Raw genomic sequence first — 72,089 nt, forward strand, 5'->3', positions numbered from 1 at the left:
AAACCCAGTGGTGGGGCAAACCTCAGCAAGAACACTGAGTCCCAAAGGGGGTGAGTGTAAGGCTTTCCTTAGGAGAATCCCACAGCAAGAACGCTGAGTCCTAAAGGGGGGTGAGTGTAAGGCTTGCCTTAGGCGAATCCCACATTGGTTTAGGCAAATCCCACATTGGTTCAGGCAAATCCCACATCGGTTAATATCGTCCCGGATGCGGGATATATGTGGCTAAATGGATCGGAGTCGACGCCTCGGCAATATGATATGTTCTATTTTACATATATATGAAAAATAAATGTTTTCAAAGAAAGTAAAATATGATATGTATATATATGGATCGGGCTGCACGTTCCGCAGCACTAAGCATGCATGGTACCCGCCTAAAAGGCATTCAGATGTACAGGTTCCTCTTTTACCCCCATGATGTGCTCTATATCTCCATTATGTTGTTATTCATAATTACATCTCTTACTATGTTACTATTCATGCCTTACATACTCAGTATATTGCTCGTACTGACCCCCTTTCTTCGGGGGCTGCGTTTCATGCCGCGCAGGTACACCCAAATGAGTAGAAGCCATTTTAGAAGATGTTCCAGCGAAGTTGGCAAGCTCCATTTGCCCCTGGAGAGTTGTCGGGTCAGAGTATTATGCTATGATGTCTTGTTTGAAGTTAGAGACTTTGCAGACAGAGTCGTGGGTATAGAATGTCGGTATTGTAAGCGGCTCCACTAGCCAATGTGTTATTGTGTTTCATGTTACAAGTTTCATGTGACGATAGAATTTATTTGAATTGAGTACGATGAAAAGAAAGATTTTGAAAGCTTTACTATGTATTTCATTATATTTGATTTAAGAGTTCAAGGAGACTATGTGTGTAATAAGAGTCAGCGGGTTCGCTCGGCTCCGAGTATGGGGTCGGGTGCCCATCACACCCTAGTAAGATCGGAGTGTGACAAAGTGGTATCAGAGCAGGTTGTCCTAGGGGTTGTTTGCAAAGTCGTGTCCAGTAGAGTCCTGTTTATGGGTGTGAAGCCGACCACATTTATAAACAGGAAGTTGCAGGGCATCTAGGGATTGTTGACCTTCTTTCTGTCTTAGATCGTGCGATAGAGCCAAGTCATAGGAAATTAGATTCTTTATATAAGCCTTACATACGACGGAGAAGGTAAAAGATGATATGGAAAGTTATAGAAGTCTTGATAAATTTGTTCTGTCATCTGAAAACTGAAAGCACCGGATGGCTGGAATGTGTCATATAGCTGTATGTTCTGTGAGGTATTGTCGATATTTGCTACGTACAGATTTTGAATAGTAAGAATGGTGAAGGAGATTCTGCCAAAATTGTTGGGTATGCCTAACCGGAACAAGCGTGGGAAGGAAATATCGCAAACAGACGATAAGTGGGATGTGATGTTTTAGAGGAGCTACGGATTTGAGCATGACGTGAAAGATAATTGTGAGAAAGACGATCAGCAGTCCAGAGGATTAAAATGGATAATATTCGAGGTTTAGTAGGAGCAAGGTCTGTTGGAGGATTTAGAGAAAGTCGACAATCAGTTTTGCTATAGATTTTTATACAAGAATGGTGAGTGGGAATCCAAATAGACTGATACCCGAGTACTTACAAGTAACGGCGACGAAGGTATACTTGTTACCATCAGGAATCTGGGAATCTAGGACGAAAGGTAGTTATGCACATAAGTGAAAGGTGAATATTGAGGATCGAAAAGGGTAAAATAGTAATTGTAAAGGGAAAGACGTGTTACGAGAATGTCTCGGAATCTGTAAGACTTCGACATGCTCCAGATTATATGATGGAGGTCATATGAGGAAGTGGACCCGATTATATCAGCATTAAGGCACTGGATTTCATCGAAGTTTCGGGGTTAAGCGTGCTGGGGTGAGAGAAATTTTAGGATGGGTGACCCCCTGGGAAGTGAACTAAAAGTCCTATAGATTTAGACATAAGAGACAAGTGAGAAGCTAGAGTAGCCTAAGGGAAACTAGAGTATACAGAATGGTTGGAGACCATAAGAGGACGCGTAGGACGAGGCAGACTAGATTGGTGAAGAGAAAGAAAGTGCATCACAGCTCTGGAATTAGGATAGGCTTGAATAGCATTTGGAAGTATTTTGTGGGTGAGTAATAGTAACTATACATACATATGTACGAATGCGTAGGATATTCCACATATGATTGTATTGGTGGACATGTGTGTCCCAGCAACCGGCGCTACGGTAAGGAAGGCAGCAATAGAGTAAGGGTACCGAAGTTCAAGTGACAACAGAAATAAACGATACAAGTGTTACATGGTAAATTGATGTCATTTTAACTACAGGATAAGGTTGGAAAATTCTAATACAACAATATTTGGAAAATAAAGTGAGTGAGTAAATGGAAGGCAAGGAGATCAAAATGTCAGAAAAAGGGTAAAAGGTAAGGAACCTCGGTGAGTGGAGCCCTCAAGAGAAACTACCGGCAAAGCACGAGGCCACTTGGGTAAAAGATTCAAAGGTAGGCACGCGAAAAGGATAAAGTATGGTAATATAGAACAAAAGAGGAATGTGTGAGGCCCGAGAACCGATTTCAAAGTGGGGCTAAAGGAGTAGTGACTATGACAAGGAGTAGTGACTATGACAAGGGAGGTGAAGCAAGAAAAATAATGATTAAGCCTTGTGACGATGTTAGGAAATTTAGACCCCAGGAAGGTATATAAAGGAATAAAATATGCAGCTATATTAATGTGGTTGCCCCGGACATGGAAGAGCTTTCCTGAAAAGATGACTCAGAAATGAAACGGATTTGCACATTTAAAGTAATACTTCACGAACTTCGGAGCCAATGCCACGAATGGAAAAAGGAGAAGTGTTTGAGGAGAAAGGAACCTAAGGAAGGTTAAGGATGAAAGTAAGAAAAGTATACAAATGGATTAGTCGAAGGAAGAGGAGAACATTTGGGAGCAAAATAATTGGAAATCTTTAACTGTAGGAGTAAGGTATAAACTAAACGAAGACTTCACAAACGGACTGTTGGCGTATAAGGAGCCCCTTAAAAGGGGGGGGGGGGGAATATATCATATCAGACTTTAAAGGAATTGCAACACTTTCAGGCTCTAGAGGAGGAAAACTTATTAGCTCGGGGCTAGAGTTTGAAACATATTAGCATATCAGGAGGATACATGAAAGGAGTAGAAACGAGTTGACAATGAGTGTACTGTGAGGCCGACATGAACGGAAAGGATGATAAGATTCAAAGGATATTTCGGATAATAACGACTATTATAATAAGAGTACCAACGCTTAGTAGTTTGGAAATTTTTGAAGGAAAGAAAGAACGCTGTGTCTATAAGTGAAATAAAAGAGTTCATCGGATGCTAGAAAATGGTTCATGGACCATTAATTATACGGAGCATGAGAATATACGCTGTGAAATCATATGAGTCATCGACGTGAAGCAATTCCCAACCATATTCGTAAGGAATCCACACCAAAGAGCCAACAAGGAATAACGATGGACGAAATGAGCGCCGATACAAAGAAAGCAAAGACAAGTATACTTGTGTCAAGAAATGTGAGAGAACGGAACAGCCTGTGGCCATATTGGATCGTCAAGTGATGATTGCGTGCCAAAGACATGACTTCTATTAAGATATTGTGACGAAACAATAACAGAGAAGAGGTAACCTGGGAAAGACAAGGATAATGAGTTGGCGCAGTGGGTTAGAAAACCGATGACGTGGAATAAGGACTCGTGTAAAGACCCAGGAGTTCGATTATAAGAAGAATAGGGTAAAGGATAAGGAATGGGCATGAAGAAAAGAACAACTATAAAAGGGACCCTCCCGAAGTATTATGACACCCCGTGAGGTCAGTTGAACATTCGAGGACGAATATTCTAAAGGGGGGGAGGATGTTATAGCCCGTATTTTGTACATTCGGATAATTCAAGATAATTGCGAGAAGTTAAAGGTAAGACTATTTTCCAAATTATTTTAGTGAACAAGTTGTTTATTAGTATGGAAATATTGAGAAAGGCTAAGGGTAAAAAGGGAAATTCGCAAAGTGGTTTATGGTAATATTGTGGAAGGCTTGGGGCAAAACAGGAATTTCACAAAAAACGTTCAAGAAGGTTCATGAAAAGGGGCCCTTTGGCCGTGTGGTGGTGTGTGTGGGTCCCACCCTTTTATGAGCTATGTAATTATATATATATGGATCAAAGCTTACATAGCAAGACACAATTAATTCATCCTTGTTTTAAGAAATTTCAAGAAAAAGGGAGAAGGGCCATGTGTCCACTTGATATTGGAAGGAACTATATATATATATATGAACAAGGGAGAAAAATCTAGACTTTTTCATCTTTATTCATAACTTAGCAAAACTTGAAAAAAATAAAGAGAGGGGTGTTCGGCCATGGCTGGCCGAACTTGAAGCCATGGAAAAGTGATCCAAAAAAATATTTTCTCCTAGTATTCCAAGCAATTGGAAGCCCCTTATTAACATGAAGGAGTTGTTGGAGCCTTCAAGTTCGGCCATGGCTGGCCGAACTTGAAGCCATGGAAAAGGGATCCAAAAAAATATTTTCTCCTAGTATTCCAAGCAATTGGAAGCCCCTTATTAACATGAAAGAGTTGTTGGAGCAAGCAAAGTCTTTATTTGTGTAATTCATAAGCCCTAGCCGAGTGGAGAGATGTGTGGAAAAGGTATGTATTCAATCTTCTTTCACATGTGTTAGAGATGATTTGTGAATGTTGTAGTATGTGGAAATGGATGAAATTCATGAAATATGTAGGTATATGGTGTGGCCGAATGGAGGTGGTGATTGTGTAGAAATGATGAATTGATTTTATTTAGTATCTTGGTTATTGTGTTGTGGATTCTATGATGTTAAATGAAGATTTAATGGTTTGAAATGAAGTTGTAATCGTTTGTGGATTATGGAAGAAGTTAATGTTATATTAGTATGGTCCCTTATAATTATAAGAATAGAGTTGCTAATGTGTAGGTTGTAAATATAACTCATGAATTTGAAAGTGAGACATGTGTTTGGAAGATTATAAGTTGGGTTGTTGTAATTAAATTTGAAAGAAGGAAATGTGTATCATTGTTCTTGTTGAATTCGGAAGGCTTCGGGTGAAGTAACATGTCGATTGGGTTGTTTGGAATATTATGTGAATTGTTTGAAGTATTCTTGAATTTTGCTTGTAAGGTCTTGGGCAAGTACTTGAATGTGAGATCATTGGTATTGGCTTGATTTCATGTGATTGAATTGAGTATAAATGGAATGTCGTCGGATTGTGTAGAAAGAATTGTTAATGTTAGAATGTATTTTGAAATAATTGTTGAAGTTGGAGATATGATTGTTGGTATTGTTGTTGATAATTTGGCCGAGTTGAATTCTCGGATTATTGTTGATAAATTGGCCGAGTTAGATTCTCGGGGATGGTGTATTTACAGGGGAAATGCTACCGAAATTTCGGTAGAATGTAAATGAATTCATTTGAAAGACTAAGACAAGTATATGTCGATGAGTCTAATGATTATATCAATTCTCTTGAATGTAGACTAGCAAGTTTGGACAAATAAGCGTAGCTAATTGGACGTGGGACAGGTATGTAAGGCTTACCCTTTCTTTCTTTTGGCATGATCTTTGTGAAACCAACATGACAAAGTATATGTATGATTTCAAAGAAATTCCTATTCTTAGAGCCACTAGGATGGCTAATGTTCTTGATTTCCGAAGAACTATTTTGCTATGTCTTGATACAAGTGTGTGGTTCCAAAAGTTCTATGTTGATTTGATTCATAGCGATATTCGAAAGGTACTTGATATGATTATTGCTTTGATTTTCCAAAAATAGCTTCTGAAACGTTCATGGAAGGTTCTGTACTTCAAAACCTCATAATTTTCTTATACTAAATCGGATTGACCCGAAACTTGTTTCTGAGCCTTCAGGTGTCGGTAAGTATACTTGTCCATCGAGTCTTCCATAATATATTCGGAGGTTACCGACCTTACGTCCCTCCGATAGAGGCATAACATTCTTTGGGCTCTCCTGCATGCTGCTTACATGATATATGTATATGATATATGTATATGCTACATGAACATGATATATGTATATGTATATGGGGTAAGGGGAAAGGTGAGGCGCTATAGACGCATTGCCACCTGATCAATTGGTATCGGAGCCGGTGGTGGGGCAAACCCAGTGGTTGGGCAAACCCAATGGTGGGGCAAACCCAGTGGTGGGGCAAACCTCAGCAAGAACGCTGAGTCCCAAAGGGGGGTGAGTGTAAGGCTTGCCTTAGGCGAATCCCACATTGGTTTGTGAATCCCACATTGGTTTAGGCAAATCCCACATTGGTTCAGGCAAATCCCACATCGGTTAATATCGTCCCGGACGCGGGATATATGTGGCTAAATGGATCGGAGCCGACGCCTCGGCAATATGATATGTTCTATTTTACATATATATGAAAAAGAAATGTTTTCAAAGAAAGTAACATATGATATGTATATATATGGATCGGGCTGCACGTTCTGCAGTACTAAGCATGCATGGTACCCGCCTAAAAGGCATTCAGATGTACAGGTTACTCTTTTACCCCCATGATGTGCTCTATATCTCCATTCTGTTGTTATTCATAATTACATCTCTTACTATGTTACTATTCATGCCTTACATACTCAGTACATTGCTCGTACTGACCCCCTTTCTTCGAGGGCTGCGTTTCATGCCGCGCAGGTACACCCAGATGAGTAGAAGCCATTATAGAAGATGTTGCAGCGAAGTTGGCAAGCTCCATTTGCCCCTGGAGTCTTGTCGGGTCAGAGTATTATGCTATGATGTCTTGTTCGAAATTAGAGACTTTGCATACCGAGTCGTGGGTATAGAATGTCGGTATTGTAAGCGGCTCCACCAGCCGATGTGTTATTGTGTTTCATGTTACAAGTTTCATGTGACGATAGAATTTATTTGAATTGAGTACGATGAAAAGAAAGATTTTTAAAGCTTTACTATGTATTTCATTATATTTGATTTAACAGTTCAAGGAGACTATGTGTGTAATAAGAGTCAGCGGGTTCACTCGGCTCCGAGTATGGGGTCGGGTGCCCATCACACCCTAGTAAGATCGGGGTGTGACAGACAGGCTCGATCCATAGCGGTATTCTCAGAGACCACCTAGCAGAGCTCCATTTCATTCGGAGCCATAGCTTTTGGGTACTTATTCTTTTGTGTACATAATTATGGGCATAGCGGGGTCCTATCCCACTTATGTGATGTGTTATACTCTCCTTAGAGGCTCGTAGTCACGTATATATGGTTAGATATGTCTGGCCTTGTTGGCTTATATTTTGTATATTATTTTGATAGCCTTGACGACTCATGTACATTGACGTGGTATAGATGCCAACCACGATATGAAAGCATTGTCGTCCAATGGGACTAGCATGAATGGTGATTAGAAATGTATGTTTAATTATATGGCTCACCTAAATGTAAGCGAAGTGTAAGCCAAGGGGTGCCCTGGGTGGGCTAGCGTCGGGCGCTCGTCGCGGCCCTCTAGACGAGTCGTGACAACTGACTGCCATCACGGAGCTCCAAGAAAAGGTGGCTAGGAATGAGGCAGCCAATGTTGAAAAGGCACCCTAACTGGAGAAAGAAGGCCTCCTCCTCCCTTTCCTTCACTAAGCTCTCCAATGCCTGACCATTTCCCCATCTACCCACCAGGAACCATCCCACCTCCATTAAATCCAACTGACCCGAATCACATTGGTACTTCTTGCTGCACTCCACCACCAACAAAATACACCCAAATCCTAGGTACCACCCACTCGGTCCTTTCTTACCAGGTTCTCCAGCCGGTATTCATCAATCCGGTAAACCAAGTATGTGTTCCAGCCCCACCAATTAGGAAAACCACCACTTCCCCGCTCAACCCTTCCACTCACCAAGTATTCTTTTTCACTCCTAACACCCCGAATGAATCCTCCCCATGGCATAAAGAGCTAGACCATTATGAGGAAATGGAGAAGGCCTGGAGGCACAAACAAGATAAACGCGAGAGAGATATGGGAAAAAAGGGTGGAAGAGTTGCGGAAAAGATCCAACAGGTCCGCAAGAAAGGCTACGGGCCTAAGATACGATGACCTGTGCATGCACCCGGACTTGGACCTACCAGAAGGATTCAAAATCCCAAAATTAAAAAATGTTTAATGGGACAGGGAATCCCAAGGCGTACCTCCGCTCTTACTGTGACCAATTAGTTGGGGTTAAGAAAAACGAACCTCTGATTATGCAACTATTCAGTCGTAGTCTAACTGGCAAAGCCGCTGAGTGGTTTGCAACCCAAGACATGCGTGCCTATAACCCAGCACCTGTATATTATGCACAGCCAAGCTTTACCACCATTGTACCAAACACCACCACAACAAACATATCAACCACCACCTCAGAAAAATTACCGTCCACTACAAAACAACCCACCACAAGCTTATCCACCTCTGAACTACCAAAATCAACTACCGCCCCCAATATATAATGCTCCACGTCTTGCTTTTGAGAGAAAGCCAACCAGAGAGTTCACAACACTCCTCGATCCTAGAGCTCGACTCTTTGAAAGGCTATTAGCCGTAGGACTAATCCATAAGGTCCCTCCAAAACCAATGCAGCCCGATAATAGGTTCTACAAGGCCGATCAGACTTGTGCCCACCATTCAGGGGGGAATTGGCAGAGCACAGAAGATTGCCAAAATCTCAAACATAAAATGCAGGATCTGATCGACAAAACGAAAATCATCATGCAAACCACAACTCCCAATGTGAACACAAATCTGTTACCCAACCAAAGGAACAATAGGGTCCATATGATTAAAAGGGATTGGGATTAGTGTTACACCTCAAAAAAATCATTCGTTGATGCATAAAGAATAGACTAACAGAGGGCACGAAGTATACGATGTTTCGATAAGTAAGAAATATCATTTGATGATCCTAATTGAGATTTCAAAGACATTCGAGGTAAGAGAAGAAAGTTTGCCAAGAAAGGTAAGGTATACGTTATGTATCAAAAAAGATTTATGAGTAACAAGTTAATGATGACTTAATAATGTCTTGGAGAAGAGTTATAGCGTCCCTTAGATTATTAATGAGGTGTTAAACAAGTGTTAAGAAGGTTCCATAAGGATTGGAGATCAAACGAGTCGACGAGAACGAATTTCGGAAAGCTGGGCAATATACGGTCCAACATACGGACCGTATAAAACATACTGGCCATATTGTCACGACCCAACCCCATGGGCCATGACTAGTCATATTTTAGCATACGTTAATTCATATAGATACAGAGGAAAAACGTCGTCTTAAGCGGCCACGTATATCAAACATATCAAACACATCATATCAAAACCCGTAGGCAGGCGGAATGTACATCGCCTGAACATATAAACATATGCAAACATATAGGCCACTTAGGCCATCATAGCAAACGGGGCCGCTTAAGGCACATATTTCAGACCAAACCAAACAAACATGACCCATGACCCACAAGTATGTCTACAGGCCTCTAACAAACATAACAAAATCATATGACGGGACAGGGCCCCGCCGTACCCCTGAATAGATAAACATATGTACATGGTAGAATATGTACCCAAAATATGGCTCCGAACAAAGGAGCGCTTTAACTGCTGGAGAGATGTCCTACGCTGGCGGATCACCAAAACGATCGTCTGTACCTGCGGGCATGTAGCGCAGCCCCCGAAGAACAGGGGGTCAGTACCGAATATGTACTGAGTATGTAAAGCATATAATACTGTGAATAAAATCATAAACAGAAATGAAGTACAGAATACTGGTACAGAAAGTAAGCATGAAATGTAAAGTAACCAAACAACTTACTGGAACCATAGACCATGCATGCCAAGAACGGTATCCGGTCCTTTGCAGGACCCGGGGAAAACGTGGCGCCGCCCTGCCCTCGACGCCACACACAACTAACTCCAGAAATATTGCTCCGAAATCTCCAACACACAAATCATAATATCATATCATAATAACAGATCATATGTGGTTCAACGAACCAGAACACATCTAACTCCATAACACATCTAACTTCGGAATTCATATACGGTGCCCGACCCTCAAGTGAGGAGCTCGGGAACCGCGCGCACGATATAAACCGGCCCGGGACTCGGCGAAGGAAGTCATCGCATATGCACGAGCAGAGTAGTGAGAAACTAAATGCACATAAATCAAGACTCAATGAAATGATCGAACGCATTATCAGAATATTCGTAACGGATTTCTCACATAGCATACTTTTGTCAGAATAATTATATCGGAATACTTGTATCAGAATGCTTATGTCGGAACATTTACGTCAAACTGCTTATGTCAGACTACTCGTAGCGGAATACTTGTGTTAGAGAAGGCATGCGAATCATAACAAACTCGGAGTAGTTTAAACAACTATTTATTATTTATTTTTTGTGGTTGGAACGATAACCAAAAGTTTCCTTTACTTATCATACGGAAATGAGTCAAACCGAACAATAGGAGAGGAGTCGGGAATAGTGGGCCCACCTCGGGTCAACAGAGGTGGCGTACACAAATCACGTACATTAAACTTTATAGAGTCACTTATGATAGTTTTAGTGTAATTCGGTTCCATCTGGCAAGTCATAGATGCTTAGACACTTGTTTCAACAAGTTATGAAGAACTTAGTTCAATTCTATTGAATGGAAAAGGGACAAATTCAAACTCAGATTTCTAGGAATAGAATCATTCCCGAGGCTCGTATCCAAACCTATTAGGTCTAAGACATGCCAAAAGAAGGAAGGGTAAAGCTTTACATACCTTTTCCGCTTCTTACGCTATTCCAAATTCAAATCCCAAACTCTCCAAAATCTACAAATGGTCACATTTACCAAACACTAATTAAAGCCTTTAGAAGTTGAATCTTAAGGTAACACTTGACAATTTGTCTACAGAAATTTGGGCAGCATTTCCCTTGTAAATGCGCCATCCCCGAGAATTTAACTCGACTAGAAATACAACAACAATACCAACAGCAATACCAACAACCTTCACAATAACTACAAAACACATTCCAACATAAATAACCCTTCTTTACACATAATGCAACAACTTCTACTCCAACTTCACACTTTCAAACTAATATCAACGCTTTCATATTTATTCACTAATTCAAGACCATTCAAATATAATTCGAAAACATTTCACATTATTCTACAAAATATGCAAAAGTTCCACCAAACCATAATCCACCCAAAACCTCCAATTTTCAACATAAATATTCACAACACATTTTTATCTTCCAATTTCACTTACAACAATCACCATTTGCACCTTACAACTTCATTTTCTCAATTACATAATTTATAATAAAATCGCATACTTTCCGACAACAACTCAACAACGAATTTTTCATGCTAACTTAAGCCATTATTCTTCCATTTACTTCACAAAGCTAAAATCAACACAATTAACATACTAAATAATATTTGTTCTGTCACGACCCAACCCCGTGGGCCGCGACTGGTACCCTAACTGGGTACCCATACGTACCTACCCGACCGAATTTCGAATCATACGGATTTTTTTTTTTTTTTAAAACAGAAATTACAAAAGTAGGCCGATACAATTACGGCACGCGCGTAACTTACATATATATATACATATACCTGAACATACAGACATTTACAGACAAGCCGATAAGGCTAACATACAGACGAAACCCGTAACCCACATATCCATCTACAGGCCTCTACAGACATACAGAATCATATGACGGGACAGGGCCCCGCCGTACCCAGAATATACATACATACGGAGTACACAGAAGACAGAAAATATATACCAAAAGATATGCTCCGAGTCAAAGGAGCTCTTCGAATGGCAGAGTCAGAACCTACGCTGGCGGCGTGTCACCTGGCGCGTCTGTACCTGCGGGCATGTAGCGCAGCCCCCGAAGAACGGGGGTCAGTACGAAAAATGTACCGAGTATGTAAAGCAGAAACATAACAGATATAAACATAGTCCGAACCGGAGTCACAGAAATATAACGGACAGAACCATAAATCAGACTGACGGACAGAGTTATGATCCAGACAGACATACAGAATCGTGTTCCATACAAATAAACAGAATTATAGTTCGGACAGACAGACGGAATCATAATACGGACGGACGGGCAGAATCAGAACCCATACGGACATACAGAGTCAGAATCCATAAGGACATACAGAAATAGTCGAAGCACAGACGGACAGACAGTAGTATGTCGGACAGAATTATGCATGCAGAGTAGCACAGAGTCATACAAAATCATACAGAGGCGTGTGCTTTATAAGTACAGATAGCACACGTATATATTCATACAGATCCCGGCCCTGTCTGGGGGCGCGGTAACAGAACCCGGCCCTCGTAGTACGGGACGCGGTGGACAGACAGAATCAAATCAGATCATATGCCATCCTGGCCGCCATCCCCATACACAGATCATACAGACATACAGATCCCGGCCCGTACGCCGAGGGACGCGGTGAACAATGCAGAGAAATATGCACGATAACAGAACCTGGCCCGGGTCGCAGTGAAAGAATGCATTGAGACAGACACGAATCGATAAATGAGAAACCACCTACCTACAGACTCAACATACAGACTCGATCAAACTGAGGGGGTGCCAAACGGCGAGCCAAAATCAGAATATCCAGATAATATGCATAGTACGCGCCTATATCCTAGTTGGGAAGGCACGACAGATTATCATCAGAATGGGATTCTCGGATGTCCAGAAATCATATTGTATAAACTACACAAAAATAGCCATAATATACATAAAATAATAGTTCAGAAATTTTTGGAGAAAGTCGGACCAAAACAGATGTATTTTACAATCGTACCGGCAGTATCGGGCCTTGTGGGCCCACCTCGGACCAATCCGAGGCTACATGCGTAAATTATGGATAATTGACCTTATGAGGTCACCCATACTCATTCGGAAGTGTTCCGACTCCGTTTGGGGAAGTTTTGTACAAAATCTCACTTTAAGGGCAATTTGCAATAAAATAGTTTCAATTGAATTGAAGGAATTGGAGCGGTTTTCCGTCTCGAATTCCGGGGAACGGAGTCGGACCTAGGGCTCGCGGCCGAGCCTACCACATCCAGAACATGCCTAGGAGCGTATAGAAGTGCTTCACATACCTCGATGGCGCCTTAAGCTCGCTTGGCGTCACTCCAAATTTCGTCCAAAATCTGGAAATGGTCAAGTTTACCATTTGGTTAGTTTCATTCTTTCAATACTCTATCTTTACACATAATTGCCTACCGAAATTTCGGCAGCATTTCCTCTGTATATACGACATCCCCGAGACTTAGCTCGGCTCAATTTAGCAACACAACAACCCAGGGGAGACATCCAAACAACAACAACATCAATAAACACTAAATCATACACTATGGCATTATTAGCCACCTTTCGACACGACGAATCATCTTTCGTTTCAAACTTGCATTTCCAACCAAAACTTATTATTTTCATATCCATTACCTACCAAAATCATTACGACACTCATCGGAGGCATCCATACCATATTCACATAACATTCACAAGTTACTCAAACATTCAACTTTCTATCAAATCACTATCTTTCCAATCTTTCCTAACTTTCAACATACGAGTTCATAAACGCATTTTCATACTCCAAGTTCATTATCATCAATCAAAATTTTAAGACATTAGGCTAAAGCGACACACTTTCCGACAACGACTTAACAAACAATTCTTCGTTTTTGGCTTAACCATTATCCTTCAATCTACTTCACAAAGCCATACACAATTAACATACAACCAAAATCAAATTCACATCCCATATTACACATAGTACCATACGGCCAACATACTATATTTTCCAACTCTCACTAATTCATCCCACTTTCCTTTCTAATACAATTTCCACCATACTACAACTAACTTACACAAGAATTCAAACCATTACAATCATGCAATACATATATATGCATTCGGCCACCACCCAAAAATTCCAACACACCAAATTTCCATATTTTTCATTCATTCACACATACTACAACATACATACATCATTTTTTTTTAACACACAAAAGCATGAAATCCTTACCTTTCTTCAAGTTCTTCACTTGGGGTTGAAGTTGTTTTCTTGCCAAAATCTTTATATCAACTTGTAGATAATCTTGTGCTTAGCAATAATCTCTCAAGAGAGGAACTTTTTAAACCCAAGAATTAGCTCCAAAAATTTTTTTTCTTTCTTTTCCTTTTCTTTCTCCTCTCACCCGAACCCTCTCTTTTTTTTTTTTTTTCTTGTTTTGATCTTGTTTCTTGAATGATCTTGTGATAAGGATGCATATATTTATCACATGGTAATTATATAACAACCATGGGCTTGGGCTATGCCTTGTGGCCGGTTGGGCCATTCCCAATTGGGCCTCTTTTCTTATTATTTTTTTTTTTGAGCCCACTTGGCTAATTTTGTAATTTTATGGGACAAGTTTCCAAAATTCCAATTTTTGCCCTTGGCCACCTTTTGTAATTCCACACCATTGCATTCATAACCTACACATTCATACCAAGTAAGGTCCAATTGTGGCCTTATCCATCACAAGTCATTTTATCTTGAATTTTGCGAATGAACAAAAATGTCGGATGTAACATGTTCATCCCCCCTTCACCCTACACTACACGGCCACACACATATTCACCCATAACACACAAATTTCATACTTTTCACTCACTTCCACATACTACAACATGTATATATCTTCCATAACATAATAAAAACATAAAATTCTTACCTTTTCTCTTCAACTTCTTCACTTATCCAAAGTGCGGAACGATGAAACGGATGACTTATCTTCCGAAACAATTATACCACGTTGTAGAGGGTCCTTGAATTAGTAGGAATATCACAAGAAAATAATTTTTGGAACAAAACTTCAAGGGGCAAAAATTGCAAGGCTTGGCCGAATGACCCTTTATTTTCTTGCTCTTCTTCTTTTGTTTTTCTCTTTCTCTAATTTTCTTAAATCTTCTAATAGTCATGTGGCCTTTATTTATTTACCACATGAATTAATTAAATTCATGGGCTTGGGCCATGGAGTGTATGGCCGGCCACCCCTCTATTGTTGGGCCTTTGTTTCCATTTTTTTTAGCCCAATTTCTTTTGGTTTATATTTCGTAATTCCTGAAACTAATTTCCAAAATCCCAATTTTTTCCTTAGCATTCCTTGATATTTCCGCATCAATATTTTTCAGGAGCAACATATACATATTGGCTAGAGTCAAAATATTGCCTTACCTCTACAAGTCACAATTATTTCAAAATTTCCGAATATGTGAAAATACGGGATATAACACATATGTTAGGCCGTATGTTCTGACCAGAATGGGGACTTTCACTGGACCAAAGATACGGTCAGACATACGGTCCATATAAAAGATACGGACCGTATGTTGGTCCGTGAAACCGAGTCGGGACAGGTTTAAAATTAATATAAGAGACCCAACCTCATTCAATTCATTTCATTTCATTTTCTCACTCCACACTTCAAGAACTCTCTAGAAAGCTCTCCACACTTCTTCCATAAGAACGCAAGAGAAATTTATGATCAACTTCATCAAACGAAGAAAATCAAGTGTAAGAAACTCATTAGGGTTCATCCAAGGCAAGAAATCCCATTTGAAGTGAACTAGGGTTTTGGCTCAAGTGAAGTATTTCCACTCAAGGCTCATTCCCACACTATCTAAGGTAAGTTTTATGATCATTCCATGTTGTAAGTTTTAGGATCATTCCATGTTGTTTATGGTATTCAGAGGTTGAAAGACTTGGATTGTAGAAGGAGATAGAAAATGGGTCATGAATGTAAGAATAGTGGCATTTTCGAATAGTAGTTTGGAATGAGTCATGATTCTTGATATGTTGTGATTATGATTATGTTATAAAGGATATTAAGAACATGGAATAAACATTATATTGTGAGTAAATGCAATAGTGTACTATGACCATGGTTATGGATGAATTGAAGTGAAATTTGGGAAATGTGAATAATGTAGGTGTATGAAGATTGTTGCTTATGATGTTGTGAATGCTATTATAGACGTTTGGCAGTTGATATATGATATGAGGAAAGTTGTATAAACAAAGGAAATGCTGCCTAATTTTCTCTAGCTTTAATTGAGCATGTTCAGGTGATCGATTAGCTAATGTTAATATGAACTCCCTTGAAGGTAGAAACGTGAGCATTGAAGGAGAACGATCAAGCTATAGGATAGCTAAATGAAAAGGTATGTAAGGCTAGTCCCTTCTTTCTAAGGCATGACTCCGTGGCATGACTCCGTGGCATGAATCCTCCTATTTTCCCCATGACTTTCTTACATCCTAGAAATTATGAGTCTATGATTATAAAGAGCTTCACATGAGATAAAGAAACGGGATATGCTATAAGTATGATAGTGATGATGATAAGTTAATCCTAAAGATTCTAAAGCTAACGATCCTTATTATGATTCATTGATGTTGTTTATTGTGTACACTCACCTTATGTGCTAATTCCTTCAAGGTGAGGCAGAATGCTTATGAATGCTCCACAATGGAATCGGGGTTCACGACCTTACGTCACCTCGATAGAGTATAGTTGTATTCGAGTTTCTATGAATGATTCATAATAAGCATATGATGATGATATTACACCGTGCCTATATGGTCGGGCAGACACTGCTAAGGCGGGTAGCGTATACACCATGTCTAGATGGCATGGGCAGACACCACTAGTGGGCGGCATGAAATGGTTACCCCGGATGTGAGAGGCCTGGACGCGGGCTAATGATGATCACACCGTACCTATATGGTCGGGCAGCTTATATAGATATGCATATATGATATGATGATGTTTATGAAGTCAGTTAGCATGCTTTATTTCTATCAAAATTGACGGTCAGTTACAGGTTGTCCTTCACTTGATGTCTCCTTATTTCATTGATGTATTGTTGTTGTTTATGCCTTACATACTCAGTACAATGCTCGTACTGTCATCCTTTTCTTTGGACGCTGTGTTCATTCCCACAGGTAGACAGGGAGGTGATCCAGATTCATAGGAGCTATCAGTAGATTTTGAGAGCACTCCATTGTTCCGGAGGTGCCATTGCTTATTATTTTGTGTATATATTTTGGGCATGACAGGGGCCTGTTCCAACCATGATATGACCCTACTAGGGACACCTCGGTTGGAGGCTCACATTGAAGACCAAGGCATGGGACTCCAATCCATTCAAGCTAGGAGGATGATGCAAGATTCAGAACGAAAATAGAATTAAAATGCAAGAAAAGAAAAGGATAGATAATTTGACACAACTTAAGACCTAATTTAGCAACCAAAGTTATAGAAAACTAAGACCTCTAAATTAAGAACAAAAGAGACACCAAATTCTTAGGATGAGCAAGAGGGATTTGGAATCCCTAATAACCAATCCTCTCAACAAGAATTCAATCCAAGGCTAAACAAGCTCTCATACTCAAAATGTTTACAATCTCAAAATATCAATAATCAAAATATTCTAAGTCTTCCAAATGAAAGAAACTACTATTTATAGTAAAGCTCAAAATAAGACAACTACATTATTACACTTTTACCCTTAATGAAGTAAGGGCCTTGTTTGGGTGTCTTCTTTTGGGAACAAAACTTGAATTTACAAAACTTCAAGTAATAGCCACATTGCAAGTATGACCATCTTCAACCCTCTTCTCCAAACCATCCTCCCATGCTATCATGAACACTTGAAATCCCCGGAAAGGTTCTAGAGTGTATTCAAGTATGTCCCTCCTCATGAACAATGCTTGTATAACTTGAAGTTCCCTCGCTTGGCTCCTTGTAAAGGTCTTGACGAGCATTGGAGACCTATGGAGAGGCACAAAAGCCCCATAAGAAAGGCCTATGAAGTATGAAAATTAGCTTGGAGGGGAATGAAAGAAGAAGTTACAAGAAGGAAGGCCAACACTCAAAGTGGCTAGAGTCGCAAAGGGACATAAATGCAAATGTGGCTAGATGTGCAAATAAGGGCCATAGATGAAAAAGGGTCACAATTGCAATCTTGAGGATTAGATAATGGCTATATGTGCAAGAGGATCCTTTTTTGGATTTCAAGCCAACATCCAACTAGCCAAACAAGACCCTTGCCTCATTAATGGCATTCTTGTAATAACTAGCCTAGCTCTTAGGTCTCTTAGTATAAATACTAGACTTAGGTCATTTTCATACTTAGATTATGTTGAATGAAGAAACTCTTATGAGAGATTGTAGTTGATAGCTTTAGATTGCCATAGATTGTTTGGTTGGTTAACCAAATGTTGCTTCCTAGTTATGAAGTGAATTGCTTAATTCCATATAATTCAATGTTGCTCATTTGTGGATTCATTTAAGTCATTTGTTGATTCGAATTACTTAGGTTCTAGGGTTTGTAAATCCGATTGGAAGGGTTAGGGTTTAATATACCCTTTCTTGTCCATAGATTTCTTACTTTTGGGTCAAGTATCTATCCTCTATTCTCCTTGATCCCCAATTCTTCATCTATCTTTGTTTTCCTTTATTTTGGTTTTCTTGTTCTTTTGTTATTCTTAGAGTTTCCTTAGGTTGAATCTTATCATTTGGTATCAGAGCATAGGCTAAGAGATTGTTCCTACAATTTCTAATCCTAGGCTTAAAATTTGAAAATCCCAAAAAAATAATAAAAAAAAAATCCTTTTTGTTGTTTGATTTGAGTGTTTTTGAAGATATATTTGAGTTTGCTGTGGTGGAAAACATCTAGAAACAAAATTTGAAGCCATTTGGGTAAGAATTGAAGTTTCCACCATTAGATGTTCATCAAAGCTTGAAGAACTCAAAGTGGGTTTACTTGATTTTGGTGAAGTTGAGCTTTGATTCGTATTGGGCTTTGTTGTCTAAGTGATAAGGAGCTTAGATTGAAAATTAGGACGAAAACGAGTTGATTTGGAACACATTGGGATTTTGAGTGTTCTTCATTGTTCATCTTTGTTCTTGGTGAAGAAGAGGATAAAAAGGATAGTTAGATCCAAGGAATCCAAGTCAAAAGTTGAAAAGTTGTTTTTCTAGCCAAAAAGGGTAAATACAAGGTTGAGTGGGTCCCAAGAAGTCAGCAAATTCAGAAAATCTAGCACAATTCCCGAACCAAACAAGGTACAGTCAAATTTCACTGAAGCTGCTGTCATCAAGTTATACGGACCGAACAATTATATACGGCCCGTGAAACTTGGTCGTGGTACAAGAGCTGGTTTGGAGAGTTTCTGTTACTTTTGATCTGTCGAGTACTACCGTATTATACGGATCGTATAATTTTATATGACCCATGAAACTTGGTCGTGGAATAGGAGCTGGTTTGGACAGTTTCTGTTACAATTTGGCCTTCAGGTACGGACATATTATACGGATCGTACAATTTTATACGGCCTGTGAAACCTGGTCGTGAAATAGGAGCTGACTTGGAGACATTCTGTTCATTTAGTCCTTCGAATACAGACACATTATACGGACCGTATAATATTATATGGCCCTTGTGAGTTGGTCGTGAAAGGTGATATAACACTATCTTCCGCAACAATTCTAAGGTGCTCGTTTCTTGATCCAACTTCGATTTCTATCACTTCTAAGTCATTCCAATTTCAAAATTTTCTTAGAAGTGCTTGTTTGCTTGTGTCCCTAATACTTTGGTAGAGAGCAAAAAAAAAAAAGTATAGAATTTTAAAAATTTTAGTTGTTTCAAATTGATACCTTAGATCACTCGGGGCTTCACGGACGCATTTTCAAGTTATCATGTACCTGGGCCCGAAATTTTATTTATTTTCCGATATTAGCATTCCATTTTCTAGTGTCGCTTAACTAGTGGCCATTTAGTAGTTGTTCCTACTTGTGTCTACTAGTTCTTGTGTCCGCATTTCTTTCGTGCTAATTTCTTTCAAGCTTTTCTTCATTTTATTTTGTTGAAACTTTATTGGCTTTCGTCCTTTTTGCTTTGAGTCGTCCGTCATTCATCTAAACAAAAATCCACTCCACCACAATGGATAAGCAACGTGTGAATTTGATTGGGCGAGCGATTCATCAACAACTTCGAATGAGCACGGAGTGTGGTAAGGTTGAGAGTTTAATACGAGTGAAGTGAGGCTTTTATTGCTAATCTTGTTTGCTAGTTTTGCAGGTCATCATGTCTAACCAAGGCGATAGGACGCAAGAGGTGGTAGATATGTCATCTATAGCAAGTTCATTGGCTATGATTGTGAATCAAATCTCGAGCATGCAAGCGGGAATGGAAGAGATGAGAGGAGAGATGAATGGTGTGAATGGGAAGTTGAAAGGTATAGATGAATGGATGGTGAGTATTAAGAAAGTTCAAATGATGGGTTCGAGTAGAATGGGCACTCCCCATTCTCGGAATGAAGGTGATGGGGATAAAACACAAGACACTACACCAACCATTACCCCGGGACAAGTCCATGCCTTGTGCAACCCCAACACCACAACCACCTCCACCCAAAGAGCTCTACCACCCCAAACAACTAACCTTCCGTCCCAAAACTCCACATCCCAAAACACCAATCGACAAACCTATCCCTAAGTTTACCAACACACCCCGAATGAGGCAGTCCCTCAAGTAACCTTACAACAAACACCCCAAGCTCCACCCCAAGTCCAAACACAAGATCCCTTTCCTAACCAAAACCAATACCAACGCCACTACCAATACCCCATGAATGAAGAGGAGTATGATGACTATCCACAAGGTAAGTGGTGGGATGATAACCGACAAGGAGGGAGGCGTGGAGGAATGAATAATCAGGGGAGGGGAGGAAGAGGAGGTTTTGAGAGGTTTGCGGGCCATGACCCTAGATTCTAAGGTCATGTAGACTTAGGGAGGGCCCAAGGTTATGAAGACCGGGGAAGATGGAAAGACAATGAGCGGAATTTGAACACCATGAAGGTGAACCTTCCAACATTTCAAGGAGGTAGCAATCCGAAAGAGTTCCTTGAATGGAAATTGCAAAGTGAGCGCATCTTCCACATGAACAATGTGTTAGAGGACTTGAAGGCAAAGTATGCCCTCACTGAATTTGAGGGATACGCTTCTACTTGGTGGGAATCTAAGAAGTTACAAAGGGCTCAACAAAACATCTATGAGCTTCCAATTTGGAACGACTTGATCGAGCTCATGGAAACAAGGTGGCTTCCACCCACATACCACCAAGATGCACTCAAAAGGTTGTACATGTTGAAGCAAGGGTTGAAAAGTGTGGAAGCGTACTTTGATGAGTTTGAGGACTTGCGGATGAAGTCCAAGATAGAACACCATGAGGAGTACACTATTATAAGGTTTGTAGCCAACTTGAATCGGGACATCTCTAAACCAATGAGGCTCAAGACTTATAATAGTGTTGAAGAGGCATTCCATGATGCATCCAAGGTTGAAGCGGATCTAAAAGAAGAGAGGTCTTACAAAGACAAAAGCAAAATATCTTCAACTTGGAACCAAGGGAAAGAGAAGTGAAGGTCGTCCTCTTGGGAGAAGCCCAAGATCACTACTCCCACTCCTCAAGCTATGTTTGATTACAAGGCTAGAGGAGACAACCAAGCCAAAGGAGGTAACAACGTTAAACCTAACTTCCCTCGTCCATCTACCATTCAATGTTTCAAATGCCAAGGTAGATAGCATATTGCAAGTGAGTGTCCCAACCGGAGGACTATCACTATAGTGAGGGATGGGTATCGAACCGATGATGCAAATGAGGGTGGGGTTGGTCATGATAAGGAAGGAGAAAGTAGTGAGTGTGAGGGTGATTCCAAGGATGAAGTTGAATTGAGATATGAGGATACTTTGAATCATGCTATTGTTGCTAGAAGGGCCACGAGAGCTCTAGCTAGGGAAGAGAGTGACCAACGGGAGAACTTGTTTCATACTAGGTGTAAGATTTTGGACAAGGTTTGTTCCTTGATAATTGATGATGGGAGTTGCACTAGTGTGGTTAGCCAATTCTTGGTTGAAAGTATGAAAGTCCCCACAAGAAAACATCCTAGCCTGTACAAGCTTCAATGGTTCAATGAAAGTGGAGAAATGCAGGTGACCAAGCAAGCGATTATCCAATTGAGCATTGGAAGATATGAGGATGAAATTTTATGTGATGTGGTACCAATGCAAGCGTGCCATATTTTGCTTGGAAGACCTTGGCAATTTGATGTGGATGCTCAACAGAGTGGGTGAACCAACAAGTATTCTTTTGTGGTCAAAGGTAAGAATTATGTCCTTGCTCCATTGACTCCCCATAAAGTTCATGAAGACTATAGAGTCATGAAGGAGTTACGTGAAAAGATGAAAAAGGAGGAAATGGTTGTGAGTGAAAAGGAGACCTTAGTTGCTCAAGGAGGACAAGGTTCGACCCAGGGGAAGAGTAAGAAGTGTATGGTCCCTAGAGGAATGTTAGGAGGAGAGGAAAGGTGTGGTGAAGAGAAGGACTTGGTGCCAAGTCAAGCTAACCCCTCTAACCTTTATATTTCTTCTAGTTGTCTTGTTCCTTTTATAGGTACTTATGTGTATGATCACCCTAAAGAGGACATGGACCCGAGTTTCCAAGTTCCTTTGGAGGATGAAGTGGTGCTGCCCTCTTCCAAAGAGGGAGGCCAATACAAGGAACATGACCAAATTGACAAAGGTGATGTGCTTCAACAAAGAGGTAACAAAGCTAACCCTTCTACTTTAGTAAATGTGGATCACTTTGTGCTTGATGAACAATTGAGTAGAGGTCAAGTTTTGCCTTGTGTGGGAATTAGTGACCCTTTGTTAATTGATTATGTCTTGGTTAAAAGTGCTTACACACTAGTTGATCCTTTTGATGACTATATTGACTTTTCTTGCAAGAGTAAATTGTGTCCATTTAGTGGTAGCACTTGTGTTGATATTGATCCTTTTGAGAGTGAACTTGCTTATTTTGGATGTGATCTTATGATTGGGCATACTCTCTTCAAGGATGGTAATTTGCTTGATAATGATATAGTGGATGATTGTGAAATGCATGACCTTGTGTTTTGTGATGTTGAAATGAATCCATTCTTTGGAATCCCAAAGTCACCAAAATTCCACTATGGTATGACGATCCATTTCTTAGTGAGAAAAACCTCCTCTTAAGGGATTTTGACTTGATTGCTAAAAGGGATTATCTTGAAAAGGAGTGTAAAACTTGGCTACAAATTGCTAACCATCTCTTGTGTGATACCTTTCCTTATGACCTCTTTGCTTATAAAACCCTTTGTATGTTGTTGCTTAAGTTTATGTTGGGTTTTCAAGTGGGATGTGTTGACCATGACTTGAGGCATGTCTTTGTTTATGACCCCGGTGTAGTGTTCTCTTGTTATGTCTTGATAGTGAAACCATTGTTTGAGGAGACTAGTGTAGAGGGTTGGACTCTAGGTTGGAATGACCTTACTTTACATCTTACACTTAGTCAAAATAAAAGTAGAACTTTCTTGGGGAGTGAGTTATATTTTGAATTTTGGGGAATTCACCTTGTTGAAATCCCATGTATGCACTCTCTATGCATGATTACTATTGATGTATGGTTGTACCACAAATTTGTTCATCCTTGGCATGATTTTGTGGTTATTATTGTGTGTGCTAACCCTCAATCTTTGAGGAGTATGTTGTCTTCCATCTTCCTTTGGCTTTTTCAAGGTTCGGATTCGAGGACGAATCCTTTTCAAGAAGGGGAGGATGATATGACCCTACTAGGCACACCTCGCTTGAAGGCATTGAAGACAAAGGCATGAGACTCCAATCCATTCAAGCTAGGAGGATGACCAAAGGAGCATTGGAGACCGATGGAGAGGCACAAAATCCCCATAAGAAGTCCTATGAAGTATGGAAAGTAGCTTGGAGGGGAATGAAAGAAGAAGCTACAAGAAAGAAGGCCAACACTCAAAGTGGCTAGAATCACAAAGGGACATAAATACAAATGTGGCTAGACGTGCAAAGAAGGGTCACAATTGCAAGCTTGAGGATTGGATGATGGCTATATGTGTAAGAGGAGCCTTTTCCGGATTTCAAGCCAACATCCAACTAACCAAACAAGTCTCTTGCCTCATTAATGGAATTCTTGTAATAACTAGCCTAGCTCTTAAGTCTCTTAGACTAGACTTAGGTTATTTTCATATTTAGATTATGTCACGACCCAACCCCGTAGGCCGTGACTAGTGCCCGATCTGGGCACCCAAACCCATCTATCAAATGTATTCAAATATATAGCAGAAGCCGACAAGGCTATATTCCAAATTTAGATAATTTCTAGAAAATTTCGGCAGAGTTTCCTTTGTTTTACAGACTATCCAAAATAGCCCTGTACACAGCAAACACCATCAAAGGCCACACAGGGCTAACAAAGCAACGTATAAACATATGCGGACCGGCCGCCTCGGCGTATGGGATCGCCCAAACAACATATACACATAACCATACAGAAAGACCATAACCCACCCTGGGTCCTGCCGGCCGGTCAAAGCATACACGCGGTGTGAAGGTCCGCCAAAACTGGAAGCTCCCCCACGGCCTCTGCCACGACTCGCTGGTGCCGGTATATCTCGCCCCGTGGGGCGCATGGCTACAGAAGGAGAAGATGAGCCGGCAACTGACCTAGTAGGCTGGACTGAACCTGAACCACCCCTGTACGGGCACTCTCTCATAACATGGCCCTGACGGCCGCACGAGAAACAAGCTCCGGTGGCGAGACGGCATTCCCCCGGGTTGTACCTGCCACACTGAAGACACTGAGGCATAGATAGCCTCGTCTGACTGAACCCCCTACTTTGTTGCGAATCCAAGGCCCTAGAACCCTGGCCTGCTCCAGACGGACCTGCGCCATCAAAACGTCTGCCGACGGACTGGGTACCCCGGCCTGACGGAGGAAGGGACCTACCAGACGACTGCTGAGACCATCCACCTCGGAAATCCCCGGAATATCCCGCAGATCTGGCCCTCTTGGGCGGCCTCCTATCACGATCTCTGCTGGGCTGATCTGCTCGATGGCGGTCCTCCATCCCTTGGGCATAAGCCTGTAGTCGGGCAATGTCCATGTCTGTCTGCAATGCCACCGCCATACAGCCATCAATCAGGTAGCGGTCTAACCCCATCACATATCTGTGCATCCGATCGGCCATATCTGCTACTACGGCAGGAGCATACCGGGCCAAAGAATTAAACTCCATATTATACCCTCGAACGCTCCGACCTCTCTACTGCAGATGCAAAAATCGGTCCACCCGGGCTCGCCGTAACTCTGGGGGCAAAAAGTGACGAGTGAAAGCAGTCACGAACTCGTCCCAAGTAGCTGGGGGAGCACCCTCACCCCTGGATAGCTCCCAGTACTCATACCAGTGAGCGGCAACATCCCGTAGCCTATGCGAAGCCAACTCAACAGACTCAGTCGTTGAAGCCCTGACCAAATCTAGTGAGCGCCGCATCCCCCGAATAAAGTCATGGGGGTCCTCGTCGGGCTTAGACCCGAAAAACTCTGGAGGGCCACATAATAGGAACTCTCGAACCCTCAGGCTGTCACGCCTGTCATCATCGTCATCATCTCTCCGCCCGCGTCCGTGAGCCTGTCCGGCCGCTATCGTCGTTAACAGCTGCACGGCCTCCGTCAAAGTCCTGTTCTCAGTCTCTGGCTGGGGAGCTGGGGCCTCCGGGGCTAAGGGTGGAGCTACTTCCGGCCCCTCCGGTAGTGGTACAGTAGAACCCTCTGACTGGGGCACAACATCGGGCATGGTCTGGGGGTGGGCTCTGGTAACCCTCTGGGCCCGGCTAGTTTCCTCGGTCTCTGGCACCGCTTTGCCCTTCTGGGCGGCCGTCGCCTTCTTTGGAGGCATCGCTGAAAACATAACATTTCGTCAGAAGGGAAACATCCTGATAACACAGCTCTAACGCACGATCTAAGATCCAAAGAAAGGGTAACATCCTATATGTCCTGTAGCCTTCTGTTTATAGATGTGGTGCACAACACACCGATAAACAAGACTCTACTAGACACGGCCTGTAGACATTCCGAGGACAAACCGCTCTGATACCACTTTTGTCACGACCCAACCCCGTAGGCCGTGACTAGTGCCCGATCTGGGCACCCAAACCCATCTATCAAATGTATTCAAATATATAGCAGAAGCCGACAAGGCTATATTCCAAATTTAGATAATTTCTAGAAAATTTCGGCAGAGTTTCCTTTGTTTTACAGACTATCCAAAATAGCCCTGTACACAGCAAACACCATCAAAGGCCACACAGGGCTAACAAAGCAACGTATAAACATATGCGGACCGGCCGCCTCGGCGTATGGGATCGCCCAAACAACATATACACATAACCATACAGAAAGACCATAACCCACAGACATGTCTACAGGCCTCTAACAGACATAACAAAATCATATGACGGGACAGGGCCCCGCCGTACCCCAAATGACCATATGTACAGAAGATATATACCAAAATATAAGCTCCGGATCAACAGGAGCACTCCCAAGTAGCGGAACAGGTGTCCTAAGCCGGTGGCGTATCAAAAGGAGCGTCTGTACCTGCGGGCATGTAACGCAGCCCCCCGAAGAACAGGGGGTCAGTACGAAAAATGTACCGAGTATGTAAAGCGGAAATGCAACAAATAAAATCATAATCAAGAATAGAAGTAGAGAATGATAACTGTCAGGATCACAGTCAGAGCCGGAGGTACAAAGATATAGATAGCAGAATCATACTCGGAGTCGTAGATCCAGAATAAGACAGACGGAGCTATAGTCAGAGTCCGAAGTACAAAAGGTGAATACCTTATCCGAGACCTCAGAAAAGTAATGTCAAAGCATAGATGATACATGCCAAGTCATATAACATCATATAAACACATATAACGTGTCCCGGCCCTCTGATAAGGGACTCGGTGGATGAAATCATGTATAACAAAATCATATATCATATATGCAAATAGCGTGTCCTGGCCCTTTGTTAAGGGACTCGGTGGTGAAATCATGCATGTCAGAATCATGTACTGTGTATACATAACATGTCCCGGCCCTCTACTGCGGGTCTCGGTGGATAATCATCATGTGCCATCCTGGCCGCCATCCCCGTATCATTATCTCATAAACATATACAAATAACGTGTCCCGGCCCGCAAGTACGAGGGACTCGGTGGGAAATGCAGAGAAATGCGCACGAGATCATGTCCTGGCCCGGGCTCAGTGAAAAGACATACTGTGACTTGCACGAACAGAGTAATGCAGAAACATATGCATATAAGTCCAGACTTAATAGACAAACCAAATGATAAGTCTTAGGATGTACCTTTCGTAACCTGCGACGGATTATATCAAAGCAGACTCCCGAGATTGTTCGTACATAATAAATATACCATAGGGTTTGACTGAGTAGTCAGAATGGTCGTTCCTTAACAAATGGGACTGTTTAAATGACAAATCATTTCAAAGGAGTCGGATATTAGTCATAGTGTGTATGGACGCCCTTTTTGGGGATGGCACGATTCATTATATCAAATCATGTTTCTAAGGTCATAGCACATATCAAACAAAGTTAATTCATTTTCATTTCAATTCCCATACCACACGGCCAACATCCATTTTTCCAACTTCCATCAATTTCATTCCACTTTCATTTCTAATATGAATTACACCATATCCACAACTAGAATTCAACATAAAAATTCAACTCATATTACTTACACAAAAATGCTCACATACGGCCAACTACATACATACACATCCACTTGCAAACTTCTATATTTTCATAGTTTCTACTCATTTCCATATACTACAACACAAACAAAACTTCATAACATAAAAAGAACATAAAAATTCTTACCTTTTCCAACAAGTTCTCCTTGCCACCAAAGATAGTTTCTTGCCAAAATAATTGTACTACTTTGTAGAGAATATTGAACTTGATAAGAATTCAAGAAAATTATAAGTCTTGAATCAAGGTTGAAAGCTTGGGAAGTTTTTCTTTTTTTTCTCTTCCTTTTCTTTTCTCCTTTCTCTTGGCCGTTTTTCTCCTCCTTGTTTGTTCTTGATTTCACTTTTGTTTTTCTTGAAGTTTCTTGAACCTAGCCTCCTTTATATAATTAATCACATGGAAAATTAATTAAACTCCAAGGGCTTGGGCCATTGCATGGCCGGCCACCCCCTTGTTTTGGGCTTCAAATTTTTCTTATTTTATTTTGAGCCCAATTCATTAAAATCTCGTTTTGTAATTCCCGAACAAATTTCCAAAATTCCAATTTTTGCCCTTGGCCTTCTCCAACACTTCCACACCAATATTTTTCATGAACAACCTACATATATAATTTCAAGTCCACATATGACCTTATTCCTTACAAATCGTAATTATTTCAAATTTTCCGAATATGCAAAAATACGGGGTATAACATTCTCCCCCCCTTTAGAACATTCGTCCTCGAATGTTAAATTAGCCTTATAAGTCTTACAAACGCTTCGGGGAAGGTTTTCTCACCAACTACATACTCGTCTCTTATCAGATCACTTATAAGGGCATTCGCTTCCCATTTCCTGCTCTTTCTATGCCAACCATTAACATCTCTCACCTCTTGTCATACTTCTCGGTTACTTACAACGTTATCGTATTCCTACGTCATATCAAACAAATTCATAACTAGAGTCAGACGTACAAGAGCATATCGGACAGATCCATAATCAGAGTCAGGTGGACTAAACTATGGCGGACAGATTCGTAGTCAGAGTCAGACATACAGAGATGTATCAGACAAATTTGCGATCAGAGTCGAACGTACAGAGGCATATTCAGTGTCAGACATATAGAGACACATCAGACAGAGACATAATCAGATTCAGAAGTACAGAGGCATAATAGATAGAGCATCGTCAATACCAGAGGCACAGAGGTATGACATACAGAGTAATGGTCAGAATCAAATCACTTTCATTAATGCTTTCCGTGCATTGTAGCGTTTGTGGCTGGAAATCACTTCCTAGTTAGTTTGGTCACCAGGTGAGAATCACACACATATATATACGCCGCTACTATCTCACTTACAAACGTTTCCAACCGCTATTCGAATTCGTCCTAATTCCCGAGCGATATCGCGCTTTCTCCTTTTCACCCATAGGTCCGCTTCGCTCTGCGCGACCCCTGTAAGGGTGTTAGCTACTTCACAGACTCTCTTTTCTTTAGGTTACCCCAGAGTTCCCATTTGTCCTTTTATATCGACATTTGTGAAAATTGGGTATACTTCCCAGGGGGTCACCCATCCCAGAATTGCTCTGGTTCCAGCACGCTTAACTTCGAAACTTTCATGTGTTTTGGCGTGTTATTGCTAATATAACGGCGTCGACTGTCCCACGCAACCTTTGTCGCATCATTTAGGGCAGATCGGGGTCTTAGCAAAATTTTGAAAAATTTCCATAGCGGGTCCCACCCCAACCTGATCCGCACAATCACCATGTCGCCCTTCTGAATTGTCGATATTCATTTTCATCTGTACGTATAACTATCTCAGGCGGCTCTATTGGTTTGGATCTTTACCTTACTTTCACTGACGCCCAGAAAGAGAAAATCACATAATATAACAGAATACAGATCCATCAATACATATATTTCTCAAGAAAAGATTAACAATATACCTGGGTCTGCGCTCGAGGACGCTCCTGGGTCCTGCCGGCCGGTCAAAGCATACACGCGGTGTGAAGGTCCGCCGAAACTGGAAGCTCCTCCACGGCCTCTGCCACGACTCGCTGGTGCCGGTATATCTCGCCCCGTGGGGCGCATGGCTACAGAAGGAGAAGATGAGCCGGCAACTGACCCAGTAGGCTGGACTGAACCTGAACCACCCCTGTACGGGCACTCTCTCATAACATGGCCCTGACGGCCGCACGTGAAACAAGCTCCGGTGGCGAGATGGCATTCCCCCGGGTGGTACCTGCCACACTGAAGACACTGAGGTATAGATAGCCTCGTCTGACTGAACCCCCTACTTTGTTGCGAATCCAAGGCCCTAGAACCCTGGCCTGCTCCAGACGGACCTGCGCCATCAAAACGTCTACCGGCGGACTGGGTACCCCGGCCTGACGGCGGAAGGGACCTACCAGACGACTGCTGAGACCATCCACCTCGGAAATCCCCGGAATATCCCGCAGATCTGGCCCTCTTGGGCGGCCTCCTATCACGATCTCTGCTGGGCTGATCTGCTCGATGGCGGTCCTCCATCCCTTGGGCATAAGCCTGTTGTTACACCCCGTAAGAGTCTGTGCTATTTTAATTAAGACAAGAAAAAAATGAGTTAAGAAAGTTCAAGGAAAGTTAATCGAGTTAGTAAGAATATCGTTATATATGTATGGTTGCCTTAAGTATCCCGAGGTGACATCGTAACCTAAAGGATTTGAAATCGCGTTATGAGCGTATATGAGGTAATGTGAGTGCCCTTTTAAAGTATTTGAGATTATTAGTAATGTTATAGAAGATGGATAAAAGATATGAATATATTTTTGCGATTGGAGTTTCGTCGAAGCTTCGTAAGTTCTCCAGTTACGTTTAAGGTTATTGTGATTCTCCGGACCCTTCGAGATGTGTATGGATTGTTATGTATGTATATGACTATGTATATGCATGTATAAGAGGTTACACGAGGGTCGGAAGAGGATTAGAAGTTAAACGAATCTGAACGAAATGAATCCGAACAACTTCAGAAAAATCTCGGACCAGATTTTTAGCCCATATTGGTGGAGGCATATCTCCTAGTATATGAGGAGTTTTAAGGTGTTTCAAAATCCTAAAATTAAGTTCATCGAGTCTAGTTTCCAACGCAATAAACCTCTCATCAAAATGATATTTGGATAAGGAAATATGGACGATGCAATTTGGGCTGGCAGGGCAGCAAGTTTGGACCCGACCCAAACACTAATGTTTCGGCCCATGAGGCCCATTAACGTTAATATATATGGCAAATTGACTTTAGGGCTGATCATTTTCAGATAAGATCTTCCAAGAACATTAGAGAGAGAGAGAGAAAACTTCAAGGCTAAGGAAGCCATTTTGATCAAAATCCGAGCTTCGAATCCCGAAGCTCATGAAGAGAAAAACGTTGTACGTTGCGTTGCCTTCAATTTGAGATAAATATTGGTCTTGGGGGATGAAATTTTCGTGGTGGAGCTTCTGATAAGGTATTTATAAAATTCCTTTTATGTTATTAAAGTGTTTATTTAGAGTTTTAACGAATTAGAACGGAGAAAACAGCATTATAAACTCGTTTGTTGTTTTGTTGAAATTTATGGGTGAGGGGCTGTTTTAATTGAAATTGATGGAATGATTTGAATTAATATTTTGGTTGTTTTAATCATGGATTATGTGAGGAGAGTGAAGGAACTTAATGGTTATTAAGTTGTTGTAGGAAAACATACAACTTTGTTATGGTTTATGTAAAAATGGAAATGAAAGTATCAAGAGGAAAATTATGTTTATTGTGGCTGAATTTGGAAGATGGAAATGTATAATGAACTTGTATGTTGAAGGTTAGGAAAAATTGGAAAAGTAGTGGCTTAATGGAAAGTTTGAATGTTTGCATACCTTATGAATATTGTGTGAAAATGATATGGATGCTTCCGACGTATGTTGTAATGATTTTGATGGATGATGAATATGAGAATAATAAGTTTGGGTTGGAAATGTAAGGTTGAAACGCAAAATGTTTCGTTATGTCGAAAGGATGGCTAGTGATGCCATATCGTATGCTTAATGCATATTGTTGTTATTGATGCTATTTCTGGGTTGTTGTGATGATGAATTGAGCCGAGCTAAGTCTCGGGGATGTCTTATATACAGAGGAAATGCTGCCGAAATTTCGGTAGGCAAGTCAGTGTTAAGTTGGATTATTGAAAAGTTTGAAACTAACAAATGGTAAACTTGACCATTTCTAGATTTTGGACGAAATTGAAGTCGACGCCAAGCGAGCGTAAGGCGCTATCGAGGTATGTGAAGCACTTCCCTTTGTTCCTAGGCATGTTCTGGATGTCATAGGCTCGGCCGCGAGCCTTAAGTACGACTCCGTTCCCCGGAATTCGAGACGGAAAACCGCTCTAATTCCTTCAATTCAACTGAAGCTATTTTCTTACAAATTGCCTTTAAAGTGAATTTTTGTAGAAAACTTCCCTAAACGTAGTCGGAACACTTCCAAACGATTATGGATGACCTCATAAGGTCTATTAGCGATAATTTACATATGTTGCCTCGAGTTGGTCCGAGGCGGGCCCGCAAGGCCCGATATCTTCTGTAATACTTTAAATACTTCTGTTTTGTCCGATTTTCTCAGAAACCATCTGAACTATTATTTTGATCATGATACAACTATTTTTATGAAATTCTTACAAAATGATTTCTGAACATCTGAGAATCTGATTCTGATAATAATCTGTCGTGCCTTCCCAAATAGGATATAGGTGCGTACTATGCATACTATCCGTATACTCTGATTCTGACTTGCCGGTTGGCACCTTTTAGTCTGATTGAGTCCGTATGTGAGTCTGTATGTATGTGGTTTCCCATGGATCTGTTCGTGGCTGTCTCAATGCATTCCTCCACTGCGTCCCGGGCCAGGTTCTGTTATCGTGCATATTTCTCTGCATTGTTCACTGCGTCCCTCGGCGTACGGGCCGGGATCTGTTATATCTGTATGATTTTGATATATTGATCTGTGTATGGGGATGGCGGCCAGGATGGCATCTGATATGATCTGATCTGATCTGATTCTGTCTGTCCACCGCGTCCCGTACTAAGAGGGCCGGGTTCTGTTACCGCGCCCCCAGACAGGGCCGGAATCTGTATGTCTGTATGCATGTGCCATCAGTATTTATATAAGCACATGCCTCTGTATGATTCTGTATGATTCTGTATGGTTCAGTATGACTCTGCACTACTCTACATGCATAATTTTGTCTGTCCGTCTAAATTACGACTATGTCTGTATGTCCGTATGGCTTCTGATTCTATATGTCCGTATGGATTCTGATTCTGTATGTCCATATGGATTCTGATTCTGCTCGTCTGTCCGGATTATGATTCCGTCGGTTCGTTCGAACCATGATTCTGTTTATCTGTGTGGACCACGATTCTGTATGTCGGTCTGGATCATGACTCTGTCCGTCCGTCTGATGTATAGTTTTGTCCGTTATATTTCTGTGACTCCGGTTCGGACTATGATTGTATCTGTTATGTTTCTGATTTACATACTCGGTACATTTTCGTACTGACCCCCGTTCTTCGGGGGCTGCGTTACATGCCCGCAGGTACAGGCGCATTCGGTGACACGCCGCCAGTATAGGGCACAGGTTCTGCTATCTTGAAGAGCTCTTTTTGCTTCAGAGCATGTACTTTGGTATATATATCTTCTGTTTTCCGTATGTTCTGTATGTATGGAAGTTCTGGGTACGGCGGGGCCCTGTCCCGTCATATGATTCTGTATGTCTGTAGAGGCATGTAGATAGATGTGTGGGTTACGGGTTTCGTCTATATGTTAGCCTTATCGGCTTATCTGTAAATGTCTGCATGTTCAGGTATATACATATATATGTTTGCGCGCGTGCCGTATCTGCATCGGCGTACTTCTGTAACATCTGTTTTAAAAAAAAAAAATTGTATGGTACGAAATTCGGTCAGGTAGGTATGTATGGGTACCCAGTTAGGGTACCAGTCGCGGCCCACGGGGTTGGGTCGTGACAGAAGTGGTATCAGAGCGGTTAGTCCTCGGAAAGTCTACAGGCCGTGTCTAGTAGAGTCTTGTTTATCGATGTGTTGTGCACCACATCTATAAACAGGAAGCTACAGGGCCTCTAGGATGTTACCCTTCTTTGAATCTTAGATCATGCGATAGAGCCAGCTGTAGGATATGAATTCCTTTCGACTAACTTTTAATTTCAGCCAAAGGACGGCATCAACAGAAGGCAATGGCTGATGATATTGGAGGCCGCACAGTACTCAGGTAAGCAATAATATGAAAGTTGTGTGTCGGAGAAGTTGTTTGAAGTGTGGTAGAAATATAAGGTTGAAGATTGAACAGAAAAGTGAACAGGAAGGAGCCTCCGATGTTGTTCGAGTTGGGCATGTGAGGTAAGCCTCGACATCTGTATAATTTTATCTGTAATTGTTAGCCCCGTGTGGCTACGAGACGACATGATATGATGTATATATATGCGTATATGTGTTGGCCCTGTGAGGCATGGTTGGTATTTCTTGTGTACAGGTTTCGGATAGTAAGAAATACAGAGGAACCTCTAGCCAAATTTTTTTTCCAGAGATATGGAAGTAAATATATATAAAGTAAGTACAAACAGGTTCCGCGATACTTGTCGGAATTTAGTTTTCTTCTGTCGGTGGTTGGAGAGCACCTTATGGTGATATTTTATCAGATTTCACCGACTATTTGGAGACGGAATTCGTGGGACGAAGACTTAAATCTGTGGCCTGTCTGTAATTGTATGTATATGTGTATGAAAGTGAATATCGGAGATTCAGAAAGGCAATATGGTAATTGTGCAACTTAGCCGGGGGTGGGACCCGCTACAAAAATTTTCCAAAAATTTGCTAAGACCCCGATTTGCCCTAAAATTATGTGACAAAGGTCCTGCAGGGCAATTGACGAAATTATATCAGCCCTAACGCGTCCAAATGCATGAAAGTTTCGGGGTTAAGCGTACTCAAGCCAGAGCAATTCTGGGATGGGTGACCCCCCTGGGAAGTAATGCAAAAATTTGCACAAGAGTAAGTATGATAGATATAAATGGAAATTTGGGGTAACCAAAACGAAAATAGAATGTGTGGAGTAATTTAGTGCCCTTACAGGAGTTGCGCAGAACGAGGCGGACTAAATGGGCAAAAAGAAAAGGTGCAACACCGCTCGGGAAATTGAGCGGATTTGAATAACAGTCAAAAACGTTCGCCAGTAAGATACTAGTAAATATATCTGTATGTGTGTATGTGTGTGTATGATTTTCGTTTGGTGCCCATATGGATCAAGAGCCGAGTCCCGGCAACTAAGGTTGTGACAGATGAAGAATAGTAGGAAAGGTGAAAAATAAGAAGTGTGAATAAGGGGAAATCTCCGAAAGAGTCGATAAGCGACACGCAAGACGATTTGTATGATAACTTGGCAAACAAGTTCACCAATAAGGAATTTTTTTTTTATAAATCACTGGAGCCTTAATAGGAGTGATCAGACTCTAATTCGGATTCTATCTGTTATACTTCTGGACTTCCGATTCTGATAAGGCTCTGCCTATTACGCCTCTGTACGTCTGATCTTGATCACACGTCTGTCTGATACATCTCCGTATGTCTGATTTTAATTACGACTCTGTCTGATACATTTCTGTCTGTCTGACTTTTATCACGACTCTGTATGATACATTTCTGTACGTCTGATTCTGATTTCGAATCTGTCTGATACCTCTCTGTACGTCTGACTCCGATCTCAGATTTGTCTGACATACTTCCGTACCTCTGATTTTGACTATGAATCCGTCCGCCATAGTTTAATACGTCTGCCTCCGATTACGAATCCGTCCGATATGCTTCTACGCGTCCGGTCCTAGTTCTGAATCTGTTTGGTATGAGGTGTCTGGTATGAAGTGGGATTATGATAATGTGGTAAGAAACTCAGAAGTGTACCAAGAAGTGACAATTACTTATAATGTCTGAAAAGCATTCCTCTGCTACGAGAATATAGTTTATGGTCCGATAATTATGTGGGGTATGAGAAAATATATTATGAAGGCGTTTGAATCAGTGATGTGAAGAATTACCCCATTATGCTGGTAAAGAAGCCATGTCGGAAAGTCCACGAAGGACGATTATGAAAGGAACCCTCCCGAAATGGTATGACGCCCCATGAGGTCAATTTAACATTCGAGGACGAATGTTTTAAAGGGGGGGAGGATGTTACACCCCGTAAGAGTCTGTGCTATTTTAATTAAGACAAGAAAAAAATGAGTTAAGAAAGTTCAAGGAAAGTTAATCGAGTTAGTAAGAATATCGTTATATATGCATGGTTGCCTTAAGTATCCCGAGGTGACATCGTAACCTAAAGGATTTGAAATCGCGTTATGAGCGTATATGAGGTAATGTGAGTTCCCTTTTAAAGTATTTGAGATTATTAGTAATGTTATAGAAGATGGATAAAAGATATGAATATATTTTTGCGATTGGAGTTTCGTCGAAGCTTCGTAAGTTCTCCAGTTACGTTTAAGGTTATTGTGATTCTCCGGACCCTTCGAGATGTGTATGGATTGTTATGTATGTATATGACTATGTATATGCATGTATAAGAGGTTACACGAGGGTCGGAAGAGGATTAGAAGTTAAACGAATCTGAACGAAATGAATCCGAACAACTTCAGAAAAATCTCGGACAAGATTTTTAGCCCATATTGTTGGAGGCATATCTCCTAGTATATGAGGAGGTTTAAGGTGTTTCAAAATCCTAAAATTAAGTTCATCGAGTCTAGTTTCCAACGCAACAAACCTCTCGTCAAAATGATATTTGGATAAGGAAATATGGACGATGCAATTTGGGCTGGCAGGGCAGCAAGTTTGGACCCGACCCAAACACTAATGTTTCGGCCCATGAGGCCCATTAACGTTAATATATATGGCAAATTCACTTTAGGGCTGATCATTTTCATATAAGATCTTCCAAGAACATTAGAGAGAGAGAGAGAGAAAACTTCAAGGCTAAGGAAGCCATTTTGATCAAAATCCGAGCTTCGAATCCCGAAGCTCATGAAGAGAAAAACGTTGTACGTTGCGTTGCCTTCAATTTGAGATAAATATTGGTCTTGGGGGATGAAATTTTCGTGGTGGAGCTTCTGATAAGGTATTTATAAAATTCCTTTTATGTTATTAAAGTGTTTATTTAGAGTTTTAACGAATTAGAACGGAGAAAACAGCATTATAAACTCGTTTGTTATTTTGTTGAAATTTATGGGTGAGGGGCTGTTTTAATTGAAATTGATGGAATGATTTGAATTAATATTTTGGTTGTTTTAATCATGGATTATGTGAGGAGAGTGAAGGAACTTAATGGTTATTAAGTTGTTGTAGGAAAACATACAACTTTGTTATGGTTTATGTAAAAATGGAAATGAAAGTATCAAGAGGCAAATTAATTGTATTGTAGATGAATTTGGAAGATGGAAATGTATAATGAACTTGTATGTTGAAGGTTAGGAAAAATTGGAAAAGTAGTGGCTTAATGGAAAGTTTGAATGTTTGCATACCTTATGAATATTGTGTGAAAATGATATGGATGCTTCCGACGTATGTTGTAATGATTTTGATGGATGATGAATATGAGAATAATAAGTTTGGGTTGGAAATGTAAGGTTGAAACGCAAAATGTTTCGTTATGTCGAAAGGATGGCTAGTGATGCCATATCGTATGCTTAATGCATATTGTTGTTATTGATGCTATTTCTGGGTTGTTGTGATGATGAATTGAGCCGAGCTAAGTCTCGGGGATGTCTTATATACAGAGGAAATGCTGCCGAAATTTCGGTAGGCAAGTCAGTGTTAAGTTGGATTATTGAAAAGTTTGAAACTAACAAATGGTAAACTTGACCATTTCTAGATTTTGGACGAAATTGAAGTCGACGCCAAGCGAGCGTAAGGCGCTATCGAGGTATGTGAAGCACTTCCCTTTGTTCCTAGGCATGTTCTGGATGTCATAGGCTCGGCCGCGAGCCTTAAGTACGACTCCGTTCCCCGGAATTCGAGACGGAAAACCGCTCTAATTCCTTCAATTCAACTGAAGCTATTTTCTTACAAATTGCCTTTAAAGTGAATTTTTGTAGAAAACTTCCCTAAACGTAGTCGGAACACTTCCAAACGATTATGGATGACCTCATAAGGTCTATTAGCGATAATTTACATATGTTGCCTCGAGTTGGTCCGAGGCGGGCCCGCAAGGCCCGATATCTTCTGTAATACTTTAAATACTTCTGTTTTGTCCGATTTTCTCAGAAACCATCTGAACTATTATTTTGATCATGATACAACTATTTTTATGAAATTCTTACAAAATGATTTCTGAACATCTGAGAATCTGATTCTGATAATAATCTGTCGTGCCTTCCCAAATAGGATATAGGTGCGTACTATGCATACTATCCGTATACTCTGATTCTGACTTGCCGGTTGGCACCTTTTAGTCTGATTGAGTCCGTATGTGAGTCTGTATGTATGTGGTTTCCCATGGATCTGTTCGTGGCTGTCTCAATGCATTCCTCCACTGCGTCCCGAGCCAGGTTCTGTTATCGTGCATATTTCTCAGCATTGTTCACCGCGTCCCTCGGCGTACGGGCCGGGATCTGTTATATCTGTATGATTTTGATATATTGATCTGTGTATGGGGATGGCGGCCAGGATGGCATCTGATATGATCTGATCTGATCTGATTCTGTCTGTCCACCGCGTCCCGTACTAAGAGGGCCGGGTTCTGTTACCGCGCCCCCAGACAGGGCCGGAATCTGTATGTCTGTATGCATGTGCCATCAGTATTTATATAAGCACATGCCTCTGTATGATTCTGTATGATTCTGTATGGTTCAGTATGACTCTGCACTACTCTATATGCATAATTCTGTCTGTCCGTCTAAATTACGACTATGTCTGTATGTCCGTATGGCTTCTGATTCTATATGTCCGTATGGATTCTGATTCTGTATGTCCGTATGGATTCTGATTCTGCTCGTCTGTCCGGATTATGATTCCGTCGGTTCGTTCGAACCATGATTCTGTTTATCTGTGTGGACCACGATTCTGTATGTCGGTCTGGATCATGACTCTGTCCGTCCGTCTGATGTATAGTTTTGTCCGTTATATTTCTGTGACTCCGGTTCGGACTATGATTGTATCTGTTATGTTTCTGATTTACATACTCGGTACATTTTCGTACTGACCCCCGTTCTTCGGGGGCTGCGTTACATGCCCGCAGGTACAGGCTCATTCGGTGACACACCGCCAGTCTAGGGCACAGGTTCTTCTATCTTGAAGAGCTCTTTTTGCTTCGGAGCATGTACTTTGGTATATATATCTTCTGTTTTCCGTATGTTCTGTATGTATGGAAGTTCTTGGTACGGCGGGGCCCTGTCCCGTCATATGATTCTGTATGTCTGTAGAGGTATGTAGATAGATGTGTGGGTTACGGGTTTCGTCTATATGTTAGCCTTATCGGCTTATCTGTAAATGTCTGCATGTTCAGGTATATACATATATATGTTTGCGCGCATGCCGTATCTGTATCGGCGTACTTCTGTAACATCTGTTTTAAAAAAAAAAATCTGTATGGTACGAAATTCGGGCAGGTAGGTATGTACGGGTACCCAGTTAGGGTACCAGTCGCGGCCTACGGGGTTGGGTCGTGACACCTGTAGTCGGGCAATGTCCATGTCTGTCTGCAATGCCACCGCCATACAGCCATTAATCAGGTAGCGGTCTAACCCCATCACATATCTGTGCATCCGATCGGCCATATCTGCTACTACGGCAGGAGCATACCGGGCCAAAGAATTAAACTCCATATTATACTCCCGAACGCTCCGACCTCTCTACTGCAGATGCAAAAATCGGTCCACCCGGGCTCGCCGTAACTTTGGAGGCAAAAAGTGACGAGTGAAAGCAGTCACGAACTCGTCCCAAGTAGCTGGGGGAGCACCCACACCCCTGGATAGCTCCCAGGACTCATACCAGTGAGCGGCAACATCCCGTAGCCTATGTGAAGCCAACTCAACAGACTCAGTCGCTGAAGCCCTGACCAAATCTAGTGAGCGCCGCATCCCCCGAATAAAGTCATGGGGGTCCTCGTCGGGCTTAGACCCGAAAAACTCTGGAGGGCCACAAAATAGGAACTCTCGAACCCTCAGGCTGTCACGCCTGTCATCATCGTCATCATCTCTCCGCCCGCGTCCGCGAGCCTGTCCGGCCGCTATCGTCGTCAACAGCTGCACGGCCTTCCTCAAAGTCCTGTTCTCAGTCTCTGGCTGGGGAGCTGGGGCCTCCGGGGCTAAGGGTGGAGCTACTTCCGGCCCCTCCGGTAGTGGTACAGTAGAACCCTCTGACTGGGGCACAACATCGGGCATGGTCTGGGGGTGGGCTCTGGTAACCCTCTGGGCCCGGCTAGTCTCCTCGGTCTCTGGCACCGCTTTGCCCTTCTGGGCGGCCATCGCCTTCTTTGGAGGCATCGCTGAAAACATAACATTTCGTCAGAAGGGAAACAACCTGATAACACAGCTCTAACGCACGATCTAAGATCCAAAGAAAGGGTAACATCCTATATGTCCTGTAGCCTCCTGTTTATAGATGTGGTGCTGTTACATCCCACATTTTTGTTCATTCGGAAAATTCAAGATAAATTGACTTGTGATGAATAAGGCCAAAATTGGGCCTTACTTGGTATGAATGTGTAAGTTATGAATACCTTGGTGTGGAATTTCGAAAGGAGGCCAAGGGCAAAATTGGAATTTTGAAAATTTGCCCATGAATTATAATATGTGACCAACCATTTTGGGCTCCAAAAATTCATAGAATAAGGCCCAATATGGGAGGCCCAACCGGCCACAAAGGGGTCCAAACCCATAAAATATTTTTTATTATGTATATAATATTATATAAGTAGGATAAGATTGTGAGAACCTTCAAGAAAAATCAAAAGAAATCATGAACAAAAGAGAGGAGCATTTCGGGTTTGGAGAAAAAAAAAAAGGAAAAGAAAGAAAATTTTTTGGAGCCAATCCTTTGGTTTAAAAAGTTCATCTCTTGAGAGATTATTTCTAAGCACAAGATTCTCTACAAGTTGATATAAAGATTGTGGCAAGAAAACAACTTCATCTTCCAAGTGTAGAACTTGAAGAAAGGTAAGGATTTCATGCTTTTGTTGTGTTAAAAAATGATGTATGTATGTTGTAGTATGTGTGAATGAATGAAAAATATGGAAATTTGGTGTGTTGGAATTTGGGGTGTGTGGCCGAAATGCATATATGTATATGGCATGTCTATGGTGACTTGAAACTATGTTGAAATCTAGTTGTAGTGTGGTAGGAATTGTATTAGAAATGAAAGTTGAATGAATTAAGGAAAGTTGAGAATTTTGAGGTGTGGCCGTGTGGTGTGTGTTGGTGTTGGAAGGTGAATTGAATCTTGTTAGCATGTTAATTGTGTTGTTATGGAAGATTGGTTATTAAGTTGTTGAAGGAAATTATTGAACTTTGTTATGATTTGTGTATAAGTGAAAATGAAAGTGTTAAGAGGCAAATTATGCTTATGACAATGAACTTGGAATATAAAAATGTGTTGATGAGTTTGCATGTTGAAAGTTAGGAAGGGATTGGAAAAGTAGTGACTTGATGGAAAGTTGAATGTTTGTGAATTTTATGAATATCTTGTGAATATTATGAGAACATGTTATGGATTCCTCCGATGTGTGTCGTAATGATTTTGATGGATAATGGATATGAAAATAATAAGTTTTGGTTGGAAATGTAAGCTTGAAACGAAAGATGATTCGTCGTGTCGAAAGGTGGCTAATAATGCCATAGCGTATGATTTAGTGTTTATTGATGTTTGTTGTTGTTTGGATGTCTCCTCTGGGTTATTGTGTTGCTAAATTGAGCCGAGCTAAGTCTCGGGGATGTCGTATATACAGAGGAAATGCTGCCGAAATTTCGGTAGGCAATTATGTGTAAAGTTAGAGTATTGAAAGAATGGAACTAACCAAATGGTAAACTTGACCATTTCCAGATTTTGGACGAAATTTGGAGTGACGCCAAGCGAGCATAAGGCGCCATCAAGGTATGTGAAGCACTTCTCTACGTTCCTAGGCATGTTCTAGATGTGGTAGGCTCGGCCGCGAGCCTTAAGTCCGACTCTGTTCCCTGGAATTCGAGACGGAAAACCGCTCCAATTCCTTCAATTCAATTGAACCTATTTTCTTACAAATTGCCCTTAAAGTGAGATTTTGTACAAAATTTCCCCAAACGGAGTCGGAACACTTCCGAACGAGTATGGGTGACCTCATAAGTTCAATTATCAATAATTTACATATGTAGCCTGGGGTTGGTCCGAGGTGGGCCCACAAGGCCCGATACTCCCGGTACGATTTTAAATACTTCCATTTTGGGTCCGATTTTCTTTAAAAACTTCTGAACTATTATTTTGTGTATATTATGGCTATTTTGGTGCAATTTATACAACATGATTTTTGAATATCTGAGAATCCCATTCTGATAATAATCTGTCGTGCCTTCCCAACTAGGATATAGGCGCGTACTGTGCATATTATCTGGATATTCTGATTTTGGCTCGCCGTTTGGCACCCCTTCAGTTTGATCGAGTCTGTATGTTGAGTCTGTAGGTAGGTGGTTTCTCATTTATCGATTCGTGTCTGTCTCAATGCATTCCTTCACTGCGACCCGGGCCAGGTTCTGTTATCGTGCATATTTCTCTGCATTGTTCACCGCGTCCCTCGGCGTACGGGCCGGGATCTGTATGTCTGTATGATCTGTGTATGGGGATGGCAGCCAGGATGGCATATGATCTGATATGATTCTGTCTGTCCACCGCGTCCCGTACTAAGAGGGCCGGGTTCTGTTACCGCGCCCCCAGACAGGGCCGGGATCTGTATGAATATATACGTGTGCCATCTGTATTTATAAAGCACACGCCTCTGTATGATTTTGTATGATTCTGTGCTACTCCGCATGCATAATTCTGTCCGTCATACTACTGTCTGTCCGTCTGTGTTACGACTATTTCTGTATGTCCGTATGGCTTCTGCTTCTGTATGTCCGTATGGATTCAGATTCTGCTCGTCTGTCTGTATTATGATTCCGTCTGTCTGTCCGAACTATAATTCTGTTCATTTGTGTGTAACACGATTCTGTATGTCTGTCTGGATCATAACTCTGTCCGTCAGTTTGATTTATGATTTTGCCTGTTATATTTCTGTGACTCTAGTTCGGACTATGTTTATATCTGTTACGTTTCTGCTTTACATACTCGGTACATTTTCCGTACTGACCCCCGTTCTTCGGGGGCTGCGCTACATGCCCGCAGGTACAGACGCGCCAGGTAATACGCCGCCAGCGTAGGTTTCCGACTCTGCTATCTGAAGAGCTCCCTTGACTCGGAGCATATCTTTTTGGTATATATTTTCTGTCTTCTATGTACTCCGTATGTGTGTATATTCTGGGTACGGCGGGGCCCTGTCCCGCCATATGATTCTGTATGTCTGTAGAGGCCTGTAGATAGATGTGTGGGTTTCGGGTTTCGTCTATATGTTAGCCTTATCGACTTATCTATATGTTTCTGTATGTTCAGATATATATATATGTTTGCGCGCGTGCCGTAGTTGTATCGGCCTATTTCTGTACTTCTGTTTTGAAACGAAAAAAAAAAAAAATCCGTATGATTCGAAAGTCGGTCGGGTAGGTACGTACGGGTACCCAGTTAGGGTACCAGTCGCGGCCCACGGGGTTGGGTCGTGACAAAAGTGGTATCAGAGCGGTTAGTCCTCGGAATGTCTACAGGCCGTGTCTAGTAGAGTCTTGTTTATCGATGTGTTGTGCACCACATCTATAAACAGGAAGCTACAGGGCATTTAGGATGTTACCCTTCTTTGGATTCTTAGATCGTGCGATAGAACTGTATTAGTAGGATGATCCTCTCCTAACGATCTGTTATGTTTCAGTGATGCCTCCGAGGAAGGCAACAGCTGCCCAGAAGGGCAAGGCGAGGATTGAGGCAGGAGAGACCAGCCAGGCCCCGAGGGTTACCAGGGCCAGTGTACAGCCTGCACTTGAGGATGTGCCCCCGTCGTCTGGGTCTGTTACACCCCCCTTGCGGGAGGACATCAGAGCAGCAGGAGCTGCTAATCGGGAGACGGCTCTACCGCAAGCTCCTGAGGTTCCAGTGCCCGAGCCTCCAGCTCCACAGGTAGGGGCGGAGGGTAGGGCCATGCGAGATGCGGTTCAGCTATTGACCACATTAATGGCGGAGCAGGTTCGCAGGCATGGATTTGGGGGTGGTCGTACGGACAGGTATGAGAGCTCCAGGGCTCGCGACTTTCTGACATGTGGTCCTCCAGAATTCTCCGGGACCAAGTCTGAGGAAGACCCACAGGAGTTCATTAGAAAGATGGAGAGCACACTGCGATTGATTAAAGCTTCGCCGACTGAGTCTGTGGAGTTGGCTTCGTATCGATTGTATGAGGTGGCAGCAAATTGGTATGAGTCTTGGCAGCTCTCCAGGGGCGACGACGCACCCCCAGCAGTATGGGCCGAATTTACTAAGGCCTTTCTTGACCATTTTCTACCACCAGAGCAACGAAGAGCTAGGGTCGATCGGTTCTTGAACTTGAGACAGAATGGTAGAAGTGTTCGCGAGTACAGCCTAGAGTTCGATTCACTGGCTAGGTATGCACCCACCATAGTAGCTGAGATGGCCGACAGGGTGCACAGGTATGTGATGGGACTGGACTCTTATCTGATTGATGGTTGTTTGGCTGTGGCTGCTCAGCCAGGGATGCATGTAGCCCGGGTACAGGCACACGCCCAGGGCATGGAGGACCGACGTAGGGAACGTCGGCCTGATAGGGGTTACGACAGGGGCCAGCCTAAGAGAGCCAGATCGGCTGGGTATTCAGAGGGATTTCAGAGCGAGCCTTCCCAGCGGCAGAGAAACAGGTATTCGTCCCAGCCAGCCTACAGTACGCCCCCACAGTTCACAGGACAGAGCTCCAGAGGTCCCGGTCAGTCGAGGCCACCCATACCCCCATGTTCTTACTGTGGGAGATCCCACCCAGGGGAGTGTTATCGCGCTACGGGCGCTTGTTATTTTTGTGGGAGCCCAGACCATCGGGTCAGAGAGTGCCCGCTTAAGGGCAGTTCGGGTTCAGCCCGGCCTGCTGGGTCCGCTGCAGGCTCATCTTCTCCTTCAGCGGCCATGCACCCTGCGGGGCGAGGAGCACCAGCACCAGCACCAGCGCCAACGGGTCGTGGCAGAGGACGTGGTGCAGCTTCTGGTTACAGCGGTCCTTCGAACCGCGTGTTTGCTTTAACCGGCCGGCAGGACCCAGGAGCGTTTTCGAGTGCACGCCCAGGTACGCCAGCCAATACTTTTTGAGAAATGTATGTATGGATAAGTTTGCAATTTGCTGAATTACGTGATCTTATACTTCTGGGTATTAGAAATAGTAAGATAAAGGTTAATTTGGTGGATACCGAGATTTAGCAAAGCAATATGGTAATGGTATGACTTAGCCGGGGGTGGGACCCGCTACCAAAATTTTTCCGAAAATCTGCGAAGACCCCGATTTACTCTAAAATTACGTGACAAAGGTCGTGAGGGGCACTCGACGAAATTATATTAGCCCTAACGTGTCGAAATGCATGAAAGTTTCGGAGTTAAGCGTGCTCAGGCCATAGCAATTCTGGGATGGGTGACCCCCTGGGAAGTAATGCAAAGTTTTGCACAATTGTAGGTATGACCGATATAAATGAAAAACTTGGGGTAATCTAAAGGAAAAGAGGATGTATGGAGTAATTAACGCCTTTACAGACACCACACAGACCGACGCGGATTAAATGGGCAAAAAGGAAAGGTGCGATACCACTCGGAAAACTTAGCGAATCTGGATAACAGTCAGCGACGACCCGAATGTTGTCAGGGGATAGAAAAATCCCAATTACATCATAAGTTAGTCTGGGATGACGATGGTTGTAAAAGGAAAGAGAGTATGGATAGTAGGGAAGGAGAGAGATAAGTAGAGCGGGTAAGCAGAAACTTTGAAAAAAGTCGATGAGCGACACCCAAGACGATTTGTATGATTGATTCTGAATATGTTTCTGTCTGACATATCTCTGTACGATTAACCCTGATTACGAATCTGTCTGACACACCTCTGTATGTCTGACTCCGGATATAAATCCGTCTGGTGTGCCTCTGTACGTCTAATTTTGATCACGCATCTGTCTGATACATCTCCACATGTCTGATTCTAAGTGCGACTCTGTATGATACATTTCTGTAAGCCTGATTCCGATTTTGAAATCCGTCCGATACCTTTTTATACATCTGACTCCGATCTTAGGTCTGTCTGACATACTTCCGTGCCCCTGATTTTGACTACGAGTCCGTCCGATATGCTTCTACGCGTCCGGCCCTAATTCTGAATCTGTTGGTAAGGAGTGTCTGGTATGAAGTGGGATGTCGATAATGTGGTAGGGAATTCAGGAGTGTAATAAGAAATGAGGTGGACTATGATGTTTAGGAAACGTTCGTCGGTTACAAGAATATAGCTTATGGTTCGATTATTATGTGGGGTATGAGAAAAAAAAAAAAAACTCTATTATAAAGGCATTTAAATCGGTGATGTGAAAAAATTACCCCATAATGTTGGCAAAGCAGCCATGTCGGAAAGTCAGTAAAGGACGACTATAGAGAGAACCCTCCCGGAGTAGTATGACGCCCCATAAGGTCAATTTAACATTCGAGGACGAATGTTCTAAAAGGGGGGGAGAATGTTACATCCGACATTTTTGTTCATTCGGAAAATTCAAGATAAATTGACTTGTGATGAATAAGGCCACAATTGGGCCTTACTTGGTATGAATGTGTAAGTTATGAATACCTTGGTGTGGAATTTCGAAAGGAGGCCAAGGGCAAAATTGGAATTTTGAAAATTTGCCCATGAATTATAATATGTGACCAACCATTTTGGGCTCCAAAAATTCATAGAATAAGGCCCAATATGGGAGGCCCAACCGGCCACAAAGGGGTCCAAACCCATAAAATATTTTTTATTATGTATATAATATTATATAAGTAGGATAAGATTGTGAGAACCTTCAAGAAAAATCAAAAGAAATCAAGAACAAAAGAGAGGAGCATTTCGGGTTTGGAGAAAAAAAAAAAAGGAAAAGAAAGAAAATTTTTTGGAGCCAATCCTTTGGTTTAAAAAGTTCATCTCTTGAGAGATTATTGCTAAGCACAAGATTCTCTACAAGTTGATATAAAGATTGTGGCAAGAAAACAACTTCATCTTCCAAGTGTAGAACTTGAAGAAAGGTAAGGATTTCATGCTTTTGTTGTGTTAAAAAATGATGTATGTATGTTGTAGTATGTGTGAATGAATGAAAAATATGGAAATTTGGTGTGTTGGAATTTGGGGTGTGTGGCCGAAATGCATATATGTATATGGCATGTCTATGGTGACTTGAAACTATGTTGAAATCTAGTTGTAGTGTGGTAGGAATTGTATTAGAAATGAAAGTTGAATGAATTAAGGAAAGTTGAGAATTTTGAGGTGTGGCCGTGTGGTGTGTGTTGGTGTTGGAAGGTGAATTGAATCTTGTTAGCATGTTAATTGTGTTGTTATGGAAGATTGGTTATTAAGTTGTTGAAGGAAATTATTGAACTTTGTTATGATTTGTGTATAAGTGAAAATGAAAGTGTTAAGAGGCAAATTATGCTTATGACAATGAACTTGGAATATAAAAATGTGTTGATGAGTTTGCATGTTGAAAGTTAGGAAGGGATTGGAAAAGTAGTGACTTGATGGAAAGTTGAATGTTTGTGAATTTTATGAATATCTTGTGAATATTATGAGAACATGTTATGGATTCCTCCGATGTGTGTCGTAATGATTTTGATGGATAATGGATATGAAAATAATAAGTTTTGGTTGGAAATGTAAGCTTGAAACGAAAGATGATTCGTCGTGTCGAAAGGTGGCTAATAATGCCATAGCGTATGATTTAGTGTTTATTGATGTTTGTTGTTGTTTGGATGTCTCCTCTGGGTTATTGTGTTGCTAAATTGAGCCGAGCTAAGTCTCGGGGATGTCGTATATACAGAGGAAATGCTGCCGAAATTTCGGTAGGCAATTATGTGTAAAGTTAGAGTATTGAAAGAATGGAACTAACCAAATGGTAAACTTGACCATTTCCAGATTTTGGACGAAATTTGGAGTGACGCCAAGCGAGCATAAGGCGCCATCAAGGTATGTGAAGCACTTCTCTACGTTCCTAGGAATGTTCTAGATGTGGTAGGCTCGGCCGCGAGCCTTAAGTCCGACTCTGTTCCCTGGAATTCGAGACGGAAAACCGCTCCAATTCCTTCAATTCAATTGAACCTATTTTCTTACAAATTGCCCTTAAAGTGAGATTTTGTACAAAATTTCCCCAAACGGAGTCGGAACACTTCCGAACGAGTATGGGTGACCTCATAAGGTCAATTATCAATAATTTACATATGTAGCCTGGGGTTGGTCCGAGGTGGGCCCACAAGGCCCGATACTCCCGGTACGATTTTAAATACTTCCATTTTGGGTCCGATTTTCTTTAAAAACTTCTGAACTATTATTTTGTGTATATTATGGCTATTTTGGTGCAATTTATACAACATGATTTTTGAATATCTGAGAATCCCATTCTGATAATAATCTGTCGTGCCTTCCCAACTAGGATATAGGCGCGTACTGTGCATATTATCTGGATATTCTGATTTTGGCTCGCCGTTTGGCACCCCTTCAGTTTGATCGAGTCTGTATGTTGAGTCTGTAGGTAGGTGGTTTCTCATTTATCGATTCGTGTCTGTCTCAATGCATTCCTTCACTGCGACCCGGGCCAGGTTCTGTTATCGTGCATATTTCTCTGCATTGTTCACCGCGTCCCTCGGCGTACGGGCCGGGATCTGTATGTCTGTATGATCTGTGTATGGGGATGGCGGCCAGGATGGCATATGATCTGATATGATTCTGTCTGTCCACCGCGTCCCGTACTAAGAGGGCCGGGTTCTGTTACCGCGCCCCCAGACAGGGCCGGGATCTGTATGAATATATACGTGTGCCATCTGTATTTATAAAGCACACGCCTCTGTATGATTTTGTATGATTCTGTGCTACTCCGCATGCATAATTCTGTCCGTCATACTACTGTCTGTCCGTCTGTGTTACGACTATTTCTGTATGTCCGTATGGCTTCTGCTTCTATATGTCCGTATGGATTCAGATTCTGCTCGTCTGTCCGTATTATGATTCCGTCTGTCTGTCCGAACTATAATTCTGTTCATTTGTGTGTAACACGATTCTGTATGTCTGTCTGGATCATAACTCTGTCCGTCAGTTTGATTTATGATTTTGCCCGTTATATTTCTGTGACTCTAGTTCGGACTATGTTTATATCTGTTACGTTTCTGCTTTACATACTCGGTACATTTTCCGTACTGACCCCCGTTCTTCGGGGGCTGCGCTACATGCCCGCAGGTACAGACGCGCCAGGTAATACGCCGCCAGCGTAGGTTTCCGACTCTGCTATCTGAAGAGCTCCCTTGACTCGGAGCATATCTTTTTGGTATATATTTTCTGTCTTCTATGTACTCCGTATGTGTGTATATTCTGGGTACGGCGGGGCCCTGTCCCGCCATATGATTCTGTATGTCTGTAGAGGCCTGTAGATAGATGTGTGGGTTTCGGGTTTCGTCTGTATGTTAGCCTTATCGGCTTATCTATATGTTTCTGTATGTTCAGATATATATATATATGTTTGCGCGCGTGCCGTAGTTGTATCGGCCTATTTCTGTACTTCTGTTTTGAAACGAAAAAAAAATAAAAAAAATCCGTATGATTCGAAAGTCGGTCGGGTAGGTACGTACGGGTACCCAGTTAGGGTACCAGTCGCGGCCCACGGGGTTGGGTCGTGACAGGTGCACAACACACCGATAAACAAGACTCTACTAGACACGGCCTGTAGACATTCCGAGGACAAACCGCTCTGATACCACTTTTGTCACGACCCAACCCCGTAGGCCGTGACTAGTGCCCGATCTGGGCACCCAAACCCATCTATCAAATGTAGTCAAATATATAGCAGAAGCCGACAAGGCTATATTCCAAATTTAGATAATTTCTAGAAAATTTCGGCAGAGTTTCCTTTGTTTTACAGACTATCCAAAATAGCCCTGTACACAGCAAACACCATCAAAGGCCACACAGGGCTAACAAAGCAACGTATAAACATATGCGGACCGGCCGCCTCGGCGTATGGGATCGCCCAAACAACATATACACATAACCATATAGAAAGACCATAACCCACAGACATGTCTACAGGCCTCTAACAGACATAACAAAATCATATGACGGGACAGGGCCCCGCCGTACCTCAAATGACCATATGTACAGAAGATGAAAACAACAGAAGATATATACCAAAATATAAGCTCCGGATCAACAGGAGCACTCCCAAGTAGCGGAACAGGTGTCCTAAGCCGGTGGCGTATCAAAAGGAGCGTCTGTACCTGCAGGCATGTAACGCAGCCCACCGAAGAACAGGGGGTTAGTACGGAAAATGTACCGAGTATGTAAAGCGGAAATGCAACAAATAAAATCATAATCAAGAACAGAAGTAGAGAATGATAACTGTCAGGATCACAGTCAGAGCCGGAGGTACAAAGATATAGATAGCAGAGTCATACTCGGAGTCGTAGATCCAGAATAAGACAGACGGAGCTATAGTCAGAGTCCGAAGTACAAAAGGTGGATACCTTATCTGAGACCTCAGAAAAGTAATGTCAAAGCATAGATGATGCATGCCAAGTCGTATAACATCATATAAACACATATAATGTGTCCCGGCCCTCTGATAAGGGACTCGGTGGATGAAATCATGTATAACAAGATCATATATCATATATGCAAATAGCGTGTCCCGGCCCTTTGTTAAGGGACTCGGTGGTGAAATCATGCATGTCAGAATCATGTACTGTGTATACATAACATGTCCCGGCCCTCTACTGCGGGTCTCGGTGGATAATCATCATGTGCCATCCTTGCCGCCATCCCCGTATCATTATCTCATAAACATATACAAATAACGTGTCCCGGCCCGCAAGTACGAGGGACTCGGTGGGAAATGCAGAGAAATGCGCACGAGATCATGTCCTGGCCCGGGCTCAGTGAAAAGACATACTGTGACTTGCACGAACAGAGTAATGCAGAAACACATGCATATAAGTCCAGACTTAATAGACAAACCAAATGATAAGTCTTAGGATGTACCTTTCGTAACCTGCGACGGATTATATCAAAGCAGACTCCCGAGATTGTTCGTACATAATAAATATACCATAGGGTTTGACTGAATAGTCAGAATGGTCGTTCCTTAACAAATGGGACTGTTTAAATGACAAATCATTTCAAAGGAGTCGGATATTAGTCATAGTGTGTATGGACGCCCTTTTTGGGGATGGCACGATTCATTATATCAAATCATGTTTCTAAGGTCATAGCACATATCAAACAAAGTTAATTCATTTTCATTTCAATTCCCATACCACACAGCCAACATCCATTTTTCCAACTTCCATCAATTTCATTCCACTTTCATTTCTAATATGAATTACACCATATCCACAACTAGAATTCAACATAAAAATTCAACTCATATTACTTACACAAAAATGCTCACATACGGCCAACTACATACATACACATCCACTTGCAAACTTCTATATTTTCATAGTTTCTACTCATTTCCATATACTACAACACAAACAAAACTTCATAACATAAAACGAACATAAAAATTCTTACCTTTTCCAACAAGTTCTCCTTGCCACCAACGATAGTTTCTTGCCAAAATAATTGTACTACTTTGTAGAGAATATTGAACTTGATAAGAATTCAAGAAAATTATAAGTCTTGAATCAAGGTTGAAAGCTTGGGAATTTTTTCTTTTTTTTCTCTTCCTTTTCTTTTCTCCTTTCTCTTGGCCGTTTTTCTCCTCCTTGTTTGTTCTTGATTTCACTTTTGTTTTTCTTGAAGTTTCTTGAACCTAGCCTCCTTTATATAATTAATCACATGGAAAATTAATTAAACTCCAAGGGCTTGGGCCATTGCATGGCCGGCCACCCCCTTGTTTTGGGCTTCAAATTTTTCTTATTTTATTTTGAGCCCAATTCATTAAAATCTCGTTTTGTAATTCCCGAACAAATTTCCAAAATTCCACTTTTTTCCCTTGGCCTTCTCCAACACTTCCACACCAATATTTTTCATGAACAACCTACATATATAAGTTCAAATCCACATATGACTTTATTCCTTACAAATCGTAATTTTTTCGAATTTTCCGAATATGCAAAAATACGGGGTATAACAGATTATATTGAATGAAGAAACTCTTATGAGAGATTGTAGTTGATAGCTTTAGATTACTATAGATTGTTTGGTTGGTTAACCAAATGTTGCTTCCTAGTTGTGAAGTGAATTGCTTAATTCCATCGAATTCAATGTTGCTCATTTGTGGATTCATTTGAGTCGTTTGTTGATTCGAATTACTGAGGTTCTAGGGTTTGTAAATCCGATTGAAAGGGTTAGGGTTTAATATACCCTTTCTTGTCCACAGATTTCTTGCTCTTGGGTCAAGTATCTATCCTCTATTCTCCTTAATTCCCAATTCTTCATCTATCTTTGTTTTCCTTTATTTTGATTTTCTTGTTCTTATGTTATTCTTAGAGTTTCCTTAGGTTGAATCTTATCAGTCCATATGTCTAGTAATCTAGTAGAGGCTCGTAGATACGTATGTGTGGGTAGTATGGTCTCACGATGTCCTTATTATATGTATATCATTTTGATAGCCGAAGGACTTATGTATATAAAGGTAGTTACGTTTCAAAATGAAATTGGTTTTCCCTATGATTATAAGCATGAGATTAATGAATGAACGCAGGATGAGTACGATGAGTAATAAAATGAGTGGTGCTTGGTGGTTAGCCCCGGATACCCGTCATGGCCCCTAGTCGGGTCGTGACAAAAGTGGTTTCGAAGCAGTTCGGTCCTAGAAAGTGTCTACGAGCCGTGTCTAGTAGAGTCTTGTTTATGGCGTGTTGCATGCCACACTAATAAACAGGAGGCTACAGGGCATTTAAGAAAAATGACCAGTCTTCTTCTTATGAGATCGTGCGATAAAGCCGTGTGATAAGATTTTCTCCTCCCTAATAGTGTGTTATGATTTCAGAGATGCCGCCAAAGAGAAAAGCTACAGTCGCCCAGAAAGGCAAGACTACGATAGAAAGGCGGGTAGAAAGGGAGTTGTCAATGGATATAGAAGAGGGTGAATCACATAATAAGGCTCCCTCTAATACTTCTCCCACTCCGCCTAATTTAGAAGAACAAGAGGGGGCTTCAGCTCCAGCTCCTTTGCCTACAGTTCCTCCACCGACTGCTCTGGGTCACCAAATGACTAAAGCTATTCATTTATTGACGCAGTTAGTTGCTGCCTAGGCACAACGGCAGAGTTCGGGTCCAAGTGACAGGGCAGTTTGTACTAGAGCCCGTGATTTCATGAGTTTGAATCCTTCAGATTTTTCGACTCAAAGCCAGATGAAGACCTGCAAGGTTTTATTGATGAAATGTTGAGAACATTAAAAATTATTCATGCCACCGAAACTGAGTCTGCGGAGATAACATTTTATAGACTCCGGGATGTGGCGGTCTTATGGTATAATAATTGGATATCATCAAGAAAGGAAAATACACCTCCTCCAGTTTGGCAAGAATTTGTAGATGCCTTCATCCGCCACTATTTACCGCCCGAGGTCCGTCGAGCTAGAGCGGATAGATTCTTAAATATGAAGCAAGGAAATATGAGTGCCCGAGAGTATAGCCTTCAGTTTAATTCATTGGCTAGATATGCTCCAACTATGGTGATCGACATGGGAGATAGAGTGCACAGATTTGCGAGTGGCTTAGGGCCACATTTATTTAAAGATTGTTTAACGGCTTCATTGCAAGATGGGATTGATATTTCCCGCATTCAGGCCCATGCCCAGAATTTAGAAGAGCAACAACATCCGCAAAGGGGCGAGCACGATATTGATAGAGGGCAAAGAAAAAAGGCCAGATCTATGGGTGCAGGTAGCGACTATAGAGGGGGATCGAGGCAGTCATATCCTAGACACTCAGGCCAGTCGGCGACTAGTGCACTTCCACGATTTGTAGGTAGGAGATTCGACCGCTTCATTCATTCAGGGCAGGGTCAGAGCTCGAGAGCTTCAAGTTCCCAGGTTGGAGGTGATTATAGCCAGAGGAGACCACCAGTCCCACGATGTAGCCAGTGCGGTAGATTACATTCCGGACAATATTGCCGAGGTTCAAATGCTTGCTATGCCTGTGGTCAGGTTGGGAACATGATGCGAGATTGCCCATTAATGAGTGGTAGAGTTGGGGTTCAGCCCACAGGATCAGCGGCTGGTTCTTCTTCAATGCGCCCGGTAGGGCAGACTGTAACGACCCAACCCCGTAGGCCATGACTAGTGCCCGAACTGGACACCCGTACACACTCTTTTACCAAAATCGGCATACCAATGGCTTATCCATATTCGGCGTACACTGACTTATACAGTTACAAAGGTCAGATGTCGTCTTAAGCGGTCACATATAACAAATGTATCACACGGAAGCCGGCAAGGCTGTCGTAAAACACATCACCCAAAAACATATACATACGTATACATACATATAAGCCGTTAAGGCTGTCACAGCAAATAGAACCGCTTAAGACGCAAATCACACAGATATAACTGAACAATAACGACCCATGACCCACATACATGTCTACAGGCCTCTAATACAGACAACAGAATCATATGACAGGACAGGGCCCCACCGTACCCCTAACTAGTCATATACATATAAATATGTACAACAAAAAGATCTGTACCAAAAGTATGGGCTACGGATCAAGGGAGCACTCCAAAGTAGCAGAATGGGTATCCTAGGCTGGCGGATTACCACAATGAGCATCTGTACCTGCGGGCATGAAACGCAGCCCCCGAAGAAAGGGGGTCAGTACGAAATAAGTAATGAGTATGTAAAGCATGAAAGACAATAATCATAATCATAACTGAAATAAGAAGTATGGAAAAATAGGTACAAAAATCAGTATACCAAATGCTTACTTTTGGAAAACAAATAATGCATATCAAAATCATGTATAGGGCTCAGGAACGTGGTCGCCACTCCGACGCTGGCGCCACAACACATCATACTCCAGAAGATTTCATATCTTCGTACAACCCCGAAATACATCATAACATCATAGCACATCATACGCATAACACATCATAACGCCATATATAAGCGGTACCCGGCCCGCTAGTGGGGGACTCGGGGAACCGTAACACATCATACTGCCGAATATAACATAGTGCGCACGATGACAAACCGGCCCGGGACTCGGCGAAAGATGTAAATACAGTATGCACGAGCAGAGTAGTGAGAAACTATATGCAATTTAAAAACATTATTAGTTTAGACTCGGCAATTAAGTAACTGACCAACACTCGAGGGTTAAGGCGATAATTATGTGAAATCCTTTCAAAAGTCGTTAGAATTATACAAAGGTAAGTCTCGGGGACCGCGGACAAGTAGCAGCCCAATCCGAGCCCGCCTATGAAAGTTACAAACATAATTCGCTTTAGAACTCCCTAAGAACGTATCGGAGCGATCCGAGCTCGTCTAAGAAAGTTAGAGAAATTATTCGACATAAGACTTTTAAGAATAAAAATTCTGTATACACGTTCTTTATCCAATGATACAAAAGATCTAAGGACCATAGTTCGATTATACTAGGAATGTAACATCAAGAAATGAATAAGAATCGTCAACATGCTCGGATCTTATGAATGGAGTTACCCCGAGGCTCGTTTCATAGCTTACTTGCAACTAGGACATGCCAAAAGAAGAAAAGGGTAAGCTTTACATACCCTGTCCACTCCTTAAGCTAACCTGAACTTAAGCCTCGGGTTTCCCAAAATCTACAACAACACCAATGAATATCAAGCATTAGCTATAGATCTTAAGAGTCTAATTCTAAACTAATCACTTTGTTTATAAAACTTTCGGCAGCATCTCCCCTGTAAATACAACCACCCCGAGAATTCAACTCGGCCAAATTATCAACAACCATACCAACAGTCATTCCAACAATACCAACAATCAATTCAAAACGCATTCGAACATTTATAACCCGCTTTGACATAATTCAACGGCATTCCGTTTACATTCACTTCAACTACATATAATCAAACCAACACCAATGCTCGCATACTCAAATACTAATCCAAAATCATTTAAACAAAATTCAAGAACATTTCAAACAATCCGCACAACATTCAAAACAATCCAACCAAAACTCCATTCCACCCGAAACCTTCCAAATGCAACAAGAACAACAACAACACCTTTCCTTCTTTCAAATTCAGGAACTACACCAATAATTCACATACTAGCAACATTATTTTCCATAAATACAAGGAATGGTATTAAAGTCACATTAGCTTCTAAAACAACTCTCCAACACTTACAACTTCAACTACAATCATTAAACTTTCATTTTCATCATATATTCCATTACAACCACAACCAAAATACTAAGAAAAATTGATTCATTCTCTTCTACACCACACAATACCTACACGGCCACACACTACATATACACGGCCACAACATAACATTCATATTTTCATGAATTGCATCCATTTCTACATACTACAACATACACAACCATCCATAACATATAAAAAGAAGATTAAACCTTACCTTTTCAGCACGCTTCTCACTTGGCTAGGGTTATGAATTTGCAGCAAGGAGTAGTTTGATTGCTCCAACAACTATCTCACGTTAAAGAGGACCTTCCAATTAGTAGGAATGCTAGAAGAAAATAATTTTTTTGATCAAGATTGAGGTCTTCAATTTTTTGTCTCTATGGCCGAATGGCCTTCTTCATCTTTTTCTCTCCAAGTTTCTTCAAACTTCTATAGATGAAGATGAAAAATATGACTAATAAGTCATCATTTATACACATGCATAATTCATGCATGTGGGCCAAGGCCCACCCCAACTTGGACGGCCACATGGCCCTTTGTTTCAAGGCTATTTTTTTTTGTTTTGTAATTCATGAAAAATTATTTTCCTAATTCCAAATTTGCCCTTAACCTTCCTTAATATTACCATGAACCACCTTCTGAATTTACCTTTTTACCCCTAGCCTTTCATAATATTTCCACATCAAAATTTTCATAAACAACTTGTATATTAAACAAGCTCAAAATATAGCCTTGCCCTTAACTTCTCGCAATTATCTTGAAATATCGTAGTGTTCGCAATTAACGAACTCTGCGATATCCCTTTTAATACCATCCCACCAATATAAGCATATGAGGTCATGGTATATCTTTGTTGATCCCGGATGAACAGAATACCGAGCATAATGTGCCTCTTCCATAATCTGCCACCGCAGCCCTGCAACGTTAGGTACACATAACCTGCCACTATATAATAATACTCCGTCAGGTGTAATCTTGAACGGGGTCCCCTCCTTATCAAGGGCTGCATCCCTGTACTGTGCCAGAACAGGATCCTCGTATTGGTGTCGATTTACTTCTTCCATAATAGAGGATTCAGCAACTTCTCGGACAGAAACCCCAGTGTTTCCAGAATTGGCCAAACGGACTCCAAGACTGGCTAGCTGATGAATTTCACGAACTATTTCTTTCCTTTCTGGCTGCACATCTGTCACGACCCGACTCGGGGCCGCGACGAGCACCCGGACACCCTCTTAGCTTACTCTTATTGTTACATCTAGGTGTGCCACATAATTATACATGCATTTCCATTCATTCGTCAACTAGTCCCATATGGACAACAACACATTTATATCATCATAGGCATCTATGCCACAGCAATGTACATGGGCCAACGTGGCCGACAAAATGATATACAGAACATAGGCCGACAAGGCCAAACACATCTACCCACACACACATGTCTATGATCCTCTAAGAGTATAACATATCACATTAGCGGGACAGGACCCCGCTATGCTCATAATTATATACACAAAAGAATGAGTACCCAAAAGATATGGCTCCGAAGGAAATGGAGCTCTCTATGTAATCTCCGAATAGGCAGCTATGGATCAAGTCTATTTCCCTGTGCACATGCGGGCATGACGCAGCGTCCACAAACAAAAGGTCGTCAGTACGAAGAATGTACTGAGTATGTAAAGCATGAGCAACATCAATAAATAAGCATCATGAACAACATATGAAATAGCATAGGAGGGGGAGACAATAATATCATCGTCATAGCACTTACCTGCCTTTCGTAGGACTTTCCATTTTCCATACGTATTTGTACACCTACGTCATCATCCGTATTCCATAATAGTACTCGTACCATACTTGTGCTCATATTCGTATACATGTCCCTATTCATATTCTTATACATAGTCTTATCACATTCATATTCATATTATATACATAGTCCTTTCATATACATAGCATTTATATAGCATACCCGACCTCATAGGATCGGTGTTTCATACATACTTGGCCAACCAAGGCTCAAGGTTACTCATACCTGGCCCTACCAAGGCTTCAGGGTTATCCGTACCATCTGCAGAGGTGTACGCGCGGTTCGTAATCATATACATACTTTATACATATTCATATACATATATCCTACCCGGTGGGATAAGCTCGGGGTGTCATTATAGCCCTTCATAGGCACATGTAAGTATAATAGCCCGTAGGCACCTTTAGCATCATTATTATTATCATCGTCATCACTATCATCATCATTTTCGCTACATCTCTATCTTATGCTTACTCGTCATATGGGGTGCGTAGTACAATCGTAGCACATATCGAGGATCGTGAGCTTATGAGCTCGGAGTGTCAATCATTTGAATACAACATACTCATATAGAGGATTTAAGAGTTTGGCCAAGGAACCATGCCTTATGAAAGAAGAGTTAGCCTTACATACCTTTTCGTCGGACTATTCTACACTTGCACGCTTCCTTCCAATGCTAGCATCTATACCTTCATTAATTTCATAACAATGGCCATTAGTCATTCACATTATCCACATTATCTAGATTCCTTAATTTGCCTCTAATTCGCCCATATTCGTGGTCATAACATCCAACTTCGTCCATTCGTCTAAAGTGTCTAGCTCATGATCTTAGTACCATTTATAATGCATTCATATCACAACACAACAATATTCATGATTCAATTCAAACTATTCCTCAAAATGTCACTATTCATCATTCATGACCTACTTGACCATATTTTCTACAATCCATGTATTTCAACTCTTCAATACCTTAAACATCATGTAAAAATCATGAATCTTACCTTAGAGGTTATAGGAACAAGCTTTGGTTAATAATACTCCACTTTGAGCAAAACCCTAGTTTTTCTCCATTTGGATTTCTTGACCTAGATAATATTTGATGATGTTCTTACTCTTGATTCACCTAGTTTTATGTTGTTGATCCTCAAATATCCTTGAAAACTTGTATAATAAATGTAGAGAAAGGTTTTAGAGAGAAGTAGTATAATGTTCTAATGAAATAAAACAAGTGTTGGTCCCTTTATTTAATGACTTACAAAATATGTGTTGAGGCGAACAGTGGTCATCCATCATGGTTTACGGGCCCGTATTGCAGTTTACGGACCGTCCCTCGCGATCGTCTTTAACCATTTCCAGAACCAGAAGCTTTGGCTTCTTGCATGGTGATTTACAACCATGGTTTACGGGCCGTAAATCACTTTACGGTCCGTCCTCCAGGTCGTATTTTACCATTTCTCGGCTGGCAGAAAGTTGAAGCCTTGCATGGCAGTTTACGACCTGCTAGTTTACGGACCGTATACCAGTTTACGATCCGTCCTAGCACTTTACGACCACTGGGCAGTTGCAATTCTGCAACTTCCCATATTTCTTAGACTTCTCATTTTAATCACCCACGTCTATGCACATGCATTTCTCACCTTACATCTTAATTTAGCCAACTTTCTCATCTCACATCGGATACCTTTGAAATCTCGCCTAAGGTCATCAAACGTCGTTTCTTGCTCATGGACATCATGCACTCATTCTTATCACTAGTTCGTTCACTTACGTACCAACGAAAAATTTTTCCGAGGTGTAACAACATCGGTCAAGCTGCCCATAGAGTTGCGGCTAAGTGCATCTGCTACAACATTGGCTTTCCCAGGATAATACGAAATGTCAACATCATAATCTTTCAACAACTCGAGCCATCTCTTTTGCCGCAAATTCAGCTCCTTTTGCTTAAAGATGTACTGAAGGCTTTTGTGGTCCTTATAAATATCAACATGAACACCATATAAGTAGTGCCGCCATATCTTCAAAGCATGAATTACCGCTGCTAATTCCAGGTCATGAGTAGGATAATTCCTTTCGTGCGGTCTGAGCTGCCGGGAGGCATAGGCTATAACCCTGCTGTTATATCGCGTATTTTTGAACGTCGGATTATTTGCTGGGGTGGGGCCCACACATCGAGATTTTTTTTTTTGGAACATCTGAAAAGACATATGAATCACATATGTAAAGTTAAACACAACTCATGAAGTACCCTTGGGCCAAATCAAAGTGGAAGCCCTCCAAACGAATATTTTTAAGAAAACGTTTTCGGGTGACATGACTTTGAGGGGCAAAAACGGTATTATAAGTTTGGAATTTGGAAAGATACCATGAAATAGAAGTTGTAGATAATTGAATTAGCTTTCTATCCATAGGTCGTGGGTTCCTAGGTGATGTCGGTACAAGGAGATATGAACATTTTAAGGTCGAAAGGTCAGTGGGCTAGGCCCAACTCGGGATCAACCGAGTTGACCCAAAAAAATAAAATGAAAATTTAGGCCCAATGTTTAAGGGGTGGCCGGCCAAGAGAGGCCCAACCCATGGTTTTAATGAATATTTCCATGTGCTAATTAATTATAAATGGTCACTATCTAATAGAAGTTTCAAGAAACAAAGAAAGAAGAGAACGAAGAAAAACCAAGAGCAAACATAAGAGCCATTTCGGGTTGGCCATAGAAAAATCACCCTCAAAAAAATCTCGACTCTAAAATTATTTTCTTGTTGAATTCCTACTAATTGAAGGTCCCTCTACAACTTGGTGTAGTTGTTTTGGAAGATTGAGCATTAGTTTCATCAATCTCACACTTTGGACAATTGAAGAAGATTGGAGAAAAAGGTAGGAATTCATACCTTTTTATTATGTTATGAAGGTTTGTTTGTGTTGTTGTATATGGAAATGAGTAGAAACTATGGAAATATGGAAGTTTACAAAGTGTATATATATATATATATGTAGCCGTGAGTGTATGTATGTTGTATACATATATGAATTGAATTTTATGTTGTATTCTAGTTGTGGTTATGGTGAAAATTATATTGGGAATGAATTTTGAATGAATTTTGGTTGAAGTTGGAATGTAGAAGATTATGTCACTTTAGAATGATTTTGTGATATTATGGAAATGAAGTTGTTAAGATGTGAATTATGATTATGGTTGATGAAATTGGAAGATGGAAATATGTTATGGATATGTAGGTTGAATATTAGAAGTTTTGGATGAATTATGACTTTGGTGGAAAGTTTGTATATTTTGTGGAAATGATATGAAATGCTTCCAAATTATATTGTGATAATCTAGATTAATAATGAATATGAAAACATTGAGATTGGTTTGGAAATGGGAAGTCGGAATGAAAGTTCTTGCATTATGTCGGAAAGAAGACTAGTTGTGTTATATTGTGTCCTATATTGATTGTTGTCGTTGTTGGTGTTGTTGTTGGGTTGTTGTTGATTGTTTTGGCCGAGTTAAATTCTCGGGGATGCTATATGTATAGGGGAGATGCTGCCCAAATTTCTGTAGGCAATTATGAATAAAGATTGAATACTTAAAGATTGGAAATTGAGAATTGGTAAATATGACCAATTGCAGATTTTGGGCGAAACGGGAATTGAATTTGGAAAGGCGTAAAGAGCATATAAGGTATGTAAAGTTATCCCGATTCTTCTTTTGGCATGTTCTAGGTGTACTAGGATCGGATTTGAGCCCTGGAATATATTCTGTCCATCGGAATCCGCGTTTGAAATTGTCACTTTTTCATTCAATAGAATTGAACCTTTTAGGTATGCTTTGTTGGAAGAATTAGGCAAACTTTCACAAATTGTTTACAAAGTTATGAAATGTCCCTAGTACCTCTATAGGTGACCCCACAAGCTTAAAATACGTAATTTGAGCCCACCGCTTCGTTTGTCCCGAGGTGGGCCCACTATTTCCGATTTTACCCCTTTTGTATTTATGACTTGTCTTCGAGCTGCTTTAAATGAAATGTCTTAACTACTCCTCTAACTATTATCTAAAGAATTGTTTTAAATACTCCGTTAAGTCTTATAAACTGTTTTGGATCTTGGAAACGATCTCAGAAAGATTATGCCTCCGTAACCCATTATGACATCCGAAGTTTAACTTACTATGATTCCGTCCGATTTCATTGTTTTGACTTGTCACTCGATATGCCTCATTGAGTCTCTGGAAGTATACATGGTATTTTATTGCATTTAGTTTCTCACTACTCCATTCGTGGATGCCTCAATGTTTCCCACACTGAGCCCGGGCCAGGATATGTTCTCAAGCGTCTTCCACTGCATTGTTCGCCGTGCCTCGATGTGAGGGGGCAGGTATATATGTACATGGGTTGTGGAGTATGCTGTGCCATGTACACTATTCTGACATGATATGATATGATCTGATATGGCCATTTGATATGTTATGCTATGTTACGGGGTTATTCCCCTTTTCTGATCCTTATGTGTTGTGGCACCAGCGTCGGGGGGTGGCCACGTTCTGTCTGCCGAGTCCCTTGGCAGGGGCCGGATATGATATGGCATATGTTTCTGTACACACTCTTCATGTTTTGAAAATATGCATTCGATACTATGGATATCACACTCACTTTTCTGTACGTTCTGTTTCGGTTATGATTTTGTCCCGTAGTGGGACCAGGTATGACATACGTTTTCTGCAAATACTATTTATGCTTTATGATCAGCATCTTTGCTAATCTGGATATTCCGTTCATTTTCTGTATCTTCTGCTTCTATTATGACTTTGTTTACTACGTTCCATGCTTTACATACTCAGTACATATTTTGTACTGACCCCCTTTCTTCGGGGGCTGCGTTTTCATGCCGCGCAGGTACAGACTACAGATTTGCTGATCCGCATGTTTAGGACTATATTCTGCCATCTTGGAGTGCTCTATTGTTTGGAGCCTATGTTTGGTACAGTCCTTGCTATGGTACATTTGTATGTTGTTCAGGGGTATGACGGGGCCCTGTCCCGTCTTATGATTCTGATGTGTTCTGTAGAGGTCTGTAGACATACATGTGGGTTCTGCATATGATTTGGGTTGGTATGATCTGTGACAGCCTGATCGGCTTCCTTGTGCTTTATCCGTTAATCTGTGATAATTAATAACGCCAATTGACATTTACATTTAAATATTCTGCTTATATGCTGGTTTGGGTTATTGGGTACGTTCAGGTGTCCAGCACGGACACTAGTCGCGGCCTACGGGGTTGGGTCGTGACAAAAGTGGTATCAGAGCGGTTCGTCCTCGGAGTGTCTGCAGACCGTGTCTCGTAGAGTCTTGTTTATCGGTGTGTTGTGCACCACATCTATAAATAGGAGGCTACAGGACATTTAGGGTGTTACCTTCCTTTGAATCTTAGATCGTGCGATAGAGCCAGCTGTAGGAAATGAATTCCTTTTTACTAACCTCTGATTTCAGCTGGAGAACGGTATCGACGTAAGACAGTGACTGATGATATTGGAAGCTACACAGTACACAGGTAAGCAATGGTATGAAAGACGTACGCTGGGTAAGGTATTTGAAGCATGATTGAAACATAAAGTTTAAAATCGTAATGAAAAGTAAACAGGAAAGTGCAATAGGTGCAGTTCGAGCTGGACATGTGAAGCAAGCCTCGGCATATTTATACTTTTTATTTGAAATTATCAGCCCTGTGTGGCTATGATGCGATAAGATATGATATGTATATACGTATATGTGTTGGCCCTGTGAGGCATGGTTTGTATTTCCTGTGGGCAGGTTTTGGGATAGTAAGAAATACAGAGGAACCTCTGCCCAAATTTTCCTAGAAATACGAAGAGGAAGATGAGATATAAATTCTTAACATGTCTTGAAGGTCGATACCAATAGGGTAAATTCATTATGTTGGATTAAAGTTTGAGAGATACCCTCCGTGTCATTCGTAAGAAGTATTATCCGTATTTGGAAAATTTTATCTCGAGAAAGCATATATGAGTAGCAGATTTGCAATTTATTTAAACGAACCGGAATATGTTCCGACCCCATTTTGCTTTAGGACAGCATATGTGGAAGGGCAAAAAATGTCCAACGATTAAGTTTCCTCTAATTGGAAGAATACAAAGTGTATGACAGGCAGTGGAAATTGAGTGGTCCGTTTACGACTCAAAAATATACATATACACAAATATGGAGGTAATTATGTGAGTTAAGTGCTAAGAGATTCCGCGAAGTTCGTCGGATTCTAGTTTGTAACATTTTATCAGTTCTCATCGACTGGTTGGAGATGGGATCTGTGGAATAAAAACCTAAACCCGTGAGCTGTCTAAAAGTATATATATACACACGCATGGAGGTAAATATTGAGGATTTACAAGGGCGACACGGTAACTATATAGTTAGAAAAGTAAAAGAATCCCCTCTAAATCGGGGTGGGACCCGCTACGAGAACGTTTTGAAAGTTGTTAAGACCCCGATTTGCCTTAAATTACGTGACCAAGGTCGCGCGGGGCAGTTGACGTGATTATACTGGCCTTAACGCACCTAAATGTATTAAAGTTTTAAGGTTAAGCGTGCTAGGGCCAGAGAAATTTTGAGATGGGTGACCCCCTGGGAAATGTACCAAAATTTTTGGCAAACATAGATATAAGAGACGAATATGAAATTCGGGGTAACCTAAAGGGAATTAGGATGTGTGGAATGGTTAGAAACCTTATAGGGGTCACGTGAGCTGAGACGGATTAGATTGGTAAATAGGAAGGAAAAACAGCGCAGCTCTGGAATTAGAGTAAAAATTTGAACAGGTGATTGAAGATGTATGGTGAAAGAAATGGTAGTGATATATGTACGTATGTGTAGGACCCCCCATTTACGACTATGTCGATCGATTGGTGAACCCTAATAGCCAGTGTTGTAATATATAGAAAGGATTAACTGGGCAGAATTTACGAGGAAAAGGGAAAGGTATGGTACAAATGTTACGAAATAGACCGATACTCATTTTGCTACTGGTTGAGTTTGGAAAATTCTAATACAACGATGTTTTGAAAGAAAAGAGAATAATTGAGTGGGGGGTAAGGAGATCAAATACAAGAAAAAGTGAACCGTAAGAAACATAGTTAAGCAGAGTCTTTAAAAGAGTTGACGGGCAAAGCACGAATGTTAATTGCGAAAACGAGCTAGAATTAAATAGTGCAGGGCAAAGGAAAACATATGGCATGAAACGATGAATCATGTGAGTATCAAATAATTCGATTATTGAGGAAACAGAACGACAGATAAGGAATGGGTATGAAGGAAGAATGTGATTACTAAGAGATAAACTTCTACATTAATTATATTACTTGAGTGCCAGCTATCGGATAAGATTTTGTACTATATAATCGTGATTCTGTTAAGGTTTCGTACGAAGATAATCAAGTTATAGGTTAGAAAGAAAAGACATGGATATGGTAGAAGTATAACCCCAAAGAAGGGGAGCAAATGAAAGTAAAGTAAGCATAAATGAAAACAATTGACACATTGAAGATTGAAGCGATAAGGAATTGGCCTAGGCCTTCGACATCGACTGAAATACGCAGTTCTCTGGGATTGGTCGGATATTACAGAAGATTTGTAGAGAAATTTATTTCTGCTACGACACTATTAATGAAGCTAATTCAGAAGGCAGTGAAATCTCAGTGGACAGGTACTTGTGAATGTAGTCCCAGTTGCTGAAGGGAAGCTAACGTTGTGGCAGACGCACTTAACCGCAAATCTATGGGCGGTTTGACCGGCGTGTATCCAGAAAGAAGGAATTGGCTTGTAAAATTCATCAGTTAGCTAGCCTTGGAGTCCGTTTGGTCGATTCTGGAGATATTAGGATTTTGTCCGAGAAGTTGCTGAATCGTTGATTAGGGAAGAGGTAAAACAGCGTCAGTTCGAGGATTCTATTCTGGTATGGTACAAAGATACAACCCTTGATAAGAAAAGGGACCCAGTTGAGATCTCACCTGATGGGGTATTATTATACAGAGGCAGATTATGTGTGCCTGACGTTGCAGGGCTGCGACGACCAATTATGGGCGAAACGCATAATGTTCGGTATTCTGTTATCCCGAATCCACTAAAATGTACCATGAACTTATATGCTTATACTGTGGAATGGCATGAAACGGGACATCGCAGAGTTCGTTGCCCAGTGCCCGAATTGCCAGCAGGTTAAAATTGAACATCAGAAGCCAAGTGGACTTCATTACAGGGTTGCCTCGCACTCCGCGGAAGTATGACTCTATTTGGATTATTGTGGATAGGCCGACAAAAAATTAGCCCACTTTCTTCCCGTCAGAACCACTTACTCAGCGGAGGATTATGCCAGAATATATATTAAAGAAATAGTGCAACTCCACGGAGTTCCTACATCTATTACCACTGACGGAGGTGCCCATTTTATGGCAAATTTCTGGAGATCTTTTCAGGAAAGATTAGGGACTAAGGTGAGTCTGAGCATAGCATTCCATCCCCAGAGCGACGGACAGGCCGAGTGCACTATATAGACGCTAGAAGATATGTTGCGAGCCTGTGTTATGGATTTCAGAGGCAGCTGGGATAGTCATCTGCCGTTGATTGAGTTTGCTTATAATAACAGCTACCAGTCTAGCATCCAGATGGCTCTGTACGAGGCTTTGTTTGGCAGAGAATGCAGGTCACCGATCAGCTGGTTTGATATTGGCGAAACAGAACTAATAGGCCCAGGTATGATCCAACAGGCGGTTGATAAGATGAAACTTATCCGAGAGGGACTATTAGCAACTCAGAGTCGACAGAAGTCATACGCTGATAAACGACGTCGACCCTTGGGGTTCCAGGTCGTTGATTGTGTATTTTTTAGAGTATCGTCTATAAAAAGCGTGGTGCGATACGACAAAAAGGGTAAGCTCCGTCTGCAATATATCGGACCTTATCAGATTATTCGAAAGATTGGGAATGTCGCCTACGAGCCAGATCTGCGATCAGATTTGAAAGCGATACATCCGGTATTTCATGTGTCCATGCTCCGCAAATGTGTTGGTGATCCCTCCAGAACATTTCCAGTGAATGATATTAAGGTGATGGAGAAATTTTCTTAAGAAGAGCAACCTGTAGCTATTCTGGATCGTCAGGTGAGGAGCCCGCGTACCAAAGATATACCCTCTGTTAAAGTCTTATGGCGAAACAATAATAAAGAAGGAATGACCTGGGGAGCAGAGGATGAAATGAAGAAAAAGTACCCTCACTTGTTCTCTACACCTACAGGTGATCTAAATCTCTAAACTTGTTATATTACTTGGTAAATAATTCATGTGTGCTACTCATAAGAAGAAACTCCCCCAGAGTGTTTGTAAGACCTATAAGGCTAATTTAACATTCGAGGACGAATGTTCTAAAGGGGGGGAAGATGTTATATCCCGTATTTTTGAACGTCGGATTATTTGCTGGGGTGGGGCCCACACACCGAGATTTTTTTTTTGGAATATCTGAAAAGTCATATGAATCACATATGTAAAGTTAAACACAACTCATGAAGTACCCTTGGGCCAAATCAAAGTGGAAGCCCTCCAAACGAATATTTTTAAGAAAACGTTTTCGGGTGACCTGACTTTGAGGGGCAACAGCGGTATTATAAGTTTGGAATTTGGAAAGATACCATGAAATAGAAGTTGTAGATAATTGAATTAGCTTTCTATCCATAGGTCGTGGGTTCCTAGGTGATGTTGGTACAAGGAGATATGAACGTTTTAAGGTCGAAAGGTCAGTGGGCTAGGCCCAACTCGGGATCAACCGAGTTGACCCAAAAAAATAAAATGAAAATTTAGGCCCAATGTTTAAGGGGTGGCCGGCCAAGTGAGGCCCAACCCATGGTTTTAATGAATATTTCCATGTGCTAATTAATTATAAATGGTCACTATCTAATAGAAGTTTCAAGAAACAAAGAAAAAAGAGAAAGAAGAAAAACCAAGAGCAAACATAAGAGCCATTTCGGGTTGGCCATAGAAAAATCACCCTCAAAAAAATCTTGACTCTAAAATTATTTTCTTGTTGAATTCCTACTAATTCAAGGTCCCTCTACAACTTGGTGTAGTTGTTTTGGAAGATTGACCATTAGTTTCATCAATCTCACACTTTGGACAAGCGAAGAAGATTGGAGAAAAAGGTAGGAATTCATACCTTTTTATTATGTTATGAAGGTTTGTTTGTGTTGTAGTATATGGAAATGAGTAGAAACTATGGAAATATGGAAGTTTACAAAGTGTATATATATATATATATATATATATATATATATATATATATATATATGTAGCCGTGAGTGTATGTATGTTGTATACATATATGAGTTGAATTTTATGTTGTATTCTAGTTGTGGTTATGGTGAAAATTATATTGGGAATGAAAGTTGAATGAATTTTGGTTGAAGTTGGAATGTAGAAGATTATGTCACTTTAGAATGATTTTGTGATATTATGGAAATGAAGTTGTTAAGATGTGAATTATGATTATGGTTGATGAAATTGGAAAATGGAAATATGTTATGGATATGTAGGTTGAATATTAGAAGTTTTGGATGAATTATGACTTTGGTGGAAAGTTTGTATATTTTGTGGAAATGATATGAAATGCTTCCAAATTATATTGTGATAATCTAGATTAATAATGAATATGAAAACATTGAGATTGGTTTGGAAATGGGAAGTCGGAATGAAAGTTCTTGCATTATGTCGGAAAGAAGACTAGTTGTGTTATATTGTGTCCTATATTGATTGTTGTCGTTGTTGGTGTTGTTGTTGGGTTGTTGTTGATTGTTTTGGCCGAGTTAAATTCTCGGGGATGCTATATGTATAGGGGAGATGCTGCCCAAATTTCTGTAGGCAATTATGAATAAAGATTGAATACTTAAAGATTGGAAATTGAGAATTGGTAAATATGACCAATTGCAGATTTTGGGCGAAACGGGAATTGAATTTGGAAAGGCGTAAAGAGCATATAAGGTATGTAAAGTTATCCCGATTCTTCTTTTGGCATGTTCTAGGTGTACTAGGATCGGATTTGAGCCTCGGAATATATTCTGTCCATCGGAATCCGCGTTTGAAATTGTCACTTTTTCATTCAATAGAATTGAACCTTTTAGGTATGCTTTGTTGGAAGAATTAGGCAAACTTTCACAAATTGTTTACAAAGTTATGAAATGTCCCTAGTACCTCTATAGGTGACCCCACAAGCTTAAAATACGTAATTTGAGCCCACCGCTTCGTTTGTCCCGAGGTGGGCCCACTATTTCCGATTTTACCCCTTTTGTATTTATGACTTGTCTTCGAGCTGCTTTAAATGAAATGTCTTAACTACTCCTCTAACTATTATCTAAAGAATTGTTTTAAATACTCCGTTAAGTCTTGTAAACTGTTTTGGATCTTGGAAACGATCTCAGAAAGATTATGCCTCCGTAACCCATTATGACATCTGAAGTTTAACTTACTATGATTCCGTCCGATTTCATTGTTTTGACTTGTCACTCGATATGCCTCATTGAGTCTCTGGAAGTATACATGGTATTTTATTGCATTTAGTTTCTCACTACTCCATTCGTGGATGCCTCAATATTTCCCACACTGAGCCCGGGCCAGGATATGTTCTCAAGCGTCTTCCACTGCATTGTTCGCCGTGCCTCGATGTGAGGGGACAGGTATATATGTACATGGGTTGTGGAGTATGCTGTGCCATGTACACTATTCTGACATGATATGATATGATCTGATATGGCCATTTGATATGTTATGCTATGTTACGGGGTTATTCCCCTTTTCTGATCCTTATGTGTTGTGGCACCAGCGTCGGGGGGTGGCCACGTTCTGTCTGCCGAGTCCCTTGGCAGGGGCCGGATATGATATGGCATATGTTTCTGTACACACTCTTCATGTTTTGAAAATATGCATTCGATACTCTGGATATCACACTCACTTTTCTGTACGTTCTGTTTCGGTTATGATTTTGTCCCGTAGTGGGACCAGGTATGACATACGTTTTCTGCAAATACTATTTATGCTTTATGATCAACATTTTTGCTAATCTGGATATTCCGTTCATTTTCTGTATCTTCTGCTTCGATTATGACTTTGTTTACTACGTTCCATGCTTTACATACTCAGTACATATTTCGTACTGACCCCCTTTCTTCGGGGGCTGCGTTTTCATGCCGCGCAGGTACAAACTACAGATTTGCTGATCCGCATGTTTAGGACTATATTCTGCCATCTTGGAGTGCTCTATTGTTTGGAGCCTATGTTTGGTACAGTCCTTGCTATGGTACATTTGTATGTTGTTCAGGGGTATGACGGGGCCCTGTCCCGTCTTATGATTCTGATGTGTTCTGTAGAGGTCTGTAGACATACATGTGGGTTCTGCATATGATTTGGGTTGGTATGATCTGTGACAGCCTGATCGGCTTCCTTGTGCTTTATCCGTTAATCTGTGATAATTAATAACGCCAATTGACATTTACATTTAAATATTCTGCTTATATGCTGGTTTGGGTTATTGGGTACGTTCAGGTGTCCAGCACGGACACTAGTCGCGGCCTACGGGGTTGGGTCGTGACAAAAGTGGTATCAGAGCGGTTCGTCCTCGGAGTGTCTGCAGACCGTGTCTCGTAGAGTCTTGTTTATCGGTGTGTTGTGCACCACATCTATAAACAGGAGGCTACAGGACATTTAGGGTGTTACCTTTCTTTGAATCTTAGATCGTGCGATAGAGCCAGCTGTAGGAAATGAATTCCTTTTTACTAACCTCTGATTTCAGCTGGAGAACGGTATCGACGTAAGACAGTGACTGATGATATTGGAAGCTACACAGTACACAGGTAAGCAATGGTATGAAAGACGTACGCTGGGTAAGGTATTTGAAGCACGATTGAAATATAAAGTTTAAAATCGTAATGAAAAGTAAACAGGAAAGTGCAATAGGTGCAGTTCGAGCTGGACATGTGAAGCAAGCCTCGGCATATTTATACTTTTTATTTGAAATTATCAGCCCTGTGTGGCTATGATGCGATATGATATGATATGTATATACGTATATGTGTTGGCCCTGTGAGGCATGGTTTGTATTTCCTGTGGGCAGGTTTTGGGAGAGTAAGAAATACAGAGGAACCTCTGCCTAAATTTTCCTAGAAATACGAAGAGGAAGATGAGATATAAATTCTTAACATGTCTTGAAGGTCGATACCGATAGGGTAAATTCATTATGTTGGATTAAAGTTTGAGAGATACCCTCCGTGTCATTCGTAAGAAGTATTATCCGTATTTGGAAAATTTTATCTCGAGAAAGCATATATGAGTAGCAGATTTGCAATTTATTTAAACGAACCGGAATATGTTCCGACCCCATTTTGCTTTAGGACAGCATATGTGGAAGGGCAAAAAATGTCCAACGATTAAGCTTCCTCTAATTGGAAGAATACAAAGTGTATGACAGGCAGTGGAAATTGAGTGGTCCGTTTACGACTCAAAAATATACATATACACAAATATGGAGGTAATTATGTGAGTTAAGTGCTAAGAGATTCCGCGAAGTTCGTCGGATTCTAGTTTGTAACATTTTATCAGTTCTCATCGACTGGTTGGAGATGGGATCTGTGGAATAAAAACCTAAACCCGTGAGCTGTCTAAAAGTATATATATACAC

Source organism: Lycium barbarum, chromosome 1 (assembly GCF_019175385.1).
Source record: "Lycium barbarum isolate Lr01 chromosome 1, ASM1917538v2, whole genome shotgun sequence".
Taxonomy (NCBI): Eukaryota; Viridiplantae; Streptophyta; class Magnoliopsida; order Solanales; family Solanaceae; genus Lycium; species Lycium barbarum.